Source organism: Petromyzon marinus, unplaced genomic scaffold, assembly GCF_048934315.1.
Source record: "Petromyzon marinus isolate PM22_M1 ecotype Great Lakes invasive population unplaced genomic scaffold, UKy_Petmar_22M1.pri1.0 PM_G_Scaffold_27, whole genome shotgun sequence".
NCBI lineage: Eukaryota > Metazoa > Chordata > Hyperoartia > Petromyzontiformes > Petromyzontidae > Petromyzon > Petromyzon marinus.
The window spans coordinates 555,549-627,637 of record NW_027422839.1 but is presented as its reverse complement, the minus strand read 5'-3'; the positions used below and the strand labels follow the sequence as shown (position 1 = coordinate 627,637).

The window sequence follows — 72,089 nt, the reverse complement described above, 5'->3', positions numbered from 1 at the left end:
TCCTTCACGAGCCTCCTCCACAGAGGCCGATCTTGACCCCGCTGGTACCAGTCATCGGCAAGTCCACTCAGCTCCACGTCCTCCTGTACCACATCACTCCATCTCTTCTCTAGCCCGTGCCGCGCCCGCTTTGCCCCCTCAATCCGGCCGAACAAAAGCTGTTTCGGCATGCGGTGGCTGGGCATGCGGGCTACATGACCCAGCCATCGCAGCCTTGCCTGCCGGAGGAGCTCACCGATGGGACCTTGCCCAGATCTTTCAAGGATTTGTGAGCTCCTCACACAATCCAGTCTGGTAAAACCCAGGATGGATCGTAGGCATGCCAGCCTAAATGTTTCTAACCGGCGAATATGTTCCATTAGGGGGGTCCACGTTTCGCAAGCGTAGAGAAGGGAGGGAATGACCGTGGCCGAGAAGACCTGAAGCTTAGTGCGGAGCGACAGACCAGGTAGCTTCCACACAGCGTTACGCAACCGATGAAGAGATATTGCCGCTCGACTGATTCGGAGTGAGACCTCTGCTGTTAAACTGGAGCCAGTCATAAGCACACTGCCCAGGTATGGGAAACTCTCCACTCTCTCCACAACTGCCCCATCACCGATCGGGAGTTGTGGGGGTGGAGTGTCCGATGGTACAAAATACCCAGGCAGGTGCTTAGTTTTGGTGGGGCTGATGGTAAGGCCCCACCTCTTAGTGGCACGCTCCAGTCTCAGCAGCAGCGTCTCCAACTCCTCTTCTGACTGAGCAGCTATTACCAAATCATCAGCATACATAACGTGGTTGAGCAATAGGGAGCCATCCCTTGACCGCACCCGGGCATCGATCAGCCTCCCATTATATCTGTACCATATGGAGATTCCCCCGGTACAGCTATTGAAGGCTTCACGAACTACGTGGTCAAAATAGATGTTAAATAATGTGGGAGCCAGAGGACATCCCTGTCGCACCCCAAGGTGTACAGGGAATGGTTCTGACTCCCGGCCACGTAGTTTTACCCGGGCCCGCTCACCATCATGAAGGTCCTTAATGATCGTGAGCAGAGGGTCAGGTACTCCAAAAGCACGAAGAACAACCCAGAGCCCAGGCCTACTGATGGTATCATAGGCCTTGACCAGGTCAATAAAGCAGAGATGTAGGTCTTGTTGGAATTCCCTACTGCTGTAGCAGACGGACAGAAAATATGGCATCTGTGCAGGACCGCCCTATCCTGAAACCGCATTGGGGCTCCGCAAGCCTCTCCTCAGCGTGCCTGGCAAGGCGATGCTGAATAATCCTTGCCAGGACCTTTCCCGGCACACTGAGGAGTGAGATGCCCCTGTAGTTGTTACAGTCTGTGCGGTCCCCCTTCTTAAAAAGGGGGACCACCAGGGCATCCTTCCAATCCTGCGGAACCCATCCAGTGGTCCAGACTGTTGTTATGATGTCATATAGGGCAGTCTGTGCACAAACGCCACCCTCCCTCAGCATTTCGCTTGGGAGATCATCTCTGCCCACTGCCTTTCCTGGTCTCAGACTCCGGATCGCCTTCAGTACTTCCTCAACAGATGGCACCTCAGCCAGCCACTCACAGGGGGTGACTTCCAATATTTGAGGCACCGCAGCCTCAGCAGGGTCATCCTCACTTTGTGCCACGATGTTTTCCTGGCTGTGGGATTTTCCCTCCCCCAGGACCTCACAGAAATGCTCAGCAAATCTGCAAACCTGTTCCTGGGGGTCGGAGATTGGATCACCGTTTTTTCCCCTAATGATGGTAATAGGTGTGGCGCTGCAGGTTACTTTTTTGATGGAGTTAAATAGAGATTTGTGATCACGGGCCACTGAGGCAGACTCCATCTCCTCAGCAACCCGCGACCACCACCCATCCTTGCAGCGCCTCACGGCTCTCCGAACCTCTGAGCGAAGGCTGTGGTAAGCCTCCTCATTTTCTGACGTGGGATTCTGTAGCCGATGGCAGTGGGCCTGCCGCGTACCCAAAGCAGCCATTGCAGCTGCATGAGTCACAGTCCTAAACCTCGCCCATTTACCCTCGACATCAGGAGGAGTCGGGGACGATGCCAATCCCAGCCGCAAGCGATGATGAAATTCTCGCTTGCAACTTTCATCAGATAACTGAGACCAGGCCACTTTAGGTCGGAATGGGGTCCTGGGCATACACCCACCACCGGAGTGGAAGAATGGCAGGCGCATCTTACAGATGACTAGTCGATGGTCAGAGGGCAGATCAGCTCCACGGTAGGTCCTGGTGTCAAGGACATGGGCTCGCATCCGCTGGTCCGTCACTATGTAGTCCAGCAGATGTTCTTGCTTGGACCCGGCATGCATCCATGATGTTGTGTGGATGCGCCGATGCCGGAACAGCGTGTTGGTAATTACAAGCCCATGGGCTGCACAAAAATCTAGCAGCCTCCTACCGTTGTTATTGAGCTGATCTGGCCCATGCCCTCCAATCACTCCAGACCAGGTGCCAGTATCATGACCAACTCGGGCATTGAAGTCACCCAACATGATGACTCTATCCCGAGGGGCCACTTTAGCCAGCACCTGTGACAGGAGGTCATAGAAGGCATCTGACTCATCGGCTTTGCCTGCATCCCTCCACGGATGTTCATCTTCGGTGGGGGCATAAGTAACCACGACCACCATTCCTCACCTCCGGTTGATGGGAAGGCGAGCCCAAAGTAGCCTGGGGCTTACAGCTTCCCACACCTCACCGCCACGCTCCCACGCCCCCTTCATTCTTTTGTTCAAAAGAAGAGCCACTCCCTGTTGTTTGGCAGTCTGCTGCCCCGAGTAGAGGATGTCCACCCCTCATGGTGGCAGGAGCCAGAGCCGGTCCACCGGACCTCCTGAATGCCGCATAGATCCAGGCGGTACCGGTCCAGCTCCCGACAGAGGAGTGGCAGCCTCTCCTCCGCAGTGAGCGTTCGAACATTCCACGTGGCCACCCGTGGTGGCTTTTCGTTGTTTCTGGAGTAGCCCCGAGGGTAGGTATTCAATCTCCTGGCTCCGCCAATTGGGGTTTGGCCAGGAGACGTCATAGACGCCTGGCCCCCCGGGGCCTCCGGCACAAGCTTATTAGTTACATATTTCAGTTTAACTCGTGGTTTCGTGGTAATTAATTGAAGGTGGAGGGGTTACCAGCCCCTCGCACCCGTCCAGAGCCCCCGTTTAGCCCCTGTGGTGGACACATATGCCATGAGGGGAGGAGCCAATCAAAATTGGATCTCCCCCCACAGCACTGTCCACGACAGAGTTGCCCGTCCGGCACCGCGAGGAGGTAGAGGGTTGTTTTGCCGGACACTGACACACACACACACTCAGACACACACTGACACACACACACACACTGACAAAGCAAAAAACAAAGATCCCCCGTATAGCCTTAGCAGACTGTAGGGGCAAGTGCTGTTAGCGAGCACCTACACACACTGACACACACACTGACACACACCATGATACACACACTAACTGGAGGAGGTGGAGCGTGGTCAACACATCTACGCCTGAAACATTTTAGAAAGAAGCGGAGAATACGGAACAACCCACCTGTTGGCCATTTCGATTTCCGCGTTGCCTCTAATCTTCAGTCTTGCTGTGTATCCACCGTCTGCTGGAGCTCACCTTCTATAGCGAGGATATCAATCATCTCCAGTTTGTGTGTCTTTAATAAATTGTCTCGGATATTTCTTGCTGCCCTCTATGTCCTTCATACATGCTGCTGCATTGACATTAAGGTTTCCGCATGGCCCATGAATCATTTTTGCGGTCACTACTGCAAACAGATTTTGGGTCTTCCTCTGGATTTGGAAACTTGGCAGATATAACATCGATTTGGATTGGATGATTTTTTTCTTTCAGCCAGATTAAAATATGAGCGTGGGGAAGTCATCTACATCATTAGACCTCCTTTGCCGGTACCAAAATATAATAATAGGGGTTTTTCCCCTTTTTTCTGGCAACAAAACTGAAACCTTTTTACAAGGATTAATGTCGCTGCATTAACCACAATACCTGCAGTCAAAATGCAAACAAAACACGCACTATGATAATATATGATGCATTGTCCTTGAAACCGATTGTTCCACACCAAGGGACGGCTTTCTTTAGAGCCTCGACTCAATTGGTCCTCGAGCAGAGGACGCCAAAAGGTTTCAGTTTTGTTGCCAGACAAAAAGGGGAAACCCCTATGATGTGGAAGTCCTCGCTTCTGCCACTCAGTTGAGTACATCCAGCATCTTGATTCTCCAAAAAACACGACTCTCAGTGAATGCTCTCGATGAATTTAACTTGCTTTTGTCTGAACACCCTGGCTGTGAAGTCGTATCGACGGCTGGGTGTCTGGCCGAATGAAAGTTTTTAATTTTGTTTTATCTCAGGCCAAGTTGGATTACATGTAAAGGTAATAAATAAGTCGGGGACATCCATACGCTCGAACGTATGACATGGCACCTTGAGCATATTCGTGCATGCGTCTAGGGCTTCCTGTGAACGTAGCAGACGCCTAGATGTTACAAGGGGGGGGGGGGGGGGATGATGTAGCGCCATTGTTGGGCTGTATGCGTATTACCACGGGAGCTGACCTGTAATAGCGGACATGCATCAGCAGGGGGTGGTGTACAGACCAGGTGGGACGAACAGGGCCCCCAGACCCCAAGAGGGGGGCGGGGGCTGGGGGATGTTCCAGGGCCCCCTAGAGAGTCCCAGAAGGCTTGGCCAGGGGCGGAGAGACCCTGGAACGGGGATAAAAGCCGGACCCCTGAACGGGTTTGGCGGTCCTCGTCCACCTGAAGCTCTGAAGAAGACTCTGAGCGCTACCCTGAAGACCCTGAAGCGAAGAGCCCAGTGACCCTGGCTAGGGTCGGGTTCAGACATAACCAGTGTAGGGTTAGCGCTAGAACCAGGGTTAGCGCTAGAACCAGAGTAAGGGCACCTTAGTGTGGAGGGACTACCTCCTGAGGTTATCGGCTGTGAGGGGTCGTCACCCCTCTGTGTTGTGGTTCCCTTGTTGAATAAACGTGTTGCCTCCAGCGAACCGTCTCGCCTCATCTTGGACCCACTGCACGTGTAACCTGTGGTAATGAAACCTCTTGTCGCAAAAAATTAGCGGCGTGCGAACATGAAAGGTGTTAACGAAGTAAAAATAAATTTTGATTTTAAGCTTTCGTGACTGCTAGGAATTCATGTTCTTGGTTCTTTCGGTAAAGTCACCACGTAGAAGGGAAACAATAAAATAATAAAAACATAAAACAATACAATTCTCACGACGTTTCAACTGCAACACAAGCAATCGTCGTCAGGTGTGAAAACCACAGCAAGAAAAATAATAAAAATATAAAATAAAAATTCTCACGTTTCGACTGCAACACAAGCAATCATCATCAGGTGTGAAAACCACAGCAAGAAAATTTGAAAAAAGTGGCGTTTTTTAACGTTAGCACCACGGAGAGCGATTTGACAGTCATTCAGATGGACGAGCCCATCTATGTTCGGGATAGAGGAGGGGGGAGACGAAAATAATGGATGCGGTCTGAAAGCCACCATAAGTGTGAACAATCATTCAAGACCCGAAATGGTTCATCAAATCCTTCCAATGATTGCTAAGCCAGAATTCCTTCCTCTCGGTTGAAATTGTCTCTGTGTATGTGGATAGCCTCATGAACGAATCTCTCATGGTAGCCAGATGGATTGCAAAGAACCTCCGTCTTGGAGAAGTCAATGTCATGTGAGCCTACTGAATTATAGCAGTGATCTGCCACGGCCGAGGTGTTGGTCCTACCGTTTTTTAGGTCTGCATTCTGTTCACGAATGAGGTCCGAGACATGTTGTTTGGTTTCTCCAATGTAACTACTACCACAGAGGCAACTTATTTTGTAGACGCCAGGGTACTGTATGTCCGGAATCACATCTTTTACAGACGGAACCAGATCACGGATTTTATGTAATGTGTTGAAACAGACCTGGATCTTGTCTTTAAAGATTTTGGAGATCTTTTTTGTGATCCCCGCAATGTAGGGTAAAGTGATGGTTTTGAAAGTCTCCTCAAGAGGGTCCTTCTTTATGGTTGGAGTGATAGCTTTGCGGATTGTGTAGTCGGAGTAACCATTAGCCTTAAGAGCTTGGTGTACGTGCTTGAGTTCACTGGCTATGTGTTCCTGGTCGGATATGCATTGGGCTCTATGGTGCAGAGTCTTGATGAGGGAATTCTTCTGGGATGGATGGTGGTGGGAATCCGGTTTCAGGAAAGCATCCGTATGGGTAGCTTTCCCATAGACAGAGTGGCTCATTGAACCATCAATTTTTTTACCAATTCCCCTTTACAGTAAAATTGTAGACACGGAATAATATATACTTCTGAATCTTTATTTTTACCAACATTTAAAAAAAAATTCTCCGTTAAGGCAAAATTCTGAAATATTGGATTTTTTACAAAGCCTTGTGAATTCACCTTGTATCTGAACAAGTTAAATTTGTGCAAATATTTGTTTTCAAACGTAAAAATAACAAAGACATTGCTTACAAATATCAGCTCTATGTTTTCAAGTAAATACATTTTGGGTAGTGAATAAATTATATTCTAAATAAGCTACACATGACGAATTGTAGGCAATTATAGTTATAATCAAATACATTTTTAAACAATCACGTGGTCCCTGTAGTCGCCGTTAGAGACAATCAGCTTGAAACAGTTTATCAACATATACGAATACATTGATTCGAATAAGCAGAGTTAATTTCCTATTTATGGCATGCCAGTTATGTGTCAGTTTTCGATATCAACATCACCTTATAAAAGAATAACATTTAAAATACGCACAGACAAGTATTCATTCGTAATTATTGACAGGCACATTAACAAAATTGAATTACTGCAGTGAAATTGACTGCATCAGGTTACCTCGTATTAACAAGAAGCTATTTTAAGAATACGCACCACCTGCTTAACTGTATGTACAACAAACTATTGTAGTGTCATTCAAAACGAGTAGGCCATTGCATGCTTGCATCTGGGTCAAAATGTAGCAAATTCTAAACATTGCCAACAAATAATATATCACGGAGTTTAGATCGCAACACAAACAATCGTCATCAGGTGGGACAACCACAGCAGCAAGAAGACAAAACTGCTGAAGTAGGCGCCTACTTCAGCGTCTTCTTCTTGCTGTGGTTGTCCCACCTGATGACGATTGCTTGTGTTGTGATCTAAACGCCGTGATCTGTTATGTTTCTACCCACGTGGTGACTTGACCGAAATAACTAGAGAGTGTGGATTCCTGCAGTCACAAAAGCTTCGAATCAAGATTGCCGACAAACTACACAACTGAGATGATGCATCAATCATCGCCCCCTACTGACAGGCTCTTGTCCACATGCAGGCCGGTGCAGGGCCACCACCTTGTGCCACACAGGGGCAGCTGCTACTTGGGGATGCTCTTCGAGCATCTCAGACGAGATACGAAACTCCGAGTTGCCGAGGCGATTAAGCAAGCACCATGTAAAAGCAATTATCATTAGAACATCGTGAATGCTTGGGAGCTTATTGGCTCTCGCTCTTGGTCAGAGATTGACCCAACCCACAGGTCCACAAAGACTGGCCGCTCGCTCTTACTCTGCAGGTTGAACCTAGAAATTGAGTGTTCAACTTCACATTCTTGTCATTAAAGGCCTGTGACAAAGGTGCATATATTGTAGCCACATCGTCTCTGGCTTACACATCTACCGGGTCTCCACTTGACTTTGGATTGTCTTGGAAGTCCACCCACACCTCCACTTCCACAAACTGCTGGGAGTTGCCTCACTCTGCCTCACAGTCAGAATTCTTCTCCTGCTTCACGTTGCCTCCATCGATGTGAAGGTCCCATTTTGGAGTTGAATCTTCATCTTCACATTTCACCATCACTTCTTCCCTCTTCACCATCACTTCTTCCCTCTTCACCATCACCTCTTCATATTTCACCTCGATACCTTTAAAAGTGTCCAAGCTAGGATTTTCTTCCGGTTCGTGTTTCATGAGGGATGGGCTCATGGTGGCACTTTGACTTTCACAAGCTGATTTCAGACTCCACTCCTTGTGGATCTTCTGATGCTTCTGTGTTCTCTGGTGTACTTGAAGATGTGATGACTGTGAAAACGCCTTCCCACACAGAGTGCACTTGAAGGGTTTCTCTCCTGTGTGTATTCTCTGGTGTTTTTTAACAACAGATGACAGTGAAAATGCCTTCCCACACACAGTGCACTTGAAGGGTTTCTCTCCCGTGTGTGTACTCTGGTGTCGTTGCAGATTTGATGAATGTGCAAACGCCTTCCCACACACAGTGCACCTGAAGGGTTTCACTCCCGTGTGTGTTCTCTGGTGTCTTTGCAGATTTTATGAATGTGCAAACGCCTTCCCACACACAGTGCACTTGCAGGGTTTCTCTCCTGTGTGTGTTCTCTGGTGATTTTTAAGAACAGATGACTCTGAAAATGCCTTCCCACACAAAGTGCATTTGAATGGTTTCTCTCCCGTGTGTGTACTCTGGTGTACTTTAAGATGTGATGAATGTGCAAACATCATCCTGCACAAAATGCACCTGAAGGGTTTCTCTCCTGTGTGTATTCTCTGGTGTGTTTTAAGAACAGATGACAGTGAAAATGCCTTCCCACACACAGTGCACTTGAAGGGTTTCTCTCCCGTGTGTGTTCTCTGGTGTCTTCGCAGATTTGAGGAATGTGCAAACGACTTCCCACACACAGTGCACCTGAAGGGTTTCTCTCCTGTGTGTGTTCTCTGGTGTTTTTTAAGAACTGATCGCCATGCAAATGCCTTTCCACACACAGTGCACTTGAAGGGTTTCTCTCCTGTGTGAGTTTTCTGGTGCTGTGTCAAATTTCCAGTCCGATCCGTGCTGTATGCACGCTGGTCGCATTGTTGACTTGTCATACCGAGCTGCGCTGAGTGCATTTGCTCCATCAGACCAATTCTGCAGAGGAAGCATCAGAGGAAGTGTCAGCTGCAGATAGAAAAAAATAATATCCACACCATCTAGTATCGAGGCACAGAGGAATGCATATATAGTCACATGTGACTTACACGTCTATACTTATTCATATATTCATGATGTTGTAAAAAGTTTCCCAAATTCATCACAGGGCTGTTATGGCACACAATGAGAGGGCAAATGGTTATAAACATGCCTGGAAGCCCTCGTATCTTCAAAATGAATGTTCACCAAAAACTCCGAGCACACAATTTCGGCTGTCTGGCTACAAAAGGAATATTTATGAAAGCTAAATTCAGCTGACATAGCAAAGGGTGTTGAAAACAATACTATTTGTGTTATGCAGAAATTCATAAATTAATGTTCAATTGCAACTTAGAGGTGTGAATCCAGGCTCAGATGTCCTTGAATGCTGGGATGAACAGTTCCGACTTCAGCTGCATGTGTGTGCTGTGTTAACTTCCTGTTTCCATTCTTACAAAAAGGTCCAGAGGAAAACAAAAGTAAACTATTGTTATGCTATAACCTCCGTGTTCAACAGAGTTAATAGACGTTACTGCAAACAGTCACACTGTCACTGGGTAAACAGGCGGTGGCGTGTCTAGAATCACGCCTGGCCACCTTCATCTGCTTGGCATGAATGCTTCCTCACTCCACCAAGTAATTAATTGAGGATCAACGAACATAGCCGAGGCTAACTAGAGTTTGCGTGTCTCTCTCCGTGGTGAGATGTTAACTACCTCACCTGGTATACAGGAAGTCGTGGGTTCGATCCCGACCCTGATGCCTGCTGTATATTTGGAGTTTGCGAGTCTCTCCGCTGAGTGTCTTTGACCGATAGACATTGACACACGTATTCTTGTTGATTTCGGTAAAATTACGTAGATAGTAAATAACAATAACAGATAATACAATTACATTAAATAAAGACCACTTGTGTTGCGATCAAAACGACGTGAGTTTTTTCGCTTTATTTGGAATTATTAATTTATTTTATTGCTATTTTTATTTAACTTTATATCTACGTGACTTTACCGAAAGAACCAAGAATATTAATTCCTGCAGTCACCAAAGTTTTAAGTCAAAACATTCACACACGTTGACAAAGCCTCACCTTGTGTTGTTGTGGGCAGGTCGCTTCTGATGACAAGAGCGGTATAGCAGCTCAAGCGGGCTTGGCCTGGTGAAAAAGAAAGTAAAAACAGCGTGAATATTTACAATAAAACAAAGTTTCAAAGTAGCGAGCCGGGTGAAGACAAATTAAACTTAAGCGAGATAATTAAATATTCTTAGTTTTTTCGGTAAAGTCACGTTGAAGAGAAACAACAAAATAACAAAATATATATAAAACAATAAAAAATTCTCACGACGTTTCGACCATAACTCAAACGGTCATCATCAGGTGTGTCGGTTTGCATAAATTTATTTAGAAAACGGCATATTTATTTATATATATAAAAAAAATAACGTTTGCGTCACGCGCAACGATTGGCAGTTTGCTCAGGACTAGTCCATCTATTTTTTGAAAAGAGGAGGGGGGAGACAAATTTGTTTTTATGTATGCTGTCTGAAAGCCACTGTAAGCGTGAACAATCAATCAAGAACTGAAATGATTTATCAAATCTTTCCAATGATTGCTAAGATAGAATCCATCTTCTCAGTTGAAATTGTCTCTGTGCTTGTATATGTGGATAGCCTCATGAACGAATCTCTCATGGAAGCCAGATGGCTTACAAAGAACCTCCGTCTTGGAAAAGTCAATGGCATGTGAGCCTACTGAATTAGAACAATGATCTGCTACGGCCGAGGTGTTGGTCCTACCGTGTTTAAGGTCTGCTTTATGTTCACGAATGCGGTCCGAGATATGGCGTTTGGTTTCTCCAATGTAACTACTACCACAGAGGCAACTTAGTTTGTAGACACCAGGGTATTGTATGTCCGGAATCACATCTTTTACAGACGGAACCAGATCACGGATTTTATGTAATGTGTTGAAACGGACCTGGATCTTGTGTTTATTCAAGATTTTGGAGATCTTTTTTGTGATCCCAGCAATGTAGGGTAAAGTGATGGTTTTGAAACGCTCCTCAAGAGGGTTCTTCTTCATGGTTTGAGCGATAGCTTTGCGGATTGTATAGTCGGAGTAACCATTAGCCCTAAGAGCTTGGTGTACGTGCTTGAGTTCACTGCTTATGTGTTCCTGGTCGGATATGCATTGGGCTCTATGATACAGAGTCTTGATGAGAGAATTCTTCTGTGATGGATGGTGGTGGGAATCCGGTTTCAGATAAGCATCCGTATGGGTAGCTTTCCTGTAGACAGAGTGGCTCATTGAACCATCAGGTCTCTTTTTAATTAGGACATCCAAAAAAGGTATCTTGCCATCTATTTCGACTTCCATGGTAAATCTGATGGCTGGGTGTATGGAATTGATGTGGTCGAAGAATTGGTCTAGAGCAGGCCGGCCATGTGGCCAGATGACAAAAGTGTCATCCACGTACCTCTTCCATAAGGTTGGGCGCAGAGTGGCAGTCTGGATGGCGTCAGTCTCAAATTTCTCCATGAAAATGTTAGCTATAACTGGAGAAAGGGGGGAGCCCATTGGGGTGCCCTCAGTTTGTTTGTAGAAAGTTCCATTCCAAGTGAAGTATGTATTGGTTAAACAGTGTCTCACCAGGGGGGGTACCTCAGTGTTTAGTCCTTGATGAACCAAGTCTTCAATGATTGCAATGGTGTCAGGTACAGGAACCTTGGTGAATAAGGAAACTACATCAAAACTGACAAGCAGGTCGTCTGGGGACAGGGAAATACCCTTGATTGTTGATACCAGGTGAGTAGAATTTTGTACCGCAGAGGTGGTCTTTCCAGTGAAAGGACGCAGGATTTCAGACAAAAAACGAGCTAGTTTGTAGGTGGGGGAGCTGATAGTAGAGACTATGGGACGAAGAGGTGTATCAACTTTATGTATTTTTGGTAAGCCGTATAATCTTGGTGGCCTGGCAGCAGAAGGTTTCAACGAAAACTGTTTAGATTGATCAATTAATGCGGTTGATACAGAAATCATTTTGTTGGTTCGTGTGACGAGGCTGTTGGTGGGATCTCTTTTTATTTTTGTATAACTACCATCGTCGAGTAATTCTTTAATTTTGTTGTTGTATTCTATTTTATCCATGATGACGATGGTAGTTATACAAAAATAAAAAGAGATCCCACCAACAGCCTCGTCACACAAACCAACAAAATAATTTCTGATTCAACCGCATTAATTGATCAATCTAAACAGTTTTCGTTGAAACCTTCTGCTGCCAGGCCACCAAGATTATACAGCTTACCAAAAATACATAAAGTTGATACACCTCTTCGTCCCATAGTCTCTACTATCAGCTCCCCCACCTACAAACTAGCTCGTTTTTTGTCTGAAATCCTGCGTCCTTTCACTGGAAAGACCACCTCTGCGGTACAAAATTCTACTCACCTGGTATCAACAATCAAGGGTATTTCCCTGTCCCCAGACGACCTGCTTGTCAGTTTTGATGTAGTTTCCTTATTCACCAAGGTTCCTGTACCTGACACCATTGCAATCATTGAAGACTTGGTTCATCAAGGACTAAACACTGAGGTACCCCCCCTGGTGAGACACTGTTTAACCAATACATACTTCACTTGGAATGGAACTTTCTACAAACAAACTGAGGGCACCCCAATGGGCTCCCCCCTTTCTCCAGTTATAGCTAACATTTTCATGGAGAAATTTGAGACTGACGCCATCCAGACTGCCACTCTGCGCCCAACCTTATGGAAGAGGTACGTGGATGACACTTTTGTCATCTGGCCACATGGCCGGCCTGCTCTAGACCAATTCTTCGACCACATCAATTCCATACACCCAGCCATCAGATTTACCATGGAAGTCGAAATAGATGGCAAGATACCTTTTTTGGATGTCCTAATTAAAAAGAGACCTGATGGTTCAATGAGCCACTCTGTCTACAGGAAAGCTACCCATACGGATGCTTATCTGAAACCGGATTCCCACCACCATCCATCACAGAAGAATTCTCTCATCAAGACTCTGTATCATAGAGCCCAATGCATATCCGACCAGGAACACATAAGCAGTGAACTCAAGCACGTACACCAAGCTCTTAGGGCTAATGGTTACTCCGACTATACAATCCGCAAAGCTATCACTCAAACCATGAAGAAGAACCCTCTTGAGGAGCCTTTCAAAACCATCACTTTACCCTACATTGCTGGGATCACAAAAAAGATCTCCAAAATCTTGAATAAACACAAGATCCAGGTCCGTTTCAACACATTACATAAAATCCGTGATCTGGTTCCGTCTGTAAAAGATGTGATTCCGGACATACAATACCCTGGTGTCTACAAACTAAGTTGCCTCTGTGGTAGTAGTTACATTGGAGAAACCAAACGCCATATCTCGGACCGCATTCGTGAACATAAAGCAGACCTTAAACACGGTAGGACCAACACCTCGGCCGTAGCAGATCATTGTTCTAATTCAGTAGGCTCACATGCCATTGACTTTTCCAAGACGGAGGTTCTTTGTAAGCCATCTGGCTTCCATGAGAGATTCGTTCATGAGGCTATCCACATATACAAGCACAGAGACAATTTCAACCGAGAAAATGGATTCTATCTTAGCAATCATTGGAAAGATTTGATAAATCATTTCAGTTCTTGATTGATTGTTCACGCTTACAGTGGCTTTCAGACAGCATACATAAAAACAAATTTCGTCTCCCCCCTCCTCTTTTCAAAAAAATAGATGGACTAGTCCTGGGCAAACTGCCAATCGTTGCGCGTGACACAAACGTTATATTTTTATATATATATAAATAAATATGCCGTTTTCAAAATAAATTTATGCAAACCGACACACCTGATGATGACCGTTTGAGTTATGGTCGAAACGTCGTGAGAATTTTTTATTGTTTTATATATATTTTGTTATTTTGTTGTTTCTCTTCAACGTGACTTTACCGAAAAAACTAAGAATATGAATTACTGCAGTCACGAAAGCTTTAAATCAAGAGATAATTAAAGTGAACGCAATCAGGCGAGGGCAGGAGGCAAGGCCCCGCGTGGCAAGGCCCCGCGTTGTAAAGTTCCAACCTGGACATCGATTCCCATGCTCGCTGCTACTAAATTGACATCCCTACGAGAGAGCGAGGCTCTACCTTGGTAAACAACAACAACCACCACCACAACGACCACCACAACAACCACCACAATGAGAATTTCTCACCTCGGATTTGTTATCGCTTCCTGTTACCTCGTGACGTCACGCGGTAGCAGGTGACGTGACGTCACTTCCGGGGTACGAGACACACTCCTCCCACAATAGTGTATAGTGACTGTGCGCGTACATGTAACATTTTGTCTGAGGGTCACACATTGAATAAGTGATGTTAGGACAAAGTGTGTGTGTGTTTGGAAGTAACCTGTACAGAGAACTCAGGTGAGAGCCGTTGTTCCTGTGATACAGGTCAAAGGGTACTTTTGTGTTTCACGAAGCGTCTGCCTCTGGAGCAACTCATCGTCTTTGAAATAGGGAGCGTGTAGGGAGCACGCTCGGATCATTCATCAGTTACAAGGCATACCACTTGAAAGTTACACGTATAGGAGGAGGTACATTCTCTACAACACGAATTGTAGTTTTGTCTTACGTGTTGACGTAGATTTTGTCTAACTGGGACTAGAAATGTGCCTTGCTGATTCACGTCTGGATGTTCGTACCTATCGGTTGAAGCAAACCCCACTGCTGTTGTTGAGACGCTGTGCACCAATAAGGGTCCAAGCATTTTAGGGCCTTCAGGCCAGGAAAGTCACAACGTTTGCACACGAAGGACGCATTCACGCAAGTACCCCATGCTCCGTTTTGAAGTTTTAAAATGAAGCATCTTTGAATTGTGTTGTGGTTTGAATTAGATGATTGTTATTTCTTCATTAAAAGCTTATTTCATATTACATCCAGAAGGCTTCGTTGAGAAGGATATTTCGCGTGAATTTTCTCTCGTCGTTAAGTAGGCGGCCTTGCCGGGGGTTCGGTTCGATGCGGACTTTCACCTGTTTGGGATTGCGGGATCGAGATGAGGCGACACGGAGCTGCTGGCCGTCTGCAGATCGATTTCAACGTAACCGAGCGTCTGTCCCTGCGCCTCCGTCGTTGGTGCAGGGGGTGCTGGATAATGTTTGGAATTACCCCAATTTTGACCGTGACACCAACATGTGTTGTGAATGACGCGACGTTATGTTTTACATCTGCCGTTTAGCAGACTGCGCATATTGTGGTGAATGTTACTGGGGTAGCCAGGTGTGCCTGTCCGTCGTTTGCATGCAGGGGGCGCGTGTAGGTTTACAGCGCCCCCTGCGTGAAAACAACGGAAAGGGCAGCGTTCATCACGGTTAAAGTTGTGCGCTTATATTTTAAATGTTATTCTTTTATAAGGTGATGTTGATATCGAAAACTGACACATAGCTGGCATGCCATAAATAGGAAATTAACTCTGCTTATTCGAATCAATGTATTCATATATGTTGATGAACTGTTTTCAAGCAGGTTTTGTGTCTCTAACGGCGACTACAGGGACCACGTGATTGTTTAAAAATGTCTTTGATTATAACTATAATTGCCTACAATTCGTCATGTGTAGCTTATTTAGACTATAATTTATTCACTACCCAAAATGTATTTACTTGAAAACATAGAGCTGATATTAATTCTTGGTTCTTTCGGTAAAGTCACGTAGAAGGGAAACAAAATAACAAAAATATAAAACAATTAAATTATCACGACGTTTCTACTGTAACACAAGCAATCATCATCAGGTGTCACACAGGCACACACAGAGATACAGGCACACACACATTGTACACACACACAGTGTAGACACAGTGTATACACAGTGTACACACACAGTGTACACACACACAGTGTATACACATAGTGTACACACACAGTGTGTACACACAGAAACAGTGTGTACACAGTAATGTCCACGTTGTAGTTGCTGAGCTCACGCACGCAAGGGGTCTCTGTTCAAGAGATGGAGCAATGGAAAATGAATCTAAATCAACTTGAACTCCATTCCCGCTCTGTGACGTCACCACTCAGCATGACCTCATCGGTGTGAAACGCCAGGGGGAGGTGTGCCTCGCTAGTGACGTCATGTCACCAAGGTATTCACCCCACCCCGTCCACCGCGCCCTTGAATGTGACGTCACCTCTACTTGGTCACTTCCGTTATCGGTCCAGTGCCAATTCTTATTTGGGCAAAGCTACGCCCAGTGACTGGCGGTTCATTAACATAATATATCCGTTAAAGCCGTCGCGAGTTTATTGGGACGGGTTCAGCACCCACGCCCCCATCCTTCGACATATGGGCCGGGCAAATTAACATAATTTATTCAGTTACAGAGCCGCTCTTTAGAGGGGAGTGTGTTGTACCCCGGACGTGACGTCATGTTACCTGCTGCTGCCGCGTGACGTCACGAGGTAACAGGAGGCTGCCGATCCACGCTTGCACTGAAATCCGAGGTGGGAAATTCTCATGGTGGTTGTGATTGTTGTTTACCAAGGTAGAGCCTCTCTCTCTCTCTCGTAGGGATGTCAGTTGAGTAGCAGCGAGCATGGGAATCGATGTCCAGGTTGGAACTTTACAACGCGGGGCCTATCCACGCGGGGCCTTGCCTCCTGCCCTCGCCTGATTGTGTTTACTTTAATTATCTCGCTTAAGTTTAATTTGTCTTCACCCGGCTCGCCACTTTGTAACTTTGTTTTATTGTAAATATTCACGCAGTTTTTATTTTCTTTTGTTAGCAGGCCAAGCCCGCTTGAGCTGCTATACCGCTCTTGTTATCAGAAGCGACCTGCCCACAACAACACAAGGTGAGGCTTTGTCAACGTGTGTGAATGTTTTGACTTAAAACTTTGGTGACTGCAGGAATTAATATTCTTGGTTGTTTCGGTAAAGTCACGTAGATAGAAAATTAAATGAAAATAACAGATAATAAAAATAAATGAAAAATAACAAAAAATTGAAAATGAAGCAAAAAACCCACGACGTTTCGATCGCAACACAAGTGGTCTTTATCTTATTGAATTTAATCTGTTATTTTTATTTTCTATCTACGTGACTTTACTGAAAGAACCAACAATACGTGCGTCAATGTATCTATCGGTCAAAGACACTAAGCGCGTGACGCTGTTGACTCTGAATGTGTGGAGGGGAACACCTTCACCACGGGGAGAGAGAGAGACAGAGACACGGATAGCCTCGGCAATGTTGATTGATCCTCGATTCATTACTTGGTGGAGTGAGGAAGAATTAATGCTGAGCAGATGAAGGTGGCCAGGCATGGTGCTGGTCACACCACCACCTGTTTACTCATGGCAGTGTGTGACAGTGTCAAGTTTGTGTTTGCAGTAAAGTCTATTAACTCTATTGAACACGGAGGTTATATCAAAACAATAGTTTATTTTTGTTTTCCTCTGGAACTCTTTATAAGAATGGAAACAGGAGGTGAACACAGCACACACATGCAGCTGAAGTCGGAACTGTTCATCCCCAGCATTCAAGGACATATGAGCCTGAATTCACACCTGAGTTGCAATTGAACGTTAATTAATGCATTTCTGCACAACAGAAATAGTATTGTTTTCAACACCCTTTGCTATGTCAGCCGAATTTAGCTTTCATGAATATTCCTTTGTAGTCAGACAGCCGAAATTGTGTGCTCGGAGTTTTGGGTTAACATTCATTTTGCAGATATGAGGGCTTCCAGGCATATTTATGACATTTCCCCTCTCGTGATGAATTTGGGAAACGTTTTCACTACATCATGAATATAGTAATAAGTATAGACGTGTAAGTCACTGTGTATATATGCATTCCTCTGTGCCTCAAAACTGACTTGTAAACGGCGTGGATATTCTTATTTTCTGTCTGCAGCTGACGCTTCCTCTGACGCTTCCTATGCAGAATTGGTTTCATGGAGCAAAGGCAGCAGCTCGGTACGACAAGTCAACAATGCGACCAGCGTGCATACAGCACGGACCAGACTGGAAACTTAACACGGCACCAGAGAACTCACACAGGAGAGAAACCCTTCAAATGTACTGTGTGTGGGAAGGCATTTTCACGGTCATCTGTTTTTAAAGAACACCAGAGAACACACACAGGAGAGAAACCCTTCAAGTGCAGTGTGTGTGGGAAGGCGTTTGCACGTTCATCTGCTCTTGTAACACACCAGAGAACACACACGGGAGTGAAACCCTTCAAGTGCACTGTGTGTGGGAAGGCATTTTCACAGTCCCCACATCTTCAAGTACACCAGAGAATACACACAGGAGAGAAACCCTTTAAGGGCACTGTGTCTGGGAAGGTATTTGCATGGCCATCAGTTCTTCAGACCCTCCAGAGAACACACACAGGAGAGAAACCCTTCAAGTGCACTGTGTGTGGGAAGGCATTTGCACATTCATCAAATCTGCAAAAACACCAGAGAACACACACGGGAGAGAAACCCTTCAAGTGCACTGTGTGTGGGAAGGCGTTTGCACGTTCATCTGCTCTTGTAATACACCAGAGAACACACACGGGATTGAAACCCTTCAGGTGCAGTGTGTGTGGGAAGGCGTTTGCACATTCATCTACTCTTGTAGAACACCAGAGAACACACACGGGAGAGAAACCCTTCAAGTGCAGTGTGTGTGGGAAGGCGTTTCCACGTTCATCTGCTCTTGTAATACACCAGAGAACACACACGGGAGAGAAACCCTTCAAGTGCAGTGTGTGTGGGAAGGCGTTTCCATGTTCATCTGCTCTTGTAACACACCAGAGAACACACACGGGAGTGAAACCCTTCAGGTGCACGATGTGTGGGAAGGCGTTTGCACATTCATCAAATCTGCAAAGACACCAGAGAACACACACGGGAGAGAAACCCTTCAGGTGCATTTTGTGCGGGATGATGTTTGCACAGTCATCACATCTTAAAGTACACCAGAGAACACACACGGGAGAGAAACCCTTCAAGTGCAGTGTGTGTGGAAAGGCGTTTGCACAGTCATCTCCTCTTGTAACACACCAGAGAACACACACAGGAGAGAAACCCTTGAGGTACACTCTGTGTGGGATGATGTTTGCACAGTCATCACATCTTAAAGTACACCAGAGAACTCACACGGGAGAGAAACCCTTCAGGTGCACTCTGCGGGAAGGTGTTTGCACATTCATAAAATCTTCAAGTACACCAGAAAACACAGAAGCATCAGAAGATCCACAAGTAGTGGAGTCTGAAATCAGCTTGTGAAAGTCAAAGTGCCACCATATGCCCATCCCTCATGAGACACGAACCGGAAGAAAATCCCAGCTTGGACACTTTTAAAGGTATCGAGGTGAAATATGAAGAGGTGATGGTGAAGAGGGAAGAAGTGATGGTGAAGAGGGAAGAAGTGAAGGTGAAATGTGAAGATGAAGATTCAACTCCAAAATTGGACCTTCACATCGATGGAGGGAACGTGAAGCAGGAGGAGAATTCTGACTGAGGCAGAGCGAGGCAACTCCCAGCAGTTTGTGGAAGTGGAGGTGTGGGTGGACTTGCTCCTAGACAATACAAAGTCAAGTGGAGACCCGGTAGATGTGTAAGCCAGAGACGATGTCGCTACAATAGATGCACCTTTGTCACAGGCCTTTAATGACAAGAATGTGAAGTTGAACACTCAATTCCTAGGTTCAACCTGCAGAGTAAGAGCGGCCAGTCTTTGTGGACCTGTGGGTTGGGTAGATCTCTAACCAGGAGCGAGAGACAATAAGCTCCCAAGCATTCACTATGTTATAATAATTGCATTTACTCGGCGCTTGCTTAACCGCCTCGGCATCTCCGAGTTTTGTGTCGTACCTCGTCTGAAACAATCGAAGAGCATCACCAAGTAGCAGCTGCCCCTGTGGCACAGGGTGGTGGCCCTGCACCAGCCTGCATGTGGACAAGAGCCTGTCAGTAGGGGGCGATGATTGTTGTGTCATCTCAGTTGTGTAGTTTGTAGGTAATCTTGATTCGAAGCTTTCGTGACTGCAGGAATCCACACTCTTGAGTTCTTTCGGTAAAGTCACCACGTGGGTAGAAACATAACAGATCACGGCGTTTAGATCACAACACAAGCAATCGTCATCAGGTGGGACAACCACAGCAAGAGAAACTGCTGAAGTAGTAGGCGCATACTCCAGCAGTTTCTTATTGCTGCTGTGCTTGTCCCACCTGATGACGATTGCTTGTTGCCATCGAAACGCCGTGATCTATTATTTGTAGTGTAATGTTTAGAATTTGCTACATTTTGACCCAGACGCCAGCATGCAACGGCCTACTCGTTTTGAATGACGCAACAATAGTACGTTGTACATACACTGTTAAGTAGACAGTGCGTATTTGTAAAATAGCTTATTGTTAATACGATGTAACGTGATGCAGTCAATTTCGCTGCAGTAATGCAATGTTCTTAATATGCCCGTCAATAATTTAGAATTAATACTGTGCGCGTGCATGGAACATTTTTTCTGTGAGGGTCAAACATTGATTAAGTGATGTTAGGACAAAGTGTGTGTGTGTGTTTTGGAAGTAACCTGTACAGAGAACTCAGGTGAGACCCGTTGTTCTTGTGATACAGGTCAAAGGCTGTTTTTGTGTTTCACGAAGCGTCTGCCTCTGGAGCAACTCGTCTTTGAAATAGGGAGCACGCTCGGATCATTCATCAGTTACAAGGCATACCACTTAAAAGTTACACGTATAGGAGGAGGTACATTCTCTACAACACGAATTGTAGTTTTGTCTTACGTGTTGACGTAGATTTTGTCTAACTGGGACTAGAAATGCACCTTGCTAATTCACGTCTGGATGTTCGTACCTATCGGTTGAAGCAAACCCCACTGCTGTTGTTGAGACGCTGTGCACCAATAATGGTCCAACACATTGACGGCCTTCAGGCCAGGAAAGTCACAACATTTGCACATGAAGGACGCATTCACGCAAGTACCCCATGCTCCGTTTTGAAGTTTTAAAATGAAACATCTTTGAATTGTGTTGTGTTTTGAATTAGATGATTTTATTTCTTCATTAAAAGTTTGTATCAATTTACATGTGGAAGACTTCATTGAAAACGACATTTCGTTTGAATTTTCTCTCGTTAAGTAGATGGCCTTGCCGGGGGTTTGGTTCGATGCGGACTTTCACCTGTTTGGGATTGCGGGATCGAGATAAGGCGACATCGAGCTGCTGGCCGTGCGAGAAGACCGCCGTCTGCAGATCGATTCCAACGTGATCAAACGTCTGTCCCTGCGCCTCCGTCGTCCATGCAGGGGGTGCGTAGGTTTGCAGCGCCCCCTGCATGAAAACAACGGAAAGTGCAGTGCTCATCACAGATAGATAAAGTTGTGCGCTTATATTTAAAATGTTATTCTTTTATAAGATGATGTTGAAATCGAAAAGTGTTTGGCCAGGTCATGATTTCAATCAGATTGATTCATTTATTATGAACCACATCTGAGCTTTTGTGGTCCTGTTGAGCTAAAGTTAGAAAAAGTCCATGACTATAACTTCGCTCAATATTGTAAACGTGTTTCTATTATTCAGTTATTGTTTAATACAAACTGCTTCAGATAATGGGTTTCATGATGTACTTGAATGGCACGTTCGTTGTTCCGGTGTTTAATGGCTTGGACGTCATGGCAAATGGCTTCCATCGATGTGGAAGTCAATGGTGGATGATAATTTGACATTTCGGTGTTGATTTAGAGTAGATTGTTCAACTGTTGAATACCGGGTGGTGAAATGCTTTGCCGAGTACCTGAACTGTTTGACCAAGTGAATTCATGAAGAGTTCGATACGAGTTTAAGCGTCAATATTCTTGCGGAACAACAAAGGTCGGATATTTTAAAGATTCCTGATCGTACGTTTATTGCGACAATGTTCAAGGGGAACACGTGTGGAGGAGAGTTCCGGGTGAAGTCTCCCCTTACCTGGCAACCATGGTGGCTGTCCGCTGATCACTCTCACTCCGTCACAGCTACGAGCTGTAGGGATCGGAATGCTCCACCCTGGCGCTGTTTTAATTCACGGCACCAAGAGCGGAGAGCCTCATCCCTGCAGTTCCCTCCTGTTGTGCCGCAGCATTTACCGCGTAACGAGGCAACGTTTTCATGAGCAGTGCGTTCCACTACACACCCACACGAGCGAACCATGTGCAACAGTGTGCGTACATACAGACACGAACAAACACGCGGGTGCACATACACGAGTGCTTACTTGCAAACACGGACGAGTGGAGATGCACGCACGAGTGTGGTCACCACCTGGCTAGCTACACTAGTCACGTGATAACTAGTATACTAAACTATACACTACACTATACACTACACTATACACTATGCTACTATACACTACACTATACACTACACTAAACACTATATACACTAAACACTATTTTACACTATACACTACTATACACTACACTACTATACACTACACTATACCAAACACAACACTTATACACTAAACACTATTATACACTATACACTACTATACACTACACTACTATACACTACACTATATACTTTTACACTATAATATACACTACTATACACTACACTATACACTACTATACAATATGCACTACTATACACTACACTATACACTACACTATACACTACACTAAACACTATTATACTATACACTACACTATACACTACACTATACACTACACTATACACTACACTACTATACACTACTACACTACTATACACTACTACACACTAGTGCTGCACTCGTCCCAAAACTGCAAAGACAAAGGCTCCCCAATGTAGACTGACACATCCACAGACCCACACATGGACCCACGGACTCGCACAGAAACCCACGGACTCATCGACTCCCACTGGGCGTGCGCTTTTAGCGAGCACCGGTGAGGGTCGCAATGGAACACCACCAGGGGCTGGTGTGGACAGAACCACGGCTGGCCGCTCGTCTCTCAAATTCTGATGTTAGTACCCCCACCCACCTCACCACCTCCTTAATTATGGCTGAGTCCACCTAAGTGACGCTCAGGACTGCTTCAGGTAAGGGGCCGACCTTAAATGACATCACGTGATTTTAGAGGATTTTTGACCCCCCCCCCATCGTCACACGACGTCAGAAAGTCAGACCCCTCCCCCATCAATTATGACGTCACAAAGCTCTGCCCCCCCCCCAAAAAAAATATAAAACATGCTTCAAATCGCTTTAAACTATTGTTGTCACTGTAGTGCGTCGTTAATGTGGCGCTGCACTCTGATGTAGGTAGAAAACATTTATTACAAAGTCTAATTAAGTAGAACGTGTTGTCTATTTAAAGTTGCGCAATTTGATGTGACGTCACATTTCTCAAACCCCCCCCCCCTTGTCACATCGTCACAAATGTCTGACCCCGCCCCCCCCCCCCTCTAGGTGCGTGACGTCATTCGGAGAGGCAGCGGAGCCGTGGAGGAGTCTGGGCGCGCTTGATGGTGAAAGTTCACGTGGACGCACGCTGCAGAAGAGAAGAAAATCTTCACGCTCGGCGCCACACACAGCCAGACGTAGCTCACCTCATCCGTCTTGCTGACGATGTGTAGGACGACTAGACTCTGATTGTCTTGTAGCTCTGTGGAAAGATGGAGAGGTGTCTTGGGTCAAACAAGGCCCTCTGCCACCGGTGTGGGTGGGGGGGTACCCTAGTGGAGGGCTGAGCGTGGGAGTGAGTCGAGGGGAGGGTGAGTGGTGGTTGACATGAATTTGAATTCTTATACATGCTATGTATTGTAACATTTATTGTCGTATGGGTTTACATATGGTAGAACATATAGGCTATTAGACGAGGACCAATTCAGTACTAACATCGTTAACACGGACCCAGATCGTCATCAGGGACCCACATCGCCAACAGGGATGCTCGCCGCGTCAATAGAGACCCACATCAAAAGGGACGATCACCTCTTTAATCCGGACCCATATCTTCAATCGGGACCCACATCGTCAACAGCGACCCACAACATGAATATGTTCACTCACCTCGTCAGTAGGGACCCACATCGTCAACAGTGACCCACAACATGAATATGGACACTCACCTCGTCAGTAGGGACCCACATCGTCAACAGTGACCCACAACATGAATATGTTCACGTTTTTGTTTGTTGCGGTTGCACCCGAGTCAAGGGCCGCACGGCTCACAGGGCTCTACACCTGACACATGAAACTTAAATTAAACTGAAGACGACGTCTCGCCAGCATGCGTCTATCCTCCACTCGTGGCCTCTGTCACGCGACTTCCACGATTTCGCCTGAGAGTCACCCGCCGCGTGCCCCCATAGGTCTTCTCCATCGGTCGCTCGACTCGCGTGGACCATTCATCCTCGTGGTCCACGTGGTCAAAGAAGAAGTTGGTACCAGCCAAGGCAGCACAACGCCAGTAACACAGACTTATGTTAGTGGTCGATAAGAGTGAAGTACAGTACGTCATAACCCACTCATTTCAACTGTTTTGCCACATAATTCGTTGCTATTGGTCACATAAAGAACTTGGAATTGCTAATGCTGTGCCACCTCAGGTTCTAAGGCAAAGGGAAATGTCTGCTCTGGGCCGGTCAAGGACACCATTTCTGGGATGAAACTATCACATTCACGACACGTGATAAAGCATATAAGCAGTATGCACTGCTGTAACCTTAGCAGGTACCCACCACAATCAGTATGCACTGTTGTAGTGAAAGCAGGTACCACCACAGTATGCACTGATGTAATTATAGCAGGTACCACTAGTCAGTATGCCTGCTGTAATCATAGCAGGTACCACCACAGCAGTATGCACTGCTGTAGTGAAAGTAGGAAACCACCACAATATGCACTGCTGTAATCATAGCAGGTACCACCACAGCAGTATGCACTGCTGTTATCATAGCATAAAAAATATAACGATACTATCATAGAATGTTAACTAAACGAGCATACATATTTAACTAATTTAGGATAAACATTAAACTTAATGAGTATGGATAAATAAACTACATTAGCATACAGATTAAAATTAATTAGCATACCAAAATTAGCATAGGACAACCGTTGACCAATCGCTGCGCACCATTGCCGGAGACGCGCCCAGGTTTGCCTCTCGACCAATCGGATCGCTGGCCCTCCCCCCCTCCCCACTTTGGCACGCGGCGACCAATCAGATCGTGGGAGAACGCTACCATTTTTAATGCCCTACACGCTGAACGCCGCGCGCCCATGTGCGTGTGAGTGTTTAGTTTAGTTTTAATTATTTTAATCATTAAAGTTCGCGAGTGTCAAGGTAAGCTACGTTGACTTGTTTTTTTAAAAGCATTTTCTCAAGAGAACCGTTGTTGCTGCTGCTGTTGTTGTGAAAGTCCCGGTACACCCTGAGGCCTTGCCTAGACTAGGACTGCCTTGATGTCACGTGGGTCCACACTCTTTGCTTTCGGTAGAAAATAAAATTAATTTAATTTATGATTTAATTTAATTTTATACCTACATTTAATTAACATTTATAATTAATTTAATTAAAATGTATTTTATACTTACGTATTTTTTTTTCTAAATGAATGAGTATTTTTTTATAATTTAAATTTAATTTAAATTAAAGTCATTTTATTGTATACCTACGTTAAATGTAATTAAATTTTATTTTATTTCATACCTACGTTAAATTAAATTGAATTTTTTAACAAATGTATTTTATTTAAATTACATTTATTTAATTTAATGCCTACGTTCAATTTAATTTTTAAAATTAATTACGTTTTTAAAATTAATTACATTTATTTAAATTAATTTTATTTTATGCCTACGTTAAATTAAATTTATTTAAATTTATTTTATTTCATACCTACACATGTACAGTCATTTTAACTGCTCTGACTGCTACAAGCTAAGTGCGGCCTGGAAGCGTATTATTAAGTAATACATTTTACAATTACAATTCCTTATAGAGGAACCCCATACTAATTAACTGACTACGTATCTATATAATTAAAAGACCGCACGCAGATATCGCAAAAGCGGACCCCGTTGTCAATTATATAATTCGATGTACGTACAGCAGTTGCTGTAAACTAAACGAGCATACATATTCATCATTAAAATTACACCGATTGCAATACGTCACCAAAGACGACACAATTTTAATTTGACCCCCGGGTCTGATCGCGTTAACTGTGCAGGTGGCGGGGGTCGAGAGGTGACTTGCACGTGTGTGCAGCTTGTTGAATATTGACGTGCGATGACTTGTGGAGAGGAAGAATGATGATTATGATGGCGATGCAAGTCTTGAAGTCTGACGCTGTTCTCCGAGTCGTGTAGCCTATCGCGTGCGACTTTGGGGATTGTGTAATGTCATTTTAGTTTCCTCTGTGGAACTTTTTATTTTGTTGATCATAACGCTTTAACTAACGTAGGGCGGGCTTGGGAGCGGCGTTGACGATGTGTTTTGGCGTTGCACCAACCCAGCACCTTTGCATTCAGAAGTTGGAGGTGCTTTGGTTGTTACAGCGAGAGGTGGAATCATCACCGCCATCGTCATGGGTTTAAGTGGGCACGGAGCCCGTCAAGGGAATGGGTAGGTAGAGGAATGGGGTTGGAGAGTATACACAACTTGCATTTCTAGTAATTTCAACAATTTATGGGCATGCGCATCATTAACAGTATCCTGATTGATGAGCAAAACAAAATTGCAATTTAATCGTGAATCTATTGTCATAAATGAGTCCGAAATATCAATAGTCATGCTCAAAACCGCATTCCTATTATAAAAATAATTGAACCCCCATTCATGATAATTCCAATATGGTCATTATGATGCTCAGAATTACACTTATATTCTCAGAATCATGAACATTTATTAAAACAGCAGTGTGCTCAAAATGCTCATTTAACAATTTCAACATGTACACAATCAATGTATCTTGGTGTTTTCATGCTTATCCATTGCACGCCCCCCCAAAAAATATACAAAAGTATATTTTTATGTTTGCATGGTGTACAGTCTGGAAATTACCCACATGGCAAATTTCAAGCTTGGTGCGTGTCGGGAAGTACGCTAAACATTTTGAACAGACACACATTCACAACTTTGCCTTTAATATATGTGGAGATTGGTAATAAATTGTTAATTTTACTACTTTCACGTTGACGGATTAGAAATAGGAATAGCACTGGCTCACCACGGGGCTTATCGCGTGGTATCTGGGCACTTTATTTGAAACGTAAACCCCACAGTTTGTGAGTACAATTCCTCGCAAGTTGCGTCCACAGAGACAGACAGACAATGACGTTTCTAGGTAAGAGTAAGAAATGAATCTACGTGTCGAGGAGAGATGAGAGAGCCAAGAGGTCACCTCGGGAGACAGGGCGGCGCATCAACCTTAGTCACGTGACTGAAGGAGTGTGGGCGTGCCGTGCGTACGTGTGTGTACTGTGTGTGTATTGTGTGTGTGTACTGTGCGTGTGTGTGTACTGTGCGTGTGTGTCGTGCGTGTGTGTGCACCGTGTGTGTGTACTGTGTGTGTGTGTACTGTGTGTGTGTGTACTTTGTGTGTGTGTACTGTGTGTGTGTACCGCGTGTGTGTACTGTGCATGTGTGTGTGTGCCGTGCATGTGTGTGTACTGTGTGTGTGTGTGTGTACTGTGTGTGTGTGTACCGTGTGTTTGTGCGTGTGTGTGTACTGTGCGTGTGTGTACTGTGCGTGTGTGTGTACTGTGTGTGTGTGTGCACCGTGTGTGTGTACCGTGTGTGTGTACCGTGTGTGTGTGTGCACCGTGTGTGTGTGTACTGTGTGTGTGTAACGTGTTCGGCGGTAGTCCAGCGGTTAGTACGCTGCTCTACGAACATAACGACAGCCAACACCCAGTGACGATTATTTGAACCGGTTCTGGGCCTCCCCTAGGTCGACTCAGCCTCAAGTGAGTACCCGGTGTGGTGTGCAAACATCATTACTGGGGAGACAAAGGCGGTCGGGCGCGGTGCTGGCCACCCACTCCCTTCGTGTACCATTCCGGCCTTCATAGGTGGTGCTGCTACTTGCTAACAGCACTTGCCCCAACAGTCTATTAAGGCTACACGGGGGATCTTTGTCTTTGTATCACCACCCAGGAGTCACGAAGTTTTTGAGGCTCCGAGCCACGTGGGGATCCACAACAGCGTGAGGCGGTGCCACTCACAGGTGAGACTCGGGGATATGTGATTTCTAATCGATAGCCATCCGTCAGTTAACCCATCGCAACTGCTGAGTCTGTCACGCGACTTTCTCCTTCCAGCGAGCCTTTGACGCTTCATGTGGCCTCAAAGTGTACACAGTGTGTACGTATACACAATAATGTCCACGTTGTTGTTGCTGAGTTCACGCACTCAAGGGAGGGGGCAATGGAAAATGAATCTAAATCAACTTAAACTCCATCCCCATGACCTCATTGGCATGAAGTGCCAGCGGGAGGTGTACCTCGCTAGTGACGTCGTGTCACCAAGGTATTCACACTCCCCCAACCCCGTCCACCGCTTCTTGATCGTGACGTCACCTCTGCTTGGGTCACTGCCGATATCGTTCCAGTGGCAATCCTTATTTGGGCAAAGCTACGCCCAGTGACTGGCGGTTCATTAACATAATGTCTTCGTTGAAGCCGTCGCGAGTTTATTGCGACGGGTTCAGCAGCCACGCCCCTTCCCTCGACATTGGGCCGAGCTCATTAACATAATTTATTCAGTTACAGAGCCGCTCATTGTGGGAGGGGCGTGTCTCTTACCCCGGAAGTGGCGTCATGTTACTTGCTTACCCGCGTGACGTCGCTAGGTAACAGGAGGCTGCCGATCCGCGCTTGCACTGAAATCCGAGGTGAGAAATTCTCATGGTAGTGGTTGTTGTTGTTGTTTACCAAGGTAGAGCCTCGCTCTCTCTCTCAGGGATGTCAGTTGAGTAGCAGCGAGCATGGGAATCGATGTCCAGGTTGGAACTTTACAACGCGGGGCCTAGCCACGCGGGGCCTTGCCTCCTGCCCTCGCCTGATTGCGTTCACTTTAATTATCTCGCTTAAGTTTAATTTGTCTTCACCCGGCTCGCCACTTTGTAATTTTGTTTTATTGTAAATATTCACGCAGTTTTTATTTTCGTTCTTTTGTTACCAGGCCAAGCCCGCTTGAGCCGCTATACCGCTCTTGTTATCAGAAGCGACCTGCCCACAACAACACAAGGTGAGGTTTTGTCAACGTGTGTGAATGTTTTGACTTAAAACTTTGGTGACTGCAGGAATTAATATTCTTGGTTCTTTCGGTAAAGTCACATAGATATAAAATAAAAAATAAATTGTAAATAAAGCAAAAAAACTCACGTTTTGATCGCAACACAAGTAGTATTTATTTAATGTAATTGTTTTATCTGTTATTGTTATTTTCTATCTACGTAACTTTACCGAAAGAAACAAGAATACGTGTGTCAATATCTATCGGTCAAAGATGCTCAGCGGAGAGACACGCAAACTCCAACTATACAGCAGGCATCAGGGTCGGGATCGAACCCACGACTTCCTGTATACCAGGTGAGGTAGTTAACATCTCACCACGGAGAGAGACACGCCAACTCCAGTTAGCCTCGGTTATGTTCGTTGATCCTCAATTACTTGGTGTAGTGAGGAAGCATTCATGCCAAGCAGATGAAGGTGGCCAGGCGTGATTCTAAACATGCCACCGCCTATTCTTAGTTTTTTCCGGTAAAGTCACGTTGAAGAGAAACAACCGCCTGTTTACCCGGTGACAGTGTACAGTTTGTGTTTGCAGTAACGTCTATTAACTCTGTTGAACATGGAGGTTATATCATAACAGTAGTTTACTTTTGTTTTCCTCTGGAACTCTTTGTAAGAATGGAAACAGGAAGTTAACACAGCACACACATTCAGCTGAAGTCGGAACTGTTCATCCCAGCATTTAAGGACATCTGAGCCTGGATTCACACCTCTAAGTTGCGATTTAACATTAATTTATGAATTTCTGCATAACACAAATAGTATTGTTTTCAACACCCTCTGCTATGTCAGCTGAATTGAGCTTTCATAAATATTCCTTTTGCAGCCAGACAGCTTAAATTGTGTGCTCGGAGTTTTGGGTGAACATTCATTTTGAAGATACGAGGGCTTCCCGGCATGTTTATAACCATTTGCCCTCTCATTGTGTGCCATAACAGCCCTGTGATGAATTTGGGACACTTTTTCACTACATCATGAATATATGAATAAGTATAGACGTGTAAGTCACATGTGACTATATATGCATTCCTCTGTGCCTCGATACTGTCGTGTAGATGGTGTGGATATTATTTTTTTCTGTCTGCAGCTGACGCTTCCTCTGACGCTTCCTCTGACGCTTCCTCCGCAGAATTGGTCTGATGGAGCAAATGCACGCAGCGCAGCTCGGTAGGGCAAGGCTCCAATGCGACCGGTGTGCATACAGCACGGATCGTACTGGAGATTTCACACGGCACCAGAGAACTCACACAGGAGAGAAACCTTTCAAGTGCAGTGTGTGTGGGAAGGCGTTTTCACGGTCATCCATTCTTAAAGAACACCAGAGAACACACACGGGAGAGAAACCCTTCAAGTGTACTGTGTGTGGGAAGGCATTTTCACAGTCAACTGTTCTTAAAAAACACCAGAGAACACACACAGGAGAGAAACCATTCAAGTGCACTGTGTGTGGGAAGGCATTTTCACTGTCATCTGTTCTTAAAAAACACCAGAGAATACACACAGGAGAGAAACCCTTCAGGTGCATTTTATGCGGGATGATGTTTGCACAGTCACCACATCTTCAAGTACACCAGAGAACACACACGGGAGAGAAACCCTTCAAGTGCACTCTGTGCGGGAAGGCGTTTTCACAGTCACCACATCTTAAAGTACACCAGAGAACACACACAGGAGAGAAACCCTTCAAGTGCAGTGTGTGTGGGAAGGCGTTTGCACAGTCATCTGCTCTTGTAACACACCAGAGAACACACACAGGAGAGAAACCCTTGAGGTACACTCTGTGTGGGATGATGTTTGCACAGTCATCACATCTTGAAGTACACCAGAGAACACACACGGGAGAGAAACCCTTCAGGTGCATTCTGCAGGAAGGCGTTTGCACATTCATAAAATCTTCAAGTACACCAGAGAACACGGCCGCATCAGAAGATCTGCAAGGAGTGGAGTCTGAAATCAGCTTGTGAAAGTCAAAGTGCCACTATAAGCCCATCCCTCATGAAACACGAACCGGAAGAAAATCCCAGCTTGGACACTTTTCAAGGTATCAAGGTGAAATATGAAGAGGTGATGGTGAAGAGGGAAGAAGTGATGGTGAAGAAGGAAGAAGTGATGGTGAATAGCGAAGAAGTATAGGTGAAATGTGAAGATGAAGATTCAACTCTAAAATCGGACCTTCATATTGATGTCAAGCAGGGGGTGAATTCTGACTGTGAGGCAGAGCGAGGCAACTCCCAGCAGTTTGTGGAAGTGTGGGTGGAGTTTCTCCTAGACAATACAACGTCAAGTGGAGACCCGGTAGATGTGTAAGCCAGAGACGATGTCGCTACAATAGATGCACCTTTGTCACAGGCCTTTAATGACAAGAATTTGAAGTTGAACACTCAATTCCTAGATTCAACCTGCAGAGTAAGAGTGGCCAGTCTTTGTGGACCTGTGGGTTGGGTCAATCTCTCACCAGGAGCGAGAGCCAATAAGCTCCCAAGCATTCACGATGTTCTCATGATAATTGCTTTTACGCTTTGCTCGCTTAATCGCCTCGGCAACTCGGAGTTTTGTATCTCCTCTGAGACGCTCGAAGAGCATCCCCAAGTACCAGCTGCCCCTGTGCGGCTCGGAGTGGTGGCCCTGCACCGGCCTGCATGTGGGCAAGAGCCTGTCAGTAGGGGGCGATGATTGATGCGTCATCTAGGTTGTGTAGTATGTCGGCAATCTTGATTCGAAGCTTTTGTGACTGCAGGAATCCACACTCTCGTTATTTCTGTAAAGTCATCACGTGGGTAGAAACATAACAGACCACGGCATTTAGATCACAACACAAGCAATCGTCATCAGGTGGGACAACCACAGCAAGAAGAAGACGCTGAAGTAGTAGGCGCCTATTTCAGCAGTTTTGTCTTCTTGCTGCTGTGGTTGTCCCACCTGATGACGATTGCTTGTGTTGCGATCTAAACTCCGTGATCTATTATTTGTAGCTAATGTTTAGAATTTGCTACATTTTGACCCAGATGCCAGCATGCAATGGCCTACTCGTTTTGAATGACACTGCAATAGTACGGTGTACATACACTGTTAAGCAGGCGGTGCGTATTTTTAAAATAACTTCTTGTTAATACGATGTAACCTGATGCAGTCAATTTCGCTGCAGTAATTCAATGTTAATATGCCCGTCAATGATTTAGAATTAATACTTGTCTGACTGTGCGCTTACATGTAACATTTTGTCTGAGGGTCACACATTGAATAAGTGATGTTAGGACAAAGTGTGTGTGTTTGGAAGTAACCTGTACAGAGAACTCAGGTGAGACCCGTTGTTCTTGTGATACAGGTCAAAGGGTACTTTTGTGTTTCACGAAGCGTCTGCCTCTGGAGCAACTCATCGTCTTTGAAATAGGGAGCACGCCCGGATCATTCATCAGTTACAAGGCATACCACTTGAAAGTTACACGTATAGGAGGAGGTACATTCTCTACAACACGAATTATAGTTTTGTCTTACGTGTTGACGTAGATTTTGTCTAACTAGGACTATAAATGCACCTTGCTGATTCACGTCTGGATGTTCGTTACCTATCGGTTGAAGCAAACCCCGCTGCTGTTGTTGAGACGCTGTGCACCAATAAGGGTCCAACACATTGACGGCCTTCAGGCCAGGAAAGTCACAACATTTGCACACGAAGGACGCATTCACGCAAGTACCCCATGCTCCGTTTTGAAGTTTTAAAATGAAGCATCTTTGAATTGTGTTGTGTTTTGAATTAGATGATTTTATCTCTTCATTAAAAGCTTGTATCAATTTACATCTGGAAGACTTCATTGAAAAGGACATTTCGTGTAAATTTTCTCTCGTCATTAAGTAGATGGCCTTGCCAGGGGTTCGGACACAAACAGTGTCACACACAGTGTACACACACAGTGTACACACACTGTACACACAGTGTACACATGCACACAGTGTACACACACAGTGTATACACACAGTGTACACACACACAGTGACACACAGTGTACACACACACAGTGACACACACACAGTGTATACACACAGTGTACACACACACAGTGTATACACAGTGTGTACACACACTGTGTGTACACACAGTGTATGCACTGTACACATGCACAGGGTATACACTGTACACACACAGTGTACACACATACAGTGTATACACAGTGTACACACACAGGGTACACACACAGTGTATATACACAGTGATACACACACAGTGTGCACAGGCAGTGTACACACACAGTGTACACACACGCAGTGTACACACAGTGACACAGTGTACACACAGTGACACACAGTGACACAACAACAATCGCCATTCGCCACTAAGTGGCGGTGACGTCACCACGACGCTTGTGCCAGGCACAGTGACACACACAGTGACACACACAGTGACACAGCGACACACAGTGACAGTGTCACAAAGTGTATACACATAGTGTACACACATACAGTGTACACACACAGTGTATACACAATAATGTCCACGTTGTTGTTGCTGAGCTCACACACCAAAGGGAGGGAGCAATGGAAAATGAATCTAAATCAACTAAAACTCCAACTCTGTGACGTCACCACTCTGCATTACCTCATCGGCGTGAAACGCCAGGGTGAGGTGTACCTCGCTAGCCACGTCATGTCACCAAGGTATTCACCCCTACCCCGTCCACAGCGCTCTTGAGCGTGACGTCCCCTCCGCGTGGGTCACTGCCGATATCGTTCCCGTGGCAATCCTTATTTGGGCAAAGCTACGCCCAGTGACTGGTGGCTCATTAACATAATATATCCGTTAAAGCCGTCGCGAGTATATTGCGACAGGTTCAGCGCCCACGCCCCCATCCCTCGACATATGGGCTGGCTTCATTAACATAATTTATTCAGTACAGAGCCGCTCTTGGGAGGGAAGTGACGTCATACTACTTCCTGCTGTCGCCAGGCAACAGGAAGCTGCCATGTGCGCGCTTGCACTGAAATCCGAGGTGAGAAATTCTCATCGTTGTGGTGGTGGTGGTTGTTGTGGTCGTGGTGGTTGTTGTTGTTTACCAAGGTAGAGCCTCGCTCTCTCTCTCGTAGGGATGTCAGTTGAGTAGCAGCGAGCATGGGAATCGATGTCCAGGTTGGAACTTTACAACGCGGGGCCTAGCCACGCGGGGCCTTGCCTCCTCGCTTAAGTTTCATTTGTCTTCACCCTGCTCGCCACTTTGTAACTTTGTTTTATTGTAAATATTCACGCAGTTTTTATTTTCGTTCTTTTGTTAGCAGGCCAAGCCCGCTTGAGCTGCTATACCGCTCTTGTTATCAGAAGCGACCTGCCCAAAACAACACAAGGTGAGGCTTTGTCAACGTGTGTGAATGTTTTGACTTAAAACTTTGGTGACTGCAGGAATTAATATTCTTGGTTCTTTCGGTAAAGTCACGTAGATAGGAAATTAAATAAAAATGACCAAAATAAATTGTAAATTAAGCAAAAAACTCACGTCGTTTTGATCGCAACACAAGTGGTCTTTATTTAATGTAATTGTATTATCTGTTATTGTTATTTTCTATCTACGTAACTTTACCGAAATCAACAAGAATACGTGTGTCAATGTCTATTGGTCAAAGACACTCAGCGGAGAGACGTGCAAACTCCAAATATACAGCAGGCGTCAGGGTCGGGATCGAACCCACGACTTCCTGTATACCAGGTGAGGTAGTTAACATCTCACCACGGAGAGAGACACGCAAACTCCAGTTAGCCTCGGATATGTTCGTTGATCCTCGATTAATTACTTGGTGTAGTGAGGAAGCATTAATGCCGAGCAGATGAAGGTGGCCATGCATGATTCTGGACACGCCACCGCCAGTGTGTGACAGTGTCAAGTTTGTATTTGCAGTGAAGTCTATCAACTCTATTGAACACGGAGGTTCTATCAAAACAATAGTTTATTTTTGTTTTCCTCTGGAACTCCTTATAAGAATGGAAACAGGAGGTGAACACAGCACACACATGCAGCTGAAGTCGTAACTGTTCATCCCAGCATTCAAGGACATCTGAGTTGCGATTGAACATTAATTCATGCATTTCTGCATAACACAAATAGTATTTTCAACACCCTTTGCTATGTCAGCTGAATTTAGCTTTCATAAATATTCTTTTTGTAGCCAGACAGCCGAAATTGTGTGCTCGGAGTTTTGGGTGAACATTCATTTTGAAGATACGAGGGCTTCCAGGCATGTTTATAACCATTTGCCCTCTCATTGTGTGCCATAACAGCCCGTGTGATGAATTTGGGACACTTTTCCCAGATGTCAGTTGAGTAGCAGCGAGCATTGGAATCGATGTCCAGGTTGGAACTTTACAACGCGGGGCCTAGCCACGCGGGGCCTTGCCTCCTGCCCTCGCCTGATTTGCATTCACTTTAATTATCTCTCATAAGTTTAATTTGTCTTCACCCGGCTCGCCACTTTGTAACTTTGTTTTATTGTAAATATTCACGCAGTTTTTATTTTCGTTCTTTTGTTAGCAGGCCAAGCCCGCTTGAGCTGCTATACCGCTCTTGTTATCAGAAGCGACCTGCCCACAACAACACAAGGTGAGGCTTTGTCAACGTGTGTGAATGTTTCGACTTAAAACTTTGGTGACTGCAGGAATTAATATTCTTGGTTCTTTCGGTAAAGTCACGTAGATAGAAAATAAAAATTAAATTAAATGAAAAATTGAAAATAAAGCAAAAAAACCCACGAGGTTTCGATTGCAACACAAGTGGTCTTTATCTTATTAAATTAATTCTGTTATTTTTATTTTCTATCTACGTGACTTTACTGAAATAACCAACAATACGTGCGTCAATGTATCGGTCAAAGAGGCTAAGCGCGTGCCGCTGTTGACTCTGAATGTGTGGAGGGGAACACCTTCACCACGGAGAGAGAGACAGAGACACGGATAGCCTCGGCTATGTTGATTGATCCTCGATTCATTACTTGGTGGAGTGAGGAAGAATTAATGCTGAGCAGATGAAGGTGGCCAGGCATGGTTCTGGTCACACCGCCACCTGTTTACTCATGGCAGTGTGTGACAGTGTCAAGTTTGTGTTTGCAGTAAAGTCTATTAACTCTGTTGAACACGGAGGTTATATCAAAACAATAGTTTATTTTTGTTTTCCTCTGGAACTCTTAATAAGAATGGAAACAGGAGGTGAACACAGCACACACATTCAGCTGAAGTCGGAACTGTTCATCCCAGCATTCAAGGACATCTGAGTTGCGATTGAACATTAATTCATGCATTTCTGCATAACACAAATAGTATTTTCAACACCCTTTGCTATGTCAGCTGAATTTAGCTTTCATAAATATTCTTTTTGTAGCCAGACAGCCGAAATTGTGTGCTCGGAGTTTTGGGTGAACATTCATTTTGAAGATACGAGGGCTTCCAGGCATGTTTATAACCATTTGCCCTCTCATTGTGTGCCATAACAGCCCGTGTGATGAATTTGGGACACTTTTCCCAGATGTCAGTTGAGTAGCAGCGAGCATTGGAATCGATGTCCAGGTTGGAACTTTACAACGCGGGGCCTAGCCACGCGGGGCCTTGCCTCCTGCCCTCGCCTGATTTGCATTCACTTTAATTATCTCTCATAAGTTTAATTTGTCTTCACCCGGCTCGCCACTTTGTAACTTTGTTTTATTGTAAATATTCACGCAGTTTTTATTTTCGTTCTTTTGTTAGCAGGCCAAGCCCGCTTGAGCTGCTATACCGCTCTTGTTATCAGAAGCGACCTGCCCACAACAACACAAGGTGAGGCTTTGTCAACGTGTGTGAATGTTTCGACTTAAAACTTTGGTGACTGCAGGAATTAATATTCTTGGTTCTTTCGGTAAAGTCACGTAGATAGAAAATAAAAATTAAATTAAATGAAAAATTGAAAATAAAGCAAAAAAACCCACGAGGTTTCGATTGCAACACAAGTGGTCTTTATCTTATTAAATTAATTCTGTTATTTTTATTTTCTATCTACGTGACTTTACTGAAATAACCAACAATACGTGCGTCAATGTATCGGTCAAAGAGGCTAAGCGCGTGCCGCTGTTGACTCTGAATGTGTGGAGGGGAACACCTTCACCACGGAGAGAGAGACAGAGACACGGATAGCCTCGGCTATGTTGATTGATCCTCGATTCATTACTTGGTGGAGTGAGGAAGAATTAATGCTGAGCAGATGAAGGTGGCCAGGCATGGTTCTGGTCACACCGCCACCTGTTTACTCATGGCAGTGTGTGACAGTGTCAAGTTTGTGTTTGCAGTAAAGTCTATTAACTCTGTTGAACACGGAGGTTATATCAAAACAATAGTTTATTTTTGTTTTCCTCTGGAACTCTTAATAAGAATGGAAACAGGAGGTGAACACAGCACACACATTCAGCTGAAGTCGGAACTGTTCATCCCAGCATTCAAGGACATCTGAGCCTGGATTCACACCTCTAAGTTGCGATTGAACATTAATTCATGCATTTCTGCAAAACACAAATAGTATTGTTTTCAACACCCTTTGCTATGTCAGCTGAATTTAGCTTTCATAAATATTCCTTTTGTAGTCAGACAGCCGAAATTGTCTGCTTAGAGTTTTGAGTTAACATTCATCTGGAAGATATGAGGGCTTCCAGGCATATTAATGACATTTTCCCTCTCATTGTATGCCATAGCAGCCCTTGGAGAGAAACCCTTCAGGTGCACTCTGTGTGGAAGGCGTTTGCAGATTCATCAAATCTGATGAATTTGGGAAACTTTTTCACTACATCATGAATATATTAATAAGTATAGACGTGTAAGTCACGTGTGGATATTCTTTTTTTCTGTCTGCAGCTGACGCTTCCTCTGCAGAATTGGTCTGATGGAGCAAAGGCACTCAGCGCAGCTCGGTACGACAAGTCAACAATGCGACCAGCGTGCATACAGCACGGACCGGACTGGAAATTTGACACGGCACCAGAGAAGTCACACAGGAGAGAAACCCTTCAAATGTACTGTGTGTGGGAAGGTATTTTCATGGTCATCTGCTCTTAAAAAACACCAGAGAACACACACAGGAGAGAAACCCTTCAAGTGTACTCTGTGCGGCAAGGCATTTTCAGATTCATGTTATCTTGTAATACACCAGAGAACACACACGGGAGAGAAACCCTTCAAGTGCAGTGTGTGTGGGAAGGCATTTTCAGATTTATCTACTCTTAAAAAACACCAGAGAACACACACAGGAGAGAAACCCTTCAAGTGCAGTGTGTGCGTGAAGGCATTTGCACAGTCATCTAATCTTGTAACACACCAGAGAACACACACGGGAGAGAAACCCTTCAGGTGCACTCTGTGCGGGAAGCCGTTTGCAGATTCATCAAATCTTCGAAGACACCAGAGAACACAAAAGCATCGGAAGATCCACAAGGAGCGGAGTCGGAGTCTCAAATCAGCTTGTGAAAATCAAAGTGCCGCAATGATCCCATCCCTCATGAAACAAGAACCGGACGAAAATCTCAGCTTGGACACTATTAAAGGTATAAAGGTGAAATATGAAGAGGTGATGGCGAAATGTGAAGAAGTGATGGTGAAATTTGAAGAAGTGATGAGCGAAGAAGTGAAGGTAAAATGTGAAGATGAAGATTCAACTCCAAAATGGGACCTTCACATCGTGAAGCAGGAGAAGAACTCTGACTGTGAGTCAGAGTGAGGCAACTCCCAGCAGTTTGTGGAAGTGGAGGTGTGGGTGGACTTGCTCCTAGACAATACAAAGTCAAGTGGAGACCCGGTAGATGTGTAAGCCAGAGACGATGTCGCTACAATAGATGCACCTTTGTCACAGGCCTTTAATGACAAGAATGTGAAGTTGAACACTTTGTGGGCCCGTGGGTTGGGTATATCTCTAACCAGGAGCAAGAGCCAATAAGCTCCCAAGCATTCACTATGTTATAATAATTGCTTTTACACGGTGCTTGGTTAATCGCCTCAGCAACTTGAAGTTTTGTGTCGTACCTTGCCTGAAACACTCAAAGAGCATCCCCAAGTAGCAGCTGCCCCTGTGTGGCACAAGGTGGTGGCCCTGCACCGGCCTGCATGTGGACAAGAGCCTGTCAGTAGGGGGCGATGATTGATGTGTCATCTCAGTTGTGTAGTTTGTAGGTAATGTTTAGAATTTGCTACATTTTCACTCAGACGCCAGCATGCAATGGCCTACTCGTTTTGAATGACACAATAGTATGTTTTACATACACGGTGAAGCAGACTGTGCAACTTTTTTTAAAAGCTTCTTGTTAATACGATGTAACGTGATGCAGTATATTTCACTGCAGTAATTCAATTTTGTTAATATGCCTGTCAATAATTTAGAATGTATACTTGTCTGGTTTTGTGCATACTTGTAACATTTGATCTATAAGGGTCAAACATTGATTAAGTGATGTTAGGACAAAGTGTGTGTGTGTTTGAAAGTAACCTGTACAGAGAACTCAGGTGAGACCCGTTGTTCTTGTGATACAGGTCAAACGGTGTTTTTGTGTTCCACGAAGCATCTGGAGCAACTCATTGTCTTTGAAATAGGTAGTACGCTCGGATCATTCATCAGTTACAAGGTGTACCACTTAAAGGTTACACGTATAGGAGGAGGTACATTCTCTACAACACGAATTGTAGTTTTGTCTTACGTGTTGACGTAGATTTTGTCTAACTGGGACTAGAAACGCTCCTTGCTGATTCACGTCTGGATGTTCGTAACCATCGGTTGAAGCAAACCCCACTGCTGTTGTTGAGACGCTGTGCACCAATAAGGGTCCAACACATTGACGGCCTTCAGGCCAGGAAAGTCAGAACATTTGCACACGAAGGACGCATTCACGCAAGTACCCCATGCTCCGTTTTGAAGTTTTAAAATGAAACATCTTTGAATTGTGTTGTGTTTTGAATGAGATGATTTTATTTCCTCATTAAAAGCTTGTATCAATTTACATCTGGAAGACTTCATTGAAAAGGACATTTCGTGTGATTTTTTTCTCGTCGTTAAGTAGATGTCCTTGCCGGGGGTTCGGTTCAATGCGGACACAAACAGTGTACACACACAAGTGTACACACAATGTACACACACTGTACACACAGTGTACACACTACACAGTGTACACACACATTGTGTACACACAGTGTACACACAGTGTACACACACAGTGTATACACACAGTGTACACACACTGTATATACACAGTGTACACACACATTGTACACACATAGTGTACACACACACAGTGTACACACACGGTTTATACACACTGTACACAGTGTATACACAGTGTACACAAACAGTACACAGTGTACACAGTGTACATACAGTATATACACACAGTGTACACACACACAGGGTACACACACAGTGTATATATACACACACAGTGTACACACACAGTGTACACACACTGTATATATACACACACAGTGTACACACACAGTGACACAGCGACACACAGTGACACAGTGTATACACATAGTGTACACACACACAGTGTACACACACAGTGTACACACACTGACACACACACAGTGACACACATAGTATACACAGTGACACAACAACAACCGCCATTCGCCACTAAGTGGAGGTGACGTCACCACGACGCTTGTGCCAGGCACAGTGACACACACAGTGACACAGTGACACACAGCGACACACAGTGACACACACAGTGTACACATAGTGTACACACACACAAGTGTACACGCACAGTGTACACACACACAGTGTAGACACATACAGTGTACATACAGTGTATACACACAGTGTACACACACACAGAGTGACATACAGTAACACACATAGTGTGCACACACAGTGACACACACAGTGACACACAGCGACACACAGTGTACACACAATGTACACACACACTGTACACACGCAGTTTATACAGTGTACACACACAGTGTACACACACAGTGTATACACGTAGTGTACACACACACAGTGTACACACACACAGTGTACACACAGTGTACACACAGTGTGCACACACACAATGTACACACAGTGTACATACACAGTGTACACATACACAGTGTACACACACAGTGTACACACACACACAGTGTACACACACAATGTACACACACAGTGTACACACACACAGTGTACACACACACACAGTGTACACACAGTCATCTGGTCTTAATTGCGTTATTCCAATTCATAACACAATTCACGTCACCGAGGCTCGACCTGCATTATCATAACCACGCCCACTCGCATAAATTAATACGATTATCTCCCGAATCAGCTTAATTTATGTGCATAATTACACAAATTAACATAATTTCTGATAAATTATGCAAGTCTCAAATTTCATTAAATTTTCATCAATTTTCATAACACCTAAATATACAAGTTACAGAGCCGCTCATTGTGGGAGGGGCGTGTCTCTTACCCCGGAAGTGACGTCATGTTACCTGCTTACCCGCGTGACGTCGCAAGGTAACAGGAGGCTGCCGATCTGCGCTTGCACTGAAATCCGAGGTGAGAAATTATCATGGTAGTGGTGGTGGTTGTTGTGGTGGTGGTTGTTGTTTACCAAGGTAGAGCCTCTCTCTCGTAGGGATGTCAGTTGAGTAGCAGCAAGCATGATGGCGCCGATGATGGCAGCCTCGGCCGGTTGGTACGCCCTGTTTTGTCCAGTTTTGTCTTGAGAGGGGCTTGCTGTTCAACACACTCGTGCTGGTGAGAGAGGCCTGCTGTTGAGAGGCCTGCTGTTCAGCACACCTGCGCTGGTGAGAGAGGCCTGCTGTTGAGGGGCCTGCTGTTCATCACACCCGTGCTGGTGAGAGAGGCCTGCTGTTGTGGGGCCTGTTGTTCATCACACCCGTGCTGGTGAGAGAGGCCTGCTGTTCAGTACACCCGTGTTGAGGGGCCTGCTGTTCAGCACACCCTTGCTGGTGAGAGAGGCCTGCTGTTGAGAGGCCTGCTGTTCAGCACACCTGCGCTGGTGAGAGAGGCCTGCTGTTGAGGGGCCTGCTGTTCAGCACACCCGTGCTGGTGTGAGGGGCCTGCTGTTCAGCACACCCGTGCTGGTGAGAGAGGCCTGCTGTTTAGCACACCCGTGTTGAGGGGCCTGCTGTTCAGCACACCCGTGCTGGTGAGAGGGGCCTGCTGTTCATCACATCCGTGTTGGTGAGAGGGGCCTGCTGTTCAGCACACCCGTGCTGGTGAGAGAGGCCTGCTGTTCAGCACACCCGTGTTGAGGGGCCTGCTTTTTAGCACACCCGTGTTGGTGAGAGAGGCCTGCTGTTCAGCACACCCGTGCTGGTGAGAGAGGCCTGCTGTTCAGCACACCCGTGTTGAGGGGCCTGCTGTTCAGCACACCCGTGCTGGTGAGAGGGGCCTGCTGTTGAGGTGCCTACTGTTCAGCACACCCGTGTTGGTGAGAGAGGCCTGCTGTTCAGCACACCCGTGCTGGTGAGAGAGGCCTGCTGTTCAGCACACCCGTGTTGAGGGGCCTACTGTTTAGCACACCCGTGCTGGTGAGAGGGGCCTGCTGTTCAACACACCCGTGCTGGTGAGAGGGGCCTACTGTTCAGCACACCCGTGCTGGTGAGAGGGGCCTGCTGTTCAACACACCCGTGCTGGTGAGAGGGGCCTGCTGTTCAACACACCCGTGCTGGTGAGAGGGGCCTGCTGTTCAACACACCCATGCTGGTGAGAGGGGCCTGCTGTTCATCACACCCGTGCTGGTGAGAGGGGCCTGCTGTTCAGCATACCCGTGCTGGTGAGAGAGGCCTACTATTCATCACACCCGTGCTGGTGAGAGGGGCGTGCTGTTCATCACACCCTTGTTGGTGAGAGGGGCCTGCTGTTCACTCCCATGCTGGTGAGAGAGGCCTACTGTTCATCACACCCGTGTTGGTGAGAGGGGCCTGCTGTTCACCACTCCCATGCTGGTGAGAGGGGCCTACTGTTCAACACACCAGTGCTGGTGAGAGAGTCCTGCTGTTCAGCACACCCGTGCTGGTGTGAAGATGGCGCTGATGATGGTAGCCTCAGCCGGTCGGTGCGACCTGTTTTGTCTTGTTTTGTCTGTCAATTCAGTGTTTTGCCAAGATTTTCGGAGTTCTCTAACAAGAGACGAACTTTTAAATATCAGGGAAACAACTCCTGTGGATTTAATTCCTACTTTTCTGCTTCCAGCGGCAGAATTAGTAGTCATTCATGTCAATGCTGTGCTAGGCTTTGCTCAAGCAACGAAACGCCGCCCAAGGGGTAAACGGTCGGGGGCTCTAGTACGGCTACGCAGACGCGGGATCCGAACAGTGCTTCCGAGCTTTTTCCTCTCCAACGTACGTTCACTGTACAACAAAATGGATGAACTTCAGCTACTGATGGTAAAAAACAAAGACTTTCTTTCAGCTTCTGCATTGTGCTTCACGGAAACATGGCTGTGTGATTTGATTCCGGACACTTCGCTACAACTAGCAGGATTCCATCTTGTAAGATCGGATCGTGACATAGCACTCTCCGGCAAGACGAAAGGCGGTGGTATTTGTTTTTACATTAACAGTGGCTGGTGTGTAGATGTCACAGTGATTCTGCAACTTTGTTCTCCACTCCTTGAATCAATTTTTATAACCTGTAAACCGTTTTACTCGCCTCGTGAGTTCGCGTCGCTCATTTTGGTCGGAGTTTATTTGCCGCCTTGTCCTCAGGTTAAAGAGGCCCAACGCATGCTCGCCGATCAGATTCTGAGTGTGGAGCGAGCAAATCCAGATTCGTTGGTTATCGTACTTGGCGACTTTAACAAAGGTAATCTCAGCCACGAACTCCCCAAATACATACAATTCATTAAATGCCCAACCAGAGAAGGGAACACTCTGGATCACTGCTACACTACAGTCAGTAGAGCCTACCACGCCGTCCCCCGAGCAGCACTAGGACACTCTGACCATGCCATGGTCCACCTGATTCCTGCATACAGGCAGAAACTAAAACTCTGTAAACCTGCTGTGAGGACATCTAAACAGTGGACCAGTGAGGCTGTGGAAGATTTGCGGGCGTGCTTAGATTGTACTGACTGGGATATGTTCACGACTGCTACCAATAGTCTGGATGAACTCACAGAGGCTGTGACGTCCTACATCAGCTTCTGTGAGGACTGCTGTATCCCAACACGTACCAGGGTGAACTTTAACAACAATAAGCCCTGGTTCTCAGCAAAGCTCAGAAGGTTGAGGTTGGAGAAGGAGGAAGCATTTAGGAGTGGAGATAGAGACAGATTCAAGGAGTCGAAGAACAGGTTTAGCAAAGCGGTGAGAGAGGCTAAACAACTGTACTCAGAGAGACTAAAACACCAGTTCTCTACAAAAGACGCTGCTTCTGTCTGGAGAGGGCTCAGGCAGATCACCAACTACAAACCCAGAGCCCCCCACACCACTAACGACTCCCGCCTAGCCAACGACCTGAACGAGTTCTACTGTAGATTTGAAAGACAATTGGACTGTCCTGAACCACCCCTTCCGACCCAAGAGGCCCCATCCCCCACCAATACTACAGAGACGACTATCTCCCTTCAGGAGGGAGAAGTTAATAGACTTTTCAAGAGGCAGAATCCACGCAAAGCAGCCGGGCCAGACTCTGTCTCTCCAGCCACCCTCAGGCACTGCGCTGACCAGCTGTCTCCGGTGTTCACCAACATCTTTAACACCTCCCTGGAGACATGCCATGTACCAGCCTGTCTCAAGTCCTCCACCATCATCCCTGTGCCCAAAAAGCTAAGGCCAACAGGACTAAATGATTACAGACCGGTCGCCCTTACATCTGTGGTAATGAAGTCTTTTGAGCGCCTGGTCCTGGCACACCTCAAAGCCATCACAGACCCTCTCCTGGACCCCCTTCAGTTTGCCTACAGAGCCAACAGGTCTGTGGACGATACAGTTAACATGGCCCTCCACTTCACCCTACAGCATCTGGACGCCCCAGCATCCTACGCCAGGATCCTGTTTGTGGACTTCAGCTCTGCCTTCAACACCATCATCCCTGCCCTGCTTCAGGACAAGCTCTTCCAGCTGAACGTGCCATACACCACCTGTAAATGGATCACAGACTTCCTGTCTGACAGGAAGCAGTGCGTTAAGCTGGGAACACAAGTCTCTGACTCCAGGTCCATCAGCACCGGAACTCCTCAGGGCTGCGTCCTTTCCCCTCTGCTCTTCTCCCTGTATACCAACAGCTGCACCTCCAATCATTTGTCCGTCAAACTATTGAAGTTTGCGGATGACACCACCCTCATTGGGCTGATCTCTGGTGGGGATGAGTCTGACTATAGGTGGGAAGCTGACAATCTGGTGACCTGGTGTAGCCAGAACAACTTAGAGCTAAATGCTCTAAAGACAGTTGAGATGGTTGTGGACTTCAGGAAGAATACAGCACCACTCACCCCCATCACCCTGTTAAACTCCCCAGTCAAAATTGTAGAGTCCTTCCGCTTCCTGGGCACTATTCTCTCCCGGGACCTTAAGTGGGAATTGAACATCAGCTCCCTCACCAAGAAAGCTCAACAGAGGATGTACTTTCTACGGCAGCTGAAGAAATTCAACCTGCCAAAGACAATGATGGTGCAATTCTATACAGCGATCATTGAATCCATCCTCACCTCCTCCATAACCGTCTGGTATGCTGCTGCCACTGCCAAGGACAAGAGCAGACTGCAGCGTATCATCCACACTGCTGAGAAGGTAATTGCCTGCAATCTACCAACCCTCGAGGACCTGCACACGACAAGGTCCATGAGGCGAGCGAGGAAGATTATGGCCGATTTCTCCCACCCTGGACACTCTCTGTTTCAGCTACTCCCCTCCGGCAGAAGGCTTCGGTCCATCAGGACCAAAACCTCACGCCATAAAAACAGTTTCTTCCCATCTGCTGCTGGCCTGTTAAACAAGGCCAAGGGCTAACACTGTTTTTAACATTTGATCTACAGAACGACACCTTACCTATATTAACTATGTTACCCTATTTGTATTTTTTATTTTTAAATTATATCTTAAAGCTATTTTATATTCGATATTTATTTAATTTTATATACTTCAGCCCCTTGGTGTTAGACTTTTAACCCTTATTATAGTAAGACTTGTTTAAAACTTATTTAAGATTTTAGATTCCTATATGTTGAATGTATGCACCATCCTGCCAAAGTAAATTCCGTGTCGGTGTGAACTTACATGGCGAATAAAACCCTTTCTGATTCAAAACGCTCATCCTTACTGACGTTGCTGGCTGGCATCTTAGCGCTCTTGAGGGTTGCAGCGATCTCAGATCTTGTCGCGTCTGCAGCCACGTGTCCCCAAACACTTAAGAGCGACATGGACCTGGGCAACGATATCATCCGCTGGTTTGTGTTTGTGGTGACTACAAAGTTTAACCGTTAGCCAAAGCCGGCTTCAGACCGTTGCAAATAGGGCTATTAACGTGTTGATCTGACTTCTTCTTGGAAAGGAGGTTGAACTTGGAAATCAGGTTATCTTTACATTCAGCTGACACGTTATCTACACGTTCCCAATCAGACGTAGACATTTTATTTCCCCCCCGTCATTGTTAAGTGCGATTTCCAGAGTGTCTCGTCCGCGTGATCTAGTTCAGCGCGTAGCAGTCTAATTCTCTCTTAGATCAGGGGCCAAGCTATAGGCCCCTGAACAAGATTCGTTTGGCATTGGAAGACGTGATGTGTGGTGCCACCGGAGCGGGGCAGCTCGGCCTCCCCCCCCCCCACGAACGCACGCACGCCCCCACTAAACACTCGCATGCGCCCCCCTAGGGTCTCGAGGAGGGATCACTTGGTACGATGGGTTTTCACCCGAAGACCCCACTAGCAGGGATCACGTGGTACGATGGGTTTTCACCCGAGGACTCCGCTAGCAGGGATCACGTGGTACGATGGGTTTTCACCCGAGGACCCCGCTAGCAGGGATCACGTGGTACGATGGGCTTTCACCCGAGGACCCCATTAGCAGGGATCACGTGGTATGATGGGTTTTCACCCGAGGACTCCACTAGTAGGGATCACGTGGTACGATGGGTTTTCACCCGAAGACCCCACTAGCAGGGATCACGTGGTACAATGGGTTTTCATCCAAGGACCCCACCAGCGGGGACGTTCCACGGCTTCCCCGGACCAGGAAATTTTCCGAGCCCCCCCAGACAGGATTATGTGGCGCCCTCCCCCCACAAAAAAGGGGGGCATAGAGCTTAGAGCTTTACAGGCCGGCCGCAATGAAGCATACACAACACGTGGGGGGTGGTGGGAACTTCATCCAGCACCCAACGTCAGAGTAAACAGCGGGCTGGGAGGGTTAAAGCAACAGGCCGATAATAAGTAGACACACAGAGAGAGAGAGACAATGGGGAGGGGGGTGGATGACGTGACCACCCCCTCCCCCCATCCCCAACGGCCAGAGCGCTCCTAACGGCCGCAAAGATTGGATGCGCAGGATGACGTCACATGACCCGGGGGAGGGGGTGGGGGGGATTCGATTAGATGCACAGGATGACGTCATATGACCCGGGGGGGGGGGTGGGGGGCGGAGTTAAGGGGCTTGGGACATATATAAGGGTGGTGCAGGAGGGAGAATTTGTGGCAGAGTCCTTCTGGAGCGGCGGCGGTGGCGGGAGACAAGTTAGCCGTCCTCAGGGTCCGCGCTCGGGACGCCCGCAGGGTGGAGCTGAGAGCGATCGACGAGACAAAGTCCCCCAAGGAGAGAGAGAGAGAACATCTCCCTCGGCCCCGTTGGGCAGCGGCGGCAGCGGCCGCAGAGGTGAGCGGCGGACACGGACAAAGGAGGTCAGTTCGGTCGGCTCGGGCTCAGGCGGTGGACGCACTCTGAGACGGGTAGGTGAGAGAGGAGGAAGGGCTGCTGCTGGCTGGAGGGGGACATACACGGGAAAAAAATCTTAGCGCAGACTACTGACTTTGTGACGCATGTGTGTGCGTGTGTGTGTGTGCGTGTGTGTGTGTGTGAAGAGCGGTGGGACAGCGATCGGCGTACGACGGTGTGCGTGTGTGTGCATGTGTGAAGAGCGGTTACGGCCTTCATAGGTGCTGCTCGCTAACAGCACTTGCCCCTACAGTCTGTTAAGGTTATATGGGGGATCTTTGTGAAGAGCGGTGGGACAGCGATCGGCGTACCACGCTGTGCGTGTGGGCGGCTTGAATCAGCATAGGCACCCGTAAATAAATAATTAAACAGAGGGACGTTTGACTTTCACCGCAAGCGAGCGCGCAGAGATTAATTAATTAATTGCTTACCGAGTGCGTGCAGAGATTAATTAATTAATTGCTTACCGAGCGCGCGCAGAGATTAATTAATTAATTGCTTACCCAGCGCGTGCATATTAAACTACCCTACTACGGCTGCCCGCACCCACGCGCGTGGGTGGTCGCATGGGTGGGGGAGGGCCGTCCAGCGCCCGTTGGCTGTTGACACAACGGCTTAGTATAAATAAATAATTAACTCTGAGCAGCCGCCAGCGGCGAGTGGGGGGGGTGAAGGGGTGCTGATGTCACCCCACCCGCTCGCGGGGGAGGGGGGAGGGGAAGATCAGCCCCCCCCCCACCTAGTGGGGAGTGGGGAGGGGGAGATCAGTCCCCCCCCACCTAATGGGGAGTGTGGAGGGGGGCACTAGCCCCCCACAGATGGAACCAGGGGGGTCGGTGTGTAAATGAGAGGCTGTGTGTGTGTAGTGTGAGGCTGTGTGTGTACTGTGAGGCTGTGTGTGTAGTGTGAGGCTGTGTGTGTGGTGTGAGGCGTGTGTTGCCCTGGCTTGCCCTGGCTTGCCCCAGCAACGTCACGTGGTGTGCCTCGTCACTGCTGCTGCTGCTGCTGCCACCACAACACGCTTAGGGCTTTAAGGCTTTTCTGTTTATTATTAATCTGTCATTTTCCATGATTAGTCTGTGGTTTTCATTATTAATCTGTCATTGTTGATTATGAGCCTGTCATTAATATGTCATTTTTCATTATTAACCTAATTTGTGTGTATTATTAATCTGTCATTTTTCATTATTAACCTAATTTTTGTTTATTATTAATCTGTCATTTTACGACGGCAAAAACGTGGTAGTCACGGCGACATTTGTCATCAGTGTTGTGAGTAGCCCGCACTGAGAGCACGACTACACACACAGACATACACAAACACACAGGTTGTGTGTCTGTGTGTGTGGGGTGAGGTTGCACAAGAGACACACACACAGACACACACAGACACACAGACACACAGGTTGTGTGTGTGTGTGGGGTAAGGTTGCACCAAAGACACACACAGACACACACACACAGAGACACAGGTTGTTGTGTGTGTGTGTCTGTGTGTGTGTGTCTGTGTGTATCTGTGTTTGTGTATCTGTGTGTGTGTCTGTGTGTGTGTGTCTGTTTGTGTGTCTGTGTGTGTGTGTGTCTGTGTGTGTCTCTGTGTGTGTGTCTGTGTATGTGTGTGTGTGTCTCTGTGTGTCTGTATGTGTCTGTCTGTGTGTGTGTTAAGGTTGCACCATGTCGAGCCCATTGAAGCTGATCGTGAGCGCCGATTCCAACCGTGGGGGGCGGCGCTACATGGAGGACATCACAGAGGTGGGCGGAGTCTCTGTGTGTGTGTGTCTCTGTGTGTGTCTGTGTGTGTCTCTGTGTGTGTGTCTGTGTGTGTGTCTCTGTGTGTGTCTGTGTGTGTGTGTCTGTGTGTCTGTGTGTGTGTCTCTGTGTGTGTGTGTCTCTGTGTGTGTGTCTGTGTGTGTCTCTGTGTGTCTCTGTGTGTGTCTGTGTGTGTCTCTGTATGTCTCTGTGTGTGTATCTGTGTGTCTGTGTGTGTCTCTGTGTGTGTCTGTGTGTGTCTGTGTGTCTCTGTGTGTGTGTCTCTGTGTGTGTGTGTCTCTGTGTGTGTCTGTGTGTGTCTCTGTGTGTCTCTGTGTGTGTGTGTCTGTGTGTCTCTGTGTGTGTGTCTCTGTGTGTCTCTGTGTGTGTCTGTGTGTGTGTGTCTCTGTGTCTCTGTGTGTGTCTCTGTGTGTGTCTCTGTGTGTGTGGGGAGCGATAGTGTAGCGGTTAGCGCGCTGCACTATGAACCTGGCGACCCCGAGTTCGATTCCCGCTCACGGCCAACACCCAGTGGCGATTATCTGAACCGGTCCTGGGCCTCCCCCTAGGTCGATTCGGCCTCAAACGAGTACCCGGTGCGGTGCGTGAACATCGCCACCGGGGAGACAAAGGCGGCCGGGCGTGGTGCCGGCCACCCACCCCCTCGTGTGCCCTCGCGGCCATCGCTGGCGCCGCTCGCTAACGGCACTCGCCTCTACGGTCCGCCAAGGCTGCACGGGGGATCTTTGTCCGCCGGGTCGCCGGTCGAGGCCTAGGACCGACCCACAATGCACCGCTCGCGTCACGTGACGTTCCCCTCGCCGCCCCGTGCCCGCAGGTCTCCACCGAGGGCGACGGGGACGCCATCTTCCTGGCCGTGTTCGACGGCCACGGCGGCCCCCAGGCCGCTCGATTCGCCCGCCGCTGCCTCTGGCCCTCGATCCGTGCCCAGCCCGGGCTGTGGGGCGCCACCGACCCCGCGGGAGTTTGCCACGCCATCCGTGACGGCTTCCTGGCGTGCCAGCGCGCCATGTGGGAGGAGCTGGGTGGGTCTCACGCTTGCTGCGCTATACACTACACTATACACTACTATACTATACACTACACTATACACTACTAGATATACTACACTATACACTACTATACTATACACTACACTACTATACACTACTATATACACTACACTATACACTACACTATACACTACTATACACTACACTATACACTACTATACACTACACTATACACTACACTATACACTACACTACTATACACTACACTACTATACACTACTATACACTACACTATACACTACACTATACACTACACTACTATACACTACACTATATACTACACTATACACTACACTATACACTACACTACTATACATTACTATACACTACACTATACACTACACTACTATACACTACTATACACTACACTATACACTACTATACACTACACTACTATACACTACACTATACACTACACTATACACTACACTACTATACACTACTATACACTACACTATACACTACTATACACTACACTACTATACACTACACTATACACTACACTATACACTACTATACACTACTATACGCTACACTACTATACACTACTATACACTACACTATACACTACACTACTATACACTACACTACTATACACTACACTATACACTACACTATACACTACTATACACTATACACTACACTATACACTACTATACACTACACTACACTATATACTACACACTACACTACACACTACATTACACTATACACTACACTATACACTACACTAAATTAACGTTTTGTTCCACCATTGGAACCTCGTTTGCCTGTAACACAATATGATAATTTTTTTTTTTTAACCCTTTCATCTGGCAACAAAACTGACACCATTTTTTTCGTATACAAGGAGTCATTGTTTGTGCATTGAGCACAATACCTGCGGTCGGAATGCAAACACAAAACACGCAGCTCTGATAATGCATTGGCGGTGGAATTGATAAGTCCACACCCGAGACAGCTTCCCTTAGAGCCTCGTCTCACACGCGGTGTTAGACCAGGTGATGATGATGACGTCTCACACGCGGTGTTAGACCAGATGATGATGATGACGTCTCACACTTGCGGTGTTAGACCAGGTGATGATGACGTCTCACACGCGGTGTTAGACCAGATGATGATGACGTCTCACACTTGCGGTGTTAGACCAGGTGATGATGACGTCTCACACTTGCGGTGTTAGACCAGGTGAAGATGACGTCTCACACACGCGGTGTTAGACCAGATGATGATGACGTCTCACACTTGCGGTGTGAGACCGGATGATGATGATGATGATGATGTCTCACACTTGCGGTGTTAGACCAGGTGATGATGACGTCTCACACTTGCGGTGTTAGACCAGGTGATGATGACGTCTCACACTTGCGGTGTTAGACCAGGTGACGATGACGTCTCACACTTGCGGTTTTAGACCAGGTGATGATGATGTCACACACTTGCGGTGTTAGACCAGGTGATGATGACGTCTCACACTTGCGGTGTTAGACCAGGTGATGATGACGTCTCACACTTGCGGTGTTAAAGCAGATGATGATGACGTCTCACACTTGCGGTGTTAGACCAGATGATGATGACGTCTCACACTTGTGGCGTTAGACCAGATGATGATGATGACGTCACACACTTGCGGCGTTAGACCAGGTGATGATGACGTCTCACACTTGCGGTGTTAGACCAGGTGATGATGACGTCTCACACTTGCGGTTTTAGACCAAGTGATGATGATGTCACACACTTGCGGTGTTAGACCAGGTGATGATGACGTCTCACACACGCAGTGTTAGACCAGATGATGATAATGTCTCACACTTGCGGTGTTAGACCAGGTGATGATGACGTCTCACACACGCAGTGTTAGACCAGGTGATGATGACGTCTCACACAGGCGGTGTTAGACCAGGTGATGATGACGTCTCACGCTTGCGGTGTTAGACCAGATGATGATGATGACGTCTCACACTTGCGGTGTTAGACCAGGTGATGATGACGTCTCACACTTGCGGTGTTAGACCAGGTGATGATGACGTCACACACACGGTGTTAGACCATATGATGATGACGTCTCACACTTGCGGTGTTAGACCAGGTGATGATGACGTCTCACACTTGCGGTGTTAGACCAGGTGATGATGATGTCTCACACACGCGGTGTTAGACCAGATGATGATGACGTCTCACACACTGTGTGAGACCAGGTGATGACGACGTCTCACACTTGCGGTGTTAGACCAGATGATGATGACGTCTCACACGCGGTGTTAGACCAGATGATGATGATGACGTCTCACACTTGCGGTGTTAGACCAGGTGATGATGAAGTCTCACACTTGCGGTGTTAGACCAGATGATGATGACGTCTCACACTTGCGGTGTTAGACCAGGTGATGATGACGTCTCACACTTGCGGTGTTAGACCAGGTGACGATGACGTCTCACACTTGCGGTGTTAGACCAGGTGATTATGACGTCACACACTTGCGGTGTTAGACCAGGTAATGATGACGTCTCACACTTGCGGTGTTAGACCAGGTGATGATGACGTCTCACACTTGCGGTGTTAGACCAGATGATGATGACGTCTCACACTTGCGGTGTTAGACCAGATGATGATGATGACGTCTCACACTTGCGGTGTTAGACCAGGTGATGATGACGTCTCACACTTGCGGTGTTAGACCAGGTGATGATGACGTCTCACACACGCAGTGTTAGACTAGATGATGATGATGTCTCACACTTGCGGTGTTAGACCAGGTGATGATGACGTCTCACACAGGCGGTGTTAGACCAGATGATGTCTCACACTTGCGGTGTTAGACCAGATGATGATGACGTCTCACACTTGCGGTGTTAGACCAGGTGATGATGACGCCAAAAGGCGCAACGTTTTGTCGTGTATGATTGGGGCCAAATGTAGCTGATAGAGGCAAAATAAACATTGAAATTGGTTTAATTTGTTGATCAGGGAAGTCTTCTGTATCTTCCACAATAGACGAAGGGGGAACATTCTCTGTGCCTGCTGTGCAATTTGAACAACCCCCCCCCCCCCCGTAACTTCACCTTAGCGCTGTTTTCAATCACCCGAAGCTGTTAACTGACGAATTTGATCTTAGTATAGGAATAGGTTTTACCCTTTTAACTGGCACAAAAACTGACACCTTTATTCAAGGCATCATGTTTGCAATAACCACAACACAAGCAGTCAAAATGCAAACAAAAGAGACAACTCTGATAATAAAAAGGGTAAAAACTATTACTAGGTTGTAAATGCTCACCCCGAGCCCTCAATACTCTGATAGTACGCTGTTTTTGAGTTGTACGCCTTTTGGCGTCTTCTGGTCCAACACCAGTGGAGACTAGGCTCTAAGAAAAGCCGTCTCGGGTGTGGACCAATCAAATTCAAGGACAGTGCCAATATTATTATCAGAGTTGTCTCTTTTGTTTGCATTTTGACTGCTTGTGCTGTGGTTATTGCAAACATGATGCTTTGAATAAAGGTGTCAGTTTTTCTGCCAGTTAAAAGGGTAAAACCTATTACTATATATTGTTACTGGCAAAGGAGGTCTCATAATGAATTTGATCTTCTCCGATGGACGCTGCTTGATAGCGGAGAGTGAAGAAACGTGAGTGTGGCTGATGCTGTCTGAAGTTACCTAGGAAATAACGAAGAGCAAAGAGAAGCGGTAGAGTTACCAATAAATTGATCAGAGTCTAATTTTATTTTGTCTCAATGTAATGGCAGGGAATATTGACAGAAATAACGTCATCAAACACTTCGCTGCATTTCACTGTAGCACTGCATTAATGGCAGTGAATGTTGCACGATACATTTATTTCGCCCATGGCTAATGTGTAAGAGATTCTCGCAACATTTTTCATATTTGATATATTTTTGTTCAATAACATTGAAAATTGTAAAACGTTTCAAAATACAAAAAAAACTTTTACAATTTAATTTTTGTTATAACAAATTTAATAACATAAAATTCCTAGCAACAATTGTCCATCTTACCTTCCAGAGGTTTTTTTTGGCACACTCACCCACCCACTCAATCACTCACCCACCCACCCACTCACATAGTCACTCACCCACACAGTCATTCACCCACCCACCCACTCACACAGTCACTCACCCACTCAGTCACTCACCCACCCACACAGTCACTCAATCACTCACCCATCCACTCACACAGTCACTCACCCACTCAGTCACTCACTCACCCACTCAATCACTCACCCACCCACCCACACAGTCACTCACCCACTCAGTCACTCACCCACACAGTCACTCACCCACCCACCCACTCAATCACTCACCCACCCACTCACACAGTCACTCACCCACCCACCCACTCAATCACTCACCCACTGACACAGTCACTTCCCACTCAGTCACTCACCCACCCACTCAATCACTCACCCACCCACCCACTCACACAGTCACTCACCCTCTCAGTCACTCACCCACCCACTCAATCACCCACCCACCCACTCACACAGTCACTCACCCAGTCAGTCACTCACCCACCCACCCACTCAGTCACCCACCCACACAGTCACTCACCCACTCAGTCACTCACCCACCCACTCAATCACCCACCCACCCACCCACTCACACAGTCACTCACCCAGTCAGTAACTCACCCACCCACTCAATCACCCACCCACTCAGTCACTCACCCACTCAGTTACTCACCCACCCACTCAATCACTCACCCACCCACCCACTCACTCACCCACCCACTCAATCACTCACTCACCCACCCACCCACACAGTCACTCACCCACACCCCTGTCTAACTCCCCCCCCCCCCCCCCCCTACAGGAGGCAGCTGGTCGCGCACACGGCAGGGCCATCCCAGCACGACAGGCACCACGGCTTGCTGCTGCCTCATCAGGGGCGGTGACGAGCTCTACGTCGCCCACGTGGGAGACTCGCGAGCCGTCATCGCCCAGCGCCACCCCCGGGGGGGGGGCACCCCCACAGACGGACCCCCCCCCCCTTCAACGCACCCCGTCTATTCATTGGCCCCCCCTTCCTCACTGCGACCCATTTATTCAGCGGGCCCCCCTTCTTCCTTGCGCCCCATTTATTCAGCGGACCCCCCTTCGGACATGGGCCCCCCTTCTGTGAAGGCCCACCTAGCCTGGGACGGAACCCCACCTACGCATGGCCAAGTCGTGGCGGACTTCATAGCGGTCATCGGCCAAGCCGTGGCAACACCGCAACCACCGCCACTGTCACAACCACCACAACTACAACCACAACCACCACTGTCACAACCACCACAACCACAACCACCACTGTCACAACCACCACCACCACTGTCACAACCACCACCACTGTCACAACCACCACAACCACAACCACCACCACTATCACAACCACCGCCACTGTCACAACCACCACAACTACAACCACAACCACCACTGTCACAACCACCACAACCACCACCACCGCCACCACCACCACTGTCACAACCACCACCACCACTGTCACAACCACCACCACTGTCACAACCACCACCACCACCACGGCCACCACTGTCACAACCACCACCACCACCACTGTCACAACCACCACCACCACGGCCACCACCACTGTCACAACCACCACCACTGTCACAACCACCACCACGGCCACCACTGTCACAACCACCACCACTGTCACAATCACCACCACCACCACCACGGCCACCACCACTGTCACAACCACCACCACCATCACCACCACCACGGCCACCACCTCTGTCACAACCACCACCACCACTGTCACAACCACCACCACTGTCACAACCACCATCACCACCGCCACCACCACCACTGTCACAACCACCACCACCACCACTACAACCACCGCCACCACCACGGCCACCACTGTCACAACCACCACCACCACTGTCACAACCACCACCACCACTGTCACAACCACCACCACCACTGTCACAACCACCGCCACCACGGCCACCACTGTCACAACCACCACCACCACCGCCCCGGCAGGAGGTGGACAAGGAGGAGGTGGTGGACGAGGTGGAAGAGGAGGAGGTGGACAAGGAGGTGGTGGTGGACAAGGAGGTGGACAAGGTGGTGGAGGTGGACGAGGTGGTGGAGGAGGTGGACGAGGTGGTGGATGAGGAGGTGGACGAGGTGGAGGAGGAGGTGGTGGACGAGGTGGTGGACGAGGTGGTGCCGCTACTTGCCGTGGCGTTGACGCGCGACCACAAGCCGGAGGATCCAGTGGAGAGGGAACGCATCGAGAGGCTGGGCGGGCGGTAAGACATTCGTGTGTATGTGTGTGTGTGCCTATGATACCATCAGTAGGCCTGGGCTCTGGGTCGTTCTTCGTGCTTTTGGAGTACCTGACCCTCTGCTCACGATCATTAAGGACCTTCATGATGGTGAGCGGGCCCGGGTAAAACTACGTGGCCGGGAGTCAGAGCCATTCCCTGTACACCTTGGGGTGCGACAGGGATGTCCTCTGGCTCCCACATTATTTAACATCTATTTTGACCGCGTAGTTCGTGAAGCCTTCAATAGCTGTACCGGGGGAATCTCCATATGGTACAGATATAATGGGAGGCTGATCGATGCCCGGGTGCGGTCAAGGGATGGCTCCCTATTGCTCAACCACGTTATGTCTGCTGATTTGGTAATAGCTGCTCATTCAGAGGAGGAGTTGGAGACGCTGCTGCTGAGACTGGAGCGTGCCACTAAGAGGTGGGGCCTTACCATCAGCCCCACCAAAACTAAGCACCTGCCTGGGTATTTTGTACCATCGGACACTCCACCCCCACAACTCCCTATCAGGGATGGGGCAGTTGTGGAGAGTGTGGAGAGTTTCCCATACCTGGGCAGTGTGCTTATGACTGGCTCCAGTTTAACAGCAGAGGTCTCACTCCGAATCAGTCGAGCAGCAATATCTTTTCATCGGTTGCGTAACGCTGTGTGGACGCTACCTGGTTTGTCGCTCCGCACTAAGCTTCAGGTCTTCTCGGCCACGGTCATTCCCTCCCTTCTATACGCTTGCGAAACATGGACCCCCCTAATGGAACATCTTCGCCGGTGTGAAACATTTAGGCTGGCCTGCCTACGATCCATCCTGGGTTTAACCAGACTGGATTGTGTGAGGAGCTCACAAATCCTTGAAAGATCTGGACAAGGTCCCATCGGTGAGCTCCTCCGGCGGGCAAGGCTGCGATGGCTGGGTCATGTAGCCCGCATGCCCAGCCACCTCATACCGAAACAGCTTTTGTTCGGCCAGATTGAGAGGGCTAAGCGGGCGCGGCACGGGCTAGAGAAGAGATGGAGTGATGTGGTACAGGAGGACGTGGAGCTGAGTGGACTTGCCGATGACTGGTACCAGCGGTGTCAAGATCGGCCTCTGTGGAGGAGGCTCGTGAAGGACGCTACTGGGCAGTTGGAGGCAGTCGCCCACCAACAACAACGGAGGGCAGAGGAGCGACGCTCACAACAACGAGCGGAGCGCCGGGTGGCTAAAGCACAGCAGGTTGGCACAGTAGGGGGCACAGGTGCTGCATCAGCCAGTCATCTCAGTCAGTCGACCCGTGGCACCTGGGTCTGCCCCGTGACCTCCTGCCAGCGGGCGTTCGACACTTCACGTGGCCTCAGGGTGCACATAGCCTGGCACAAGCGTCGTGGTGATGTCACCGCCACTTAGTGGCAAATGGCGGTTGTTGTTGTTGTTCTTGTGTATGTGTGTGTGTATGTGTGTGTGTCTGTGTGTGTGTGTGTATGTGTGTGTGTATGTGTGTGTATGTGTGTCTGTGTGTGTGTGTGTATGTGTGTGTGTATGTGTGTCTGTGTGTGTGTATGTGTATAATACCCAGGCACCTGCCTGGGTATTTTGTACCATCGGACACTCCACCCCCACAACTCCCAATCGGTGATGGGGCAGTTGTGGAGAGAGTGGAGAGTTTCCCATACCTGGGCAGTGTGCTTATGACCGGCTCTAGTTTAACAGCAGAGGTCTCACTCCGAATCAGTCCAGCGACAATATATTTTCATCGGTTGTGTAACGCTGTGTGGAAGCTACCTGGTCTGTCGCTCCACAGTAAGCTTCAGGTCTTCTCGGCCACGGTCATTCCCTCCCTTCTCTACGCTTGCGAAACGTGGACCCCCCTAATGGAACATCTTCGCCGGTGTGAAACATTTAGGCTGGCCTGCCTACGATCCATCCTGGGTTTAACCAGGCTGGATTGTAGTGAGGAGCTCACAAATCCTTGAAAGATCTGGGCAAGGCACCATCGGTGAGCTCCTCCGGCAGGCAAGGCTGCGATGGCTGGGTCATGTAGCCCGCATGACCAGCCACCGCATGCCGAAACAGCTTTTGTTCGGCCGGATTGAGGGGGCTAAACGAGCTCGGCACGGGCTAGAGAAGAGATGGAGTGATGTGGTACAGGAGGACGTGGAGCTGAGTGGACTTGCCGATGACTGGTGCCAGCGGTGTCAAGATCGGCCTCTGTGGAGGAGGCTTGTGAAGGATGCTTCTGGGCAGTTGGAGGCAGTCGCCCTCCAACAACAACGGAGGGCGGAGGAGCGACGCTCACAACAACGAGCGGAACGCCGGGTGGCTAAAGCACAGCAGGTTGCCACAGTAGGGGGCACAGGTGGTGCATCAGCCAGTCGTCTCAATCAGTCGACCCGTGGCACCTGGGTCTGCCCCGTGACCTCCTGCCCGTTGGCGTTCGACACTTCACGTGGCCTCAGGGTGCACATAGCCTGGCACAAACGTCGTGGTGACGTCATCGCCACTTAGTGGCGAATGGCGGTTGTTGTTGTGTGTGTGTATATATGTGTGTGTATGTGTGTGTGTATGTGTGTGTGTATGTGTGTATGGGTGTATGGGGAGGAGTAGTGTAGTGGTTAGCGCGCTGTGCTACGAACCTGATGACCCGGGTTCGATTCCCGCTCACAGCCAACACCAGTCACGATTATCTGAACCGGTCCAGGGCCTCCCCTAGGTCGACTAAGCCTCAAATGAATACCTGGTACGGTGTGTAAACATCGCCACTAGGGAGACAAAGGCGGCCGGGCGTGGTGCTGGGCACCCACCCCCTCGTGTACCATTCCGGCCTCCGTAGGTGCTGCTCGCTAACAGCACTTGCCCCTACAGTCTGTTACAGGCTACACGGGGGATCTTTGTGTGTGCTCGCTAACAGCACTTGCCCCTACAGTCTGTTACAGGCTACACGGGGGATCTTTGTCTTTGTGTGTGCTCGCTAACAGCACTTGCCCGTACAGTCTGTTAAGGCTACACGGGGGATCTTTGTCTTTGTGTGTCTGCCCACCAGGGTGATGAGGAAGCCAGGGGGGCCTTGCCGTGTGGCCTGGAGGAGGCCCCTTGTGGCTCACTGCGGCCCTGGGCAGCAAAGCTCAGCCACGGAGGACATCCCCTTCCTGGCCGTGTCACGCTCCCTCGGTACACACACACACACCTACACACACACCTACACACACACCTATACACACCTACACACATACACCTACACACACACCTACACACACACACACACACCTACACACACCTACACACACACACACCTACACACACACACCTACACACACACACACACCTACACACACACACAGCTACACACACACCTATACACACACCTACACAACAACAACAACAACAACCGCCATTCGCCACTAAGTGGCGGTGACGTCACCACGACGCTTGTGCCAGGCTATGTGCACCCTGAGGCCACGTGAAGTGTCGAACGCCCGCTGGCAGGAGGTCACGGGGCAGACCCAGGTGCCACGGGTCGACTGACTGAGATGACTGGCTGATGCACCACCTGTGCCCCCTACTGTGCCAACCTGCTGTGCTTTAGCCACCCGGCGCTCCGCTCGTTGTTCTGAGCGTCGCTCCTCCGCCCTCCATTGTTGTTGGAGGGCGACTACCTCCAACTGCCCAGTAGCATCCTTCACGAGCCTCCTCCACAGAGGCCGATCTTGACACCGCTGGTACCAGTCATCGGCAAGTCCACTCAGCTCCACCTCCTCCTGTACCACATCACTCCATCTCTTCTCTAGCCCGTGCCGCGCTCGTTTAGCCCCCTCAATCCGGCCGAACAAAAGCTGTTTCGGCATGCGGTGGCTGGGCATGCGGGCTACATGACCCAGCCATCGCAGCCTTGCCCGCCGGAGGAGCTCACCGATGGTGCCTTGCCCAGATCTTTCAAGGATTTGTGAGCTCCTCACACAATCCAGCCTGGTTAAACCCAGGATGGATCGTAGGCAGGCCAGCCTAAATGTTTCACACCAGCGAAGATGTTCCATTAGGGGGGTCCACGTTTCGCAAGCGTAGAGAAGGGAGGGAATGACTGTGGCCGAGAAGACTTGACGCTTAGTGCGGAGCGACAGACTAGGTAGCTTCCACACAGCGTTACGCAACCGATGAAAAGATATTGCCGCTCGACTGATTCGGAGTGAGACCTCTGCTGTTAAACTGGAGCCGGTCATAAGCACACTGCCCAGGTATGGGAAACTCTCCACTCTCTCCACAACTGCCCCATCACCGATTGGGAGTTGTGGGGGTGGAGTGTCCGCTGGTACAAAATACCCAGGCAGGTGCTTAGTTTTGGTGGGGCTGATGGTAAAGCCCCACCTCTTAGTGGCACGCTCCAGTCTCAGCAGCAGCGTCTCCAACTCCTCCTCTGAATGAGCAGCTATTACCAAATCATCAGCATACATGACGTGGTTGAGCAATAAGGAGCCATCCCTTGACCGCACCCGGGCATCGATCAGCCTACCATTATATATGTACCATATGGAGATTCCCCCAGTACAGCTATTGAAGGCTTCACGAACTACATGGTCAAAATAGATGTTAAATAATGTGGGAGCCAGAGGACATCCCTGTCGCACCCCAAGGTGTACAGGGAATGGCTCTGACTCCCGGCCACGTAGTTTTACCCGGGCCCGCTCACCATCATGAAGGTCCTTAATGATCGTGAGCAGAGGGTCAGGTACTCCAAAAGCATGAAGAACAACCCAGAGCCCAGGTCTACTGATGGTATCATAGGCCTTGACCAGGTCAAGAAAGCAGATATGTAGGTCTTTTTGGAATTCCCTACACCTCTGCTGTAGCAGACGGACAGAAAATATGGCATCTTTGCAGGACCGCCCTTTCCTGAAACCGCATTGGGGCTCCGCAAGCCTCTCCTCAGCGTGCCTGGCAAGGCGATGTTGAATAATCCTTGCCAGGACCTTTCCCGGCACACTGTAGTTGTTACAGTCTGTGCGGTCCCACTTCTTAAAAAGGGGGACCACCAGGGCATCCTTCCAATCCTGCGGACCCCGTCCAGTGGTCCAGACTGTTGTTATGATGTCATATAGGGCAGTCTGTGCACAAACGCCGCCCTCCCTCAGCATTTCGCTTGGGAGATCATCTCTGCCCGCTGCCTTTCCTGGTCTCAGACTCCGGATCGCCTTCAGTACTTCCTCAACAGATGGCACCTTAGCCAGCCACTCACAGGGGGTGACTTCTTCCAATATTTGAGGCACCGTAGCCTCAGCAGGGTCATCCTCACTTTGTGCCACGATGTTTTCCCGATTGAGGGATTTTCCCTCCCCCAGGACCTCACAGAAATGCTCAGCAAATCTGCAAACCTGTTCCTGGGGGTCGAAGATTGGGTCACCGTTTTTTTCCCTAATGATGGTAATAGGTGTGGCGCTGCAGATTACTTTTTTGATGGAGTTAAATAGAGATTTGTGATCACGGGCCACTGAGGCAGACTCCATCTCCTCAGCAACCCGCGACCACCACCCATCCTTGCAGCACCTCATGGCTCTCCGAACCTCCGAGCGAAGGCTGCGGTAAGCCTCCTCATTCTCTGACATGGGATTCTGTAACTGATGACAGTGGGCCTGTCGTTTTTTCTCAACCATCCTGAACACCTCCTCTGTCAGCCAGGGTCTCTGGGGAGGTCTGGACCGCGTACCCAAAGCAGCCATTGCAGCTGCATGAGTCACAGTCCTAAACCTCGCCCATTTACCCTCGACATCAGGAGGAGTCGGGGACGATGCCAATCCCAGCCGCAAGCGATGATGAAATTCTCGCTTGCAACTTTCATCAGATAACTGAGACCAGGCCACTTTAGGTTGGAATGGGGTCCTGGGTGTACACCCACCACCGGAGTTGAAGAATAGCAGGCACATCTTACAGATGACTAGTCGGATGGTCAGAAGGCAGATCAGCTCCACGGTAGGTCCTGGTGTCAAGGACATGGGCTCGCATCCGCTGGTCCGTCACTATCTAGTCCAGCAGATGTTCTTGCTTGGACTCGGCATGCATCCATGATGTTGTGTGGATGCGCCGATGCCGGAACAGCGTGTTGGTAATTACTAGCCCATGGGCTGCACAAAAATCTAGCAGCCTTCTACCGTTGTTATTGAGCTGATCTGGCCCATGCCCTCCAATCACTCCAGACCAGGTGCCAGTATCATGACCAACTCGGGCATTGAAGTCACCCAACATGATGACTCTATCCCGAGGGGCCACTTTAGCCAGCACCTGTGACAGGAGGTCATAGAAGTCATCTGACTCATCGGCTTTGCCTGCATCCCTCCACGGATGTTCATCTTCGGTGGGGGCATAAGTAACCACGACCACCATTCCTCGCCTCCAGTTGATGGGAAGGCGAGCCCAAAGTAGCCTGGGACTTACAGCTTCCCACACCTCACCGCCATGTTCCCACGCCCCTTTATTCTTTTGTTCAAAAGAAGAGCCACACCCTGTCGTTTGGCAGTCTGCTGCCCCGAGTAGAGGACTGTCCACCCCTCATAGTGGCAGGAGCCAGAGCCGGTCCACCGGACCTCCTGAATGCCACATAGATCCAGGCGGTACCGGTCCAGCTCCCGACAGAGGAGTGGCAGCCTCTCCTCCGCAGTGAGTGTTCGAACATTCCACGTGGCCACCCGTAATGGTTTTTCGTTGTTTCTGGAGGAGCCCCGAGGGTAGATATTCAATCTCCTGGCTCCGCCAATTGGGGTTTGGCCAGGAGACGTCATAGACGCCTGGCCTCCCGGGGCCTCCGGCACAAGCTTATTAGTTATATATTCTTAATTCGTGGTTTAGTGGTAATTAATTGAAGGTGGAGGGGTTACCAGCCCCTCGCATCCATCCAGAGCCCCCGTTTAGCCCCTGTGTGTGTATGTAGAGGAGCCAATCAAAATTGGACCTCCCCCCACAGCACTGTCCACGACAGAGTTGCCCGTCCGGCACACACACCTACACACACACCTACACACACCTACACACACACCTATACACACACCTACACACACCTACACACACACCTACACACACACCTACACACACCTACACACACACCTACACACACACACCTACACACACACACTTACACACACACACCTACACACACACCTACACACACCTACACACACACCTACACACACACACACCTATACACACCCGTGGCACCTCCTGGCGACCTCCTGCCAGCGGGCATTCGACACTTCATCTGGCGTTAAAAGTGCACGTAGCCTGGCACAGGCGCCCTGGTTATGTCATCGCCACCTAATGGCGAATGGCGGTTGTTGTGAAACGTGTGTTCATGTATATGTGTGTGTACGCATAGGTGTGTTTACGTGTGTGTTTACGAGTGTGTGTACGTGTGTGTACGTGTGTGTGTGTACGTGTGTGTGTGTACGTGTGTGTGTACGTGTGTGTACGTGTGTGTGTACGTGTGTGTACGTGTGTGTGTGTGTACGTGTGTGCGTGTGTGTGTACGTGTGTGTGTACGTGTGTCCGTGTGTGTACGTGTCCATGTGTGTGCGTACGTGTGTACGTGTGTGTGTACGTGTGTGTACGTGTGTGTGTACGTGTGTAAGTGTGTGTGTACGTGTGTGTACGTGTGTGTGTGTATGTGTGTGTGTACGTGTGTGTGTACGTGTGTGTACGTGTGTGTGTGTACGTGTGTATGTGTGTGTGTGTACGTGTGTGTGTGTACGTGTGTGAGTGTGTACGTGTGTGTGTGTACGTGTGTGTGTGTACGTGTGCACGTGTGCGTGTGTGTACGTGTGTGTACGTGTGTGTGAGTGTGTACGTGTGTGAGTGTGTACGTGTGTGAGTGTGTGTGTGTACGTGTGTACGTGTGTGTGTACGTGTGGGTGTGTGTACGTGTGTGTGTGTACGTGTGTGTGTGTGGTACGTGTGTGTGTGTACGTATGTGTGTGTACGTGTGTGTGTACGTGTGTGTGTGTGTACGTGTGTGTGTGTGTGTGTTGGCGATATCCCACAGGGGACCTCTGGAGCTACGACTTTGCGAGCGCCCAGTTTGTGGTCTCCCCCGAGCCGGACGTCAGCGCCTACAGGCTGGACCCAGGGCACCACCGCTACCTGGTGCTGGCCACCGACGGAGTCTGGGATGTCCTCACGCCCACAGAGGCCGTGGCGCTCTGTCATCGTGCGGACGCACAGCAGCAGCAGCGAGCACGGGCACGTCTACATACACACACACACACACGTCTACATACACACAAACGTCTACATACACACACACACGTCTACATACATACACACACACGTCTACATACACTCACACACGTCTACATACACGCACACACATATACACACACACACACACGTCTACATACACACACACACACGTCTACATACACACACACACGTCTACATCCACACACACACATCTACACACACACACGTCTACATACACACACACACGTCTACATACACACACACGCCTACATACACACACACACGTCTACATACACACACACACACATCTACACACACACGCGTCTACATACGCACACACGTCTACATACACACACGTCTACATACACACACACACGTCTACATACACACACACGTCTACATACACACGTCTACACACACACACGTCTACATACACACACACGTCTACACACACACACTATACACACACACACGTCTACATACACGCACACACGTCTACATATACACACACGTCTACATACACACACACATCTACATACACACACACTATACACTTACACACGTCTACATACACACACACACGTTTACACACACACACACGTCTACATACACACACACACTATATACACACACACACGTCTACATACACACACACACACATCTACACACACACGCGTCTACATACGCACACACGTCTACATACACACACGTCTACATACACACACACACGTCTACATACACACACACGTCTACATACACACGTCTACACACACACACGTCTACATACACACACACGTCTACACACACACACTATACACACACACACGTCTACATACACGCACACACGTCTACATATACACACACGTCTACATACACACACACATCTACATACACACACACACGTCTACATACACTCACACACGTCTACATACACGCACACACATCTACATACACACACACGTCTACATACACACACACACGTCTACATACACACACACACATCTACATACACACACACACACGTCTACATACACACACACACGTCTACATACACACACACACACGTCTACATACACACACACGTCTACATACACACACGTCTACATACACACACACGTCTACATGCACACACACACACGTCTACATACACACACACGTCTACATACACATACACACACACACGTCTACATACACACACACTATACACTTACACACGTCTACATACACACACACACGTCTACATACACACACACGTCTACACACACACACACACGTCTACATACACACACACACGTCTACATACACACACACACACGTCTACACACACACACGTCTACATGCACACACACACACTATACATACACACACTATATACACACACACACGTCTACACACACACACGTCTACATGCACACACACGTCTACATACACGCACACACGTCTACATACACACACACATCTACATACACACACACGTCTACATACACACACACACGTCTACATACACACACACACGTCTACATCCACACACACACACATCTACACACACACACGTCTACATACACACACACACGTCTACATACACACACACGTCTACATACACACGTCTACACACACACACGTCTACATACACACACACGTCTACACACACACACTATACATACACACACACACGTCTACATACACGCACACACGTCTACATACACACACACACATCTACATACACACACACACGTCTACATACACACACACACGTCTACATACACACACACACGTCTACATCCACACACACACATCTACACACACACACACACGTCTACATGCACTTACACGTCTCATCCTGCAGGCCAGCGGTGGTGGTGGTGCCGGTGGTGGTGGTGGTGATGTCGGTGGTGGTGCCGGTGGTTGTGCTGGTGGTGGTGCCGGTGGTTGTGCCGGTGGTTGTGCTGCTGGTGGTGCCGGTGGTTGTGCTGCTGGTGGTGCTGGTTGTTGTGCCGGTGGTGCCAGCAGCAGCAGCAGCGGTGTAGACCTGACGCTGGCGCAGGCGCTGGTGGCGGAGGCGCTGTCCCGCTGGCACCGGCTCGGCACCAAGGCCGACAACGTGAGCGCCGTGGTGGCGCGGCTGTGCCCGTCGGCGGCTCCCCGGCTCGGTGCCGACGGCGCCGCCGGCGCCGTGCTCGTTGCCGGCGGAGGAGGAATGGTCGCTGGTGGTGGTGGTGGTGGCGCCGTCCGTGCGTCAGCCCTGGCCAGGAGTGGAACCGAGGTTCTACGAGGGCCGGGCACCGAGGAGCTACCCAGCAACAACAGCAGCAGCAGCAACAACAACAGCAACAGCAGCAGCGGCAACAGCAGCAGTGGGAAGTTCACTCCACTGCTGGCTGACCTGGTGAGGGCACCGTCACGATGCGTGGTGTGTGTGTACGTGTGTATGTGTATGTGTGTATGTGTGTGCGTGTGTACGTGTGTTTGTGTGTATGTGTATTTGTGTGCGTGTGTATGTGTGTTTGTGTGTATGTGTGCGTGTTTGTGTGTGTGTACGTGTGTACGTGTGCGTGTGTGTGCGTGTATTTGTGCGTGTGTGTACGTGTGTTTGTGTGTATGTGTGTACGTGTGTGTGTGTTTGTGTGTATGTGTGCGTGTTTGTGTGTGTACGTGTGTGTATATGTGTTTATGTGTGTTTGTGTGTATGTGTGCGTGTTTGTGTGTGTACGTGTGTGTGTGTATATGTGTTTGTGTGTGTATGTGTTTGTGTGTATGTGTGTTTGTGTGTATGTGTGTGTGTTTGTGTGTACGTGTGTGTGTGTGTGGATGTGTACGTGTGTGTGTACGTGTGTTTGTGTGTAAGTGTGCGTGTGTTTGTCTGTCCAGCGAAACGATCCCCTACCTCATTGGTGTCGGACGGTAATGCTGTGACTCTGTGTGTGGTGAGTCTATGGGTCTTTGTGTGTGGTGAGTCTATGGGTCTCTGTGTGAGTGAGTCTATGGGTCTCTGTGTGTGGTGAGTCTATGGGTCTCTGTGTGTGGTGAGTCTATGGGTCTCTGTGTGTGGTGAGTCTATGAGTCTCTGTGTGTGGTGAGTCTATGGGTCTCTGTGTGTGGTGAGTCTATGGGTCTCTGTGTGTGGTGAGTCTATGAGTCTCTGTGTGTGGTGAGTCTATGGGTCTCTGTGTGTGGTGAGTCTATGGGTCTCTGTGTGTGGTGAGTCTATGGGTCTCTGTGTGTGATGAGTCTGTGGGTCTCTGTGTGTGGTGAGTCTATGGGTCTCTGTGTGTGGTGAGTCTATGGGTCTCTGTGTGTGGTGAGTCTATGGGTCTCTGTGTGTGGTGAGTCTATGAGTCTCTGTGTGTGGTGAGTCTATGGGTCTCTGTGTGTGGTGAGTCTATGGGTCTCTGTGTGTGGTGAGTCTATGGGTCTCTGTGTGTGGTGAGTCTATGGGTCTCTGTGTGTGATGAGTCTATGGGTCTCTGTGTGTGGTGAGTCTATGGGTCTCTGTGTGTGGTGAGTCTATGGGTCTCTGTGTGTGGTGAGTCTATGGGTCTCTGTGTGTGGTGAGTCTATGGGTCTCTGTGTGTGCTGAGTCTATGGGTCTCTGTGTGTGGTGAGTCTATGGGTCTCTGTGTGTGGTGAGTCTATGGGTCTCTGTGTGTGGTGAGTCTATGGGTCTCTGTGTGTGGTGAGTCTATGGGTCTCTGTGTGTGGTGAGTCTATGGGTCTCTGTGTATGGTGAGTCTATGGGTCTCTGTGTGGTGAGTCTATGGGTCTCTGTGTGTGGTGAGTCTATGGGTCTCTGTGTGTGGTGAGTCTGTGGGTCTCTGTGTGGTGAGTCTATGGGTCTCTGTGTGTGGTGAGTCTATGGGTCTCTGTGTGTGGTGAGTATATGGGTCTCTATGTGTGGCGAGTCTATGGGTCTCTGTGTGTGGTGAGTCTATGGGTCTCTGTGTGATGAGTCTATGGGTCTCTGTGTGTGGTGAGTCTATGGGTCTCTGTGTGTGGTGAGTCTGTGGGTCTCTGTGTGTGGTGAGTCTATGGGTCTCTGTGTGTGGTGAGTCTATGGGTCTCTGTGTGTGGTGAGTCTATGGGTCTCTGTGTGTGGTGAGTCTATGAGTCTCTGTGTGTGGTGAGTCTATGGGTCTCTGTGTGTGGTGAGTCTATGGGTCTCTGTGTGTGGTGAGTCTATGAGTCTCTGTGTGTGGTGAGTCTATGGGTCTCTGTGTGTGGTGAGTCTATGGGTCTCTGTGTGTGGTGAGTCTATGAGTCTCTGTGTGTGGTGAGTCTATGGGTCTCTGTGTGTGGTGAGTCTATGGGTCTCTGTGTGTGGTGAGTCTATGGGTCTCTGTGTGTGATGAGTCTGTGGGTCTCTGTGTGTGGTGAGTCTATGGGTCTCTGTGTGTGGTGAGTCTATGGGTCTCTGTGTGTGGTGAGTCTATGGGTCTCTGTGTGTGGTGAGTCTATGAGTCTCTGTGTGTGGTGAGTCTATGGGTCTCTGTGTGTGGTGAGTCTATGGGTCTCTGTGTGTGGTGAGTCTATGGGTCTCTGTGTCTGATGAGTCTGTGGGTCTCTGTGTGTGGTGAGTCTATGGGTCTCTGTGTGTGGTGAGTCTATGGGTCTCTGTGTGTGGTGAGTCTATGGGTCTCTGTGTGGTGAGTCTATGGGTCTCTGTGTGTGGTGAGTCTATGGGTCTCTGTGTGTGGTGAGTCTATGGGTCTCTGTGTGGTGAGTCTGTGGGTCTCTGTGTGTGGTGAGTCTATAGGTCTCTGTGTGTGGTGAGTCTGTGGGTCTCTGTGTGGTGAGTCTATGGGTCTCTGTGTGTGGTGAGTCTATGAGTCTCTGTGTGTGGTGAGTCTATGGGTCTCTGTGTGTGGTGAGTCTATGAGTCTCTGTGTGTGGTGAGTCTATGGGTCTCTGTGTGTGGTGAGTCTATGGGTCTCTGTGTGTGGTGAGTCTATGGGTCTCTGTGTGTGGTGAGTCTATGGGTCTCTGTGTGTGGTGAGTCTGTGGGTCTCTGTGTATGGTGAGTCTATGGGTCTCTGTGTGTGGTGAGTCTATGGGTCTCTGTGTGTTGTGAGTCTATGGGTCTTTGTGTGTGGTGAGTCTATGGGTCTCTATGTGGTGAGTCTATGGGTCTCTGTGTGTGGTGAGTCTATGGGTCTCTGTGTGTGGTGAGTCTATGGGTCTCTGTGTGGTGAGTCTATGGGTCTCTATGTGTGGTGAGTCTATGGGTCTCTGTGTGTGGTGAGTCTATGGGTCTCTGTGTGTGGTGAGTCTGTGGGTCTCTGTGTGTGGTGAGTCTATGGGTCTCTGTGTGTGGTGAGTCTATGGGTCTCTGTGTGTGGTGAGTCTATGGGTCTCTGTGTGTGGTGAGTATATGGGTCTCTATGTGTGGTGAGTCTATGGGTCGCTGTGTGTGGTGAGTTTATGGGTCTCTGTGTGATGAGTCTATGGGTCTCTGTGTGTGGTGAGTCTATGGGTCTCTGTGTGTGGTGAGTCTATGGGTCTCTGTGTGTGGTGAGTCTATGGGTCTCTGTGTGTGGTGAGTCTATGGGTCTCTATGTGTGGTGAGTCTTTGGGTCTCTGTGTGTGGGTAACTCCCCACCCCCTCCCTTTCCAGGGCTGCAGCCAGGAGGAGATTCCCAGCAAGCGCAGCCGCAGGAGCGGTCCTCACGAGGGCACCGCCTCAGACTAGCACCTCAGACTAGCGCCGCAGACTAGTACCTCAGACTAGCGCCTCAGACTAGCACCTCAGACTAGCGCCTCAGACTAGCGCCTCAGACTAGCGCCTCAGACTGGTGCCTCAGACTAGCACCTCAGACTGGCGCCTCAGACTAGCGCCTCGGACTAGCGCCTCAGACTAGTGCCTCAGACTAGTGCCTCAGACTAGCGCCTCAGACTGGTGCCTCAGACTAGCACCTCAGACTAGCGCCTCAGACTAGCGCCTCAGACTTGCGCCTCAGACTAGCGCCTCAGACTAGCGCCTCAGACTAGCGGGGACCCTGGTAGAGGGACCCCGGTAGAGGGACCCTGGGACCCTGGTAGAGGGACCCTGGTAGAGGGACCCTGGTAGTGGGACCCTGGTAGAGGGACCCTGGTAGAGGGACCCTGGTAGTGGGACCCCGGTAGAGGGACCCCGGTAGAGGGACCCCGGTAGAGGGACCCTGGTAGGGGGACCCTGGTAGAGGCCTGGTAGTGGGACCCTGGTAGTGGGACCCTGGTAGTGGGACCCTGGTAGTAGGACCCTGGTAGAGGGACTCCGGTAGAGGGACCCTGGTAGTGGGACCCCGGTAGAGGGACCCCGGTAGAGGGACCCTGGTAGAGGGACCCTGGTAGAGGGACACTGGTAGAGGGACCCTGGTAGAGGGACCCTGGTAGTGGGACCCTGGTAGAGGGACCCCGGTAGAGGGACCCTGGTAGAGGGACCCTGGTAGAGGGTCCCTGGTAGAGGGACCCTGGTAGTGGGACCCTGGTAGAGGGACCCTGGTAGAGGGACCCTGGTAGAGGGACCCCGGTAGAGGGACCCTGGTAGAGGGACCCCGGTAGAGGGACCCTGGTAGAGGGACCCTGGTAGAGGGACCCTGGTAGAGGGATCCTG

General features: G+C 48.3%; 1 protein-coding gene across 2 annotated transcripts; it reads left to right on the top strand.

Annotated features, from left to right (window-relative positions):
- The first annotated feature begins 48,948 nt into the window (after window positions 1-48,948).
- On the top strand, window positions 48,949-71,776 carry LOC142913993 (uncharacterized). 2 transcript variants are annotated; one of them, XM_076061119.1, is made up of 8 exons: window positions 48,949-49,026; window positions 49,857-49,942; window positions 50,778-50,985; window positions 55,841-57,290; window positions 60,330-60,457; window positions 65,307-65,503; window positions 67,350-67,889; window positions 71,112-71,776. In XM_076061119.1, the coding sequence occupies exons 2-8, from the start codon at window positions 49,865-49,867 to the stop codon at window positions 71,184-71,186; spliced, it is 2,676 nt and encodes an 891-aa protein (XP_075917234.1). In that variant the 5' UTR covers window positions 48,949-49,026; window positions 49,857-49,864; the 3' UTR covers window positions 71,187-71,776. The 2 variants fall into 2 exon arrangements, with proteins under 2 accessions (XP_075917234.1, XP_075917233.1); XM_076061118.1 differs by lacking the exon at window positions 48,949-49,026 and adding an exon at window positions 49,211-49,462.
- Window positions 71,777-72,089: the final 313 nt, after the last annotated feature.

Excerpts from the sequence above, each read along its gene's own strand:
- LOC142913993 (XM_076061119.1), top strand. The coding sequence starts at position 49,865 with ATGTCGAGCCCATTGAAGCTGATCGTGAGCGCCGATTCCAACCGTGGG. Across the intron at positions 50,986-55,840 it reads CGCCATGTGGGAGGAGCTGG|GAGGCAGCTGGTCGCGCACA; the intron begins GTGGGTCTCACG and ends CCCCCCCTACAG. Across the intron at positions 60,458-65,306 it reads GGCCGTGTCACGCTCCCTCG|GGGACCTCTGGAGCTACGAC; the intron begins GTACACACACAC and ends GATATCCCACAG.